Consider the following 71492-nt stretch of genomic DNA (forward strand, 5'->3'; position numbering starts at 1 on the left):
TGAATACGATGTCGCATTTGTTGGAATACAATTATAAAACAAAGGCATAAAAATTACGCCCATTAGGGCATAAATACTCTTTTACGCCCTTCCGAAGGGCATAAATCGTTTTATGCCCTTGGGAAGGGCGTAGGAATTTCAAGCAAAATTTTAATGCCCTTCGCAAAGGCATTAAGGCGGGACCCGGGCTATTGTTAAAGGTTTCCGATCCGGCTAAAATTTTGTACACCGGTTCGGGACGCATAAAGGAACCTCTCTTTAAATTTTTTTGGGGCTGGTTCAATTTTGAACGAAGTTATTGAACATTCAAAAACTCAATCTTATTTCAGTTCGATCTCAAAAAGTACGAGTCCAAGAGACAATTGCGTTGCAGAATCGTACAGAGGACGGCGAGATCTAGTGAAATATGTATGCGCGAAGTTCGTGAGATAATATTTAGGCATTGAAATAGGTGTTTAAAGTTGATCAATTTTCGGCCAATGTTCACTGAGTTATTTTGCAGACAGCGGATCGGTTTCATGAATCGCCATATACATATTTCACTAGGCCCTGATGTCCCCTTCAATATTCTGTAAGCCTTTTTACCCTACGACTGATGGTTCTTGAGATCGAACTGAAATAAAAAGACCCTGTTTTCGGCTCATTCTCTTCGTTTTGAAGTTGGCGGTCGACTGGCGGGGCTCTGGACGGTGGCGCAGTGGCAGGTATCGGAACTCTGTGCAGGCCAGGCGGTGCGGCGCGACACATTTTTGACTGACAGCTGACCTGCAGCTGGGCATTGTCTTCGCCGCCTCCCCCTCCCCCGCTCCCCCCGCGCTAAGCCGGAGCTGCAGACGAGGACCCGGAGCGCGCCCGGCAGGCCGCCGGGCCGCCTCGGACTCTGATCCAGCCAGTCCCCCATCGAGCTCCTCACGACTTGAACGCGTCACGCTGGCCAGAATTTGGCGAAAAGGGTGGCGTAAGGGGAAAGGGGTCATACGTTTCATCCACGATGCCCGATGGGAGAGCCTGAAGGTCGTAGGAGAAATTTTATCTCCGATTACAATCCGTTGTTCGACTGGTGTCAAAATGATCGTGAAAGAAAAAGGAAACTGTTGGTACCCAGCCGCCACAACTTAGAAGTCACATTCAAATTTTAAATTTGGAAACTGGAGCGCGTGGGACTCCAGGGCCAGCCGCGCGCCTCGCTCTTCGGCCACTGCTTCCCCCTCCAGTGCCCGCCTCGGCCGTCTCGCTTGCACTGCACGGGTGAGACAGAGATCGACAATGACATCTGTCTGAGCGCACGGCGAGGCCCGGGCCGCACCGGCCGCGCCGCTGTCTGGCCAGAGAGGACGGAACAGAGAGGTATAACTGGGATAGGGCCCGCTCCGCCAATTTCCGAACCTCGCGGGGCGCGCGACCTAACACGGTAGCCAACCTACGACACAAAAAACTTCATTTCTGTTGGCGCCTTTTGCCCGACTCGCAATCATTTTCAAAATCTCTTAATAGCTATCACATTTGGCAAAACAGGGATAAAAGATTGAACGTTCGTTTAATAAAAATAAAGGTGTATGAAATATTATTTTGATATTCGTTGAGCCAGCCCTGCTCGGGGCCTCCCGAAGAGGCTTCGGCTCCGAGCCGACCGCCACTTTGTTGCAGCAGTAGCGCGCTCGTGTCGTGCACTGTTAAAAATGTTATGAATTTTCATTACAAATATGCATTGAAAATTCATGAACGCAATTAAATTTCATAGCGGCCATAAAATTTCATAAATATAATGAAATGTCAGAACACATTCCATGAAACGTTATAATGTCTCCTTGAAAAATCAAGTCTGCAATGAAACGTCAAGAAATTTGATGAAAAGTCAAAACGTGAAACTACAAATTTAGTGTGGTTCTGAAAATTTATAACCAAGATATAAAATTTCGTGTTGGTCTTTGACTTGTGATGGGCGGGTTTTGATGGCTCTTACACTGATAAAAATTTTGTCGTAACTTAGCGACACATTTATTGCTAACTTTTTTAGCGACAAGATTTGTTGTGGAACAAATAGCTTGTTAAACCGTAGGCGTATTGGAACTAAGGGATAATTTCACAACGACTAAATTGTAATAACGCATCAACAATAACACATCAACGACAAGTATTGAAAGTCCGAAAGGTATTTTGTAATGTCTGCGACAATATTCATAGAGTGATTTTGTCGCTAAATTTATTTAGCATGGTTTTTTAAACATTAGTAATTTCCCTATGACTTAGAAGAACAAAATAGATGATTATTCATAATTTGCTTTAATTGAGCAGATAATTGCAAAAGATGTTGTTTCCACATAAATTGTATCGTAAAGAGTGATAACAAGAATTTTGTGCTTCAACGACAAAATGTCGCTTACTAGACTCAACGACATTTGTTTCGCTTTGGTTCATGATGAAATTCTATGTTTTGGAACGACTAAATTTTCACTCATCTGATTATTTCTGTACAACCATTTTTTAACAGTGCACATTGCCCGGGTGGAAGGAACTTCAGGTTTGACTGAGTTTGAAGCTAATCGTGATTCGGAATATTCCTATGCTCTTCCCAGTAAATGTAGGGGCGTTCCACGTCAAACCATCATGGTCCAAAACGTACTTGCTCAGATCCGGCCCCCAATTTTTTATCTGGTAGTGTACCACCCAAAGACCACTCTCATAAATTTTTTTGAAAAAAAATTCAGAACTTTGGCCGCAGTGATTTTTTGAAACTTCAAAAAAAATATATAATTTTTTTTTTTAGTTTTTTTAAAATTGTGTATCTAGGTGCTCAAATGGGTTGAAAACAGTAAAGGGCAACATAAAATAGTGAAAGAAAAAATTGGGACCCCCAGCCCTTACCAGAAACAAAGTTTACGATGAAAAAAACCACGGTTTCTTGAATTCCCAAAATTCCCACATGTGTGAAGTTCGTTGGTGTTGTGTTCGTCGTTGGACTTGTCTTCATTTTTGCTGCGGTAAGTATTTTAAGTCTTTGGAATTTAGTCCTTAGTTTCCCTTTTTGAAACTGCTGTACTGCGAATCCCTCTCCATTCCTCGGCGCCCCCGTTAACTCGTTTATGTAATGAAATTCGGCGATTGCCGAAACAGGCCTTGGCAGCCGGCTTTGCCGAGTGATGGCGTCCATTTTGTACTTAACATTTTGTGATATGTTTTGAGTTTTTCAATTCCGTGGAGTTTTCTCTATCTTATATAGTCCCTCCTCAATGCATTATCTATAATCATAGTAAGTTTTTCGAAGTGTGCAGCGGCCTCAAGTGACTTTGCGGCCGAGTGGCCTATACTCATAACCTGCACTCCTTGCCCTGTTGGTCTCTTGTTTTGCTCAAGTGAAAAAAGTAATCACTTCACTTTTTAAATACATTTCCCAGATATATCAATTTGTGGGTAAAAGTTGCTTTCTATTGCATTAACTCATTTACAAAGAGTGGGGCCCCACCTATTTTTAGTTTCTGAGTTATGGATGTTTACGTTAACTTTTGGTCGATTCCCCCCAAATTCTCCTCACAACACAGAAAATGGTGCCCAGCCTTCAAATTGTAGCCTTTATATCTCTTTTAGTATTAGATAAAGATGGCGCTTTCCCTTTTTAGCAGATGATACCTTCACACTTGAAACATACTTAAAACTACTATACACAAATGAAGGTGTCAGCGTGCTTTTACTCTCGAGTCCAGAAACCAAGCGCGTATCCTAACAATATAATAGGGGCTGGCGGCCGGGGCGGGCTGGTGCGTGTTGCTTGCAATGAGGCGCAGCCTGCGCGGAATTCGACAATCCCTCCGCGGTACAGCGCCAGCGGCACCGGGCGTCAACAATGGCACCTCCTCCTCGCATTGACAATCCCTCCCCGCCTGCCACGGCGCGGAGTATCGCGCAACAATGCCTCCCGATTCGGCCCGGCCTGGGGCGCTCGCTGGGGCTCGGCGGCGTGCGGTGCAAGCCACAGCTCGGCACGGCTAGTACCAACACCGGCCAGCTCACTCGGGTCTGTGTATTTTGTTTCGTACACAATTTTAAATACTATCTTTGGAATGATCCCGCGTACTACCCCGTATAAGAAAACCAAACGAGTATCATCTGCTTTCATTAACGTTCGTTGAATGAGATTTTTAATACCTTCCTTTGTTTTCCTGAAAAAATAACACATAAGAACAAAATGTGGCAAAAATATCTCAAATTTGAATAAAAATTAAACCAAGAGTAGTAAAGTAGCTTTTACACCCCTTACTGGGCTTATATTTCCTAATCTTTTTCCTTTCTCTGTAAAAGTTCAAATGCCAGAATCTGCAAACTGGGTACCTTTTCATTTGTCACAGGGAGAATTTGGGAGAATCGATTAAAAGTTTGCGTAAAGCTCCATATCACAAAGACCAATATGAGCTGGGGCCTTCAACTCAGGGATTGAATTCATCTATTAATGGTTAAATTTTAGCCACACAATGAACTTCCTGTCACAAGTATTTTTAGAACTTTTACTTAATATTTTTGTATCTTTTGTTCCAGATGACTCTTGTTGAGGCTTGGGGTGATGACTTCACCTTCCATTACTCCAAGGGGATGTAGGGGTGTTACTGGAGGCTGTTGACTCTATTCCGTCCACCAATCTGCTCTAAGTGGTACGTTCCATTATCGACTTAGTTTTCTCACTGGCTCTTCCTTTCCCCCATCGTCTCTTTGCTAATTTCTGTCTCTTCTTTCTTTTCAGATTGATGATGTGTTTGGCAGGCTTCCCAACTGATCCTTCCGTTTAACTTGTGACTGAAGATTTTCAATTATTGATCTGTGATGTAATCTGTGATAAATGTTTTCATTTACATGTATTTAATTTAAAATTTTGACTTAATATTATCGGTTATTGATTTGTGATGTATCTGTGACAATTGTTTTCATTAAACATGCATTTAGTTTGAAAATTTCATTTTCATTCCACAAGCCTCCCCCCCCAAAAAAAAGGCGTGGAGTAAGCCAAGAAGCTATTTTCTCATTGCTGTAGAACAGTGGAAAAGAGCAATAGTGATCCGAAAACAACACCAATTGGCACTCGAAGCAGCCCATTATGCATCTCAAATACCAAAACCAAAATAATTGGCCAGGATTAACCACAATTCAATCCAAAAACCTGGGTACCGGGCCAGCCGCCCGGCCGCCAGGCGGCGCGACCGCGCATTCAAACGAACGGCGCGGCCCGGGCCGACCGGGCCGTGTCGAGCTCCAGCCAAAAAGCGCGCGACCGCACCGCCAGGTGCGCTACTGTCGCGCGACCGTCCGCCGGGCCCGACGAAATTGGCGGAGCGGCTTAGCATGGGAGTTATACCTCTCTGTTCCGTCCTCTCTGTGTCTGGCCATCGACACCGTCAAAACGCACCGCGCTGTCCGTCACTGCCGAGAATGCACGGCAGGTATAGGACTTTCCACCCAGAACTAGGACCCTTTTATTTTTTGGAAGTACCTGACTGTGGTGCCATCTCTCGGGAAAGTGCTACATTACCAGAACGAAAATGGCAAGGAGTATTCGCAAAAGGAGACTCCCGTCAATACACTTTTTAAGTTCCTTTAGCCGTCGCGGGTGAACGGCCACTGGGGTCCCGCCTTAACGATTTATGCCCTTTGAGGGCGTAAATCGTTTATGCCCTTTCAGGGCGTAAATCGTTTACGCCCTTAAAGGGCATAATTTTAATGCCTTTGTTTCACCAGTGTGACACGGCCGTAACATGGATCAACATTCAAACGAATGGGGAATCATATTCAAAGGAGCGTATGACGAAGTAAAAATAAATAAGAAATAAAATAATATATGACGTCATGTTCTTAGAACAACATTGTGCGGAGACCCATGTCACGTCGCAAGATTGAAATTGCAGTAGGTAACGAGACCACCTTACCTTCGAGGTACAGCTTGGTGCTCAACTTGAAGCCGGCGCGCTGGAAAGCAGAGCATTCCGGGAGGTGCACCTCCTTCAAGCTGCAGGCCTCGCCGCACACGGGAAATCCACAGCGCTGGCATCCTTGCAGCGGGCCCAACGGCAACCGGGCAAAGCATCCCGTGCATGCCGCCTGAAATGGGAGTGGCGTCAGGGGTCAATAGACTGCACTCTGAAGAAACTACACGAGTACTACTAACAAATGCAAACTTGTACGAAATATGCACAGCAACTGCCTAGGGGAAATCACTGTGAATTTCGGTGTACAAATCCCATAAATTTTAGCCGAATTTCGAAGAATTTCAGTCAAATTTCAATACATTTCAGTCGATTTTCAATTACTTTCATTGAATTTCAGTGAATGTTACATGTTTGATGAATTTTGGTGTACAAATTTGGCCGGAGTTATTTCCCCTTGCTGACTGCCATGGCACCCAAAGTGCGTAAAACTTACATGAGGTAGAAGGACCACCGGGTAGGCTACGAGGGGCACCTCCCTCATCAAGATTGTGCCGGCAGGAATGGCACGGGTGGCGACGACGAATCGCCCAAGGGCCTCGTTGCTTTCCACGGCCAACACGCCGCATCCCTGGAACAGCAGTCAACGGTTTGGATTTGGAGAAACTGCTTTGACGTGCTATGGACGGAATTCAACTGTTTTCGGCCACAAAATCTGGGCCGAATATTTACGATAGACCGAAGCACGTAGGCTGCGAAGCCGCCGTTTTCTTTGAAGCTTACGAAGAACGTTCTTTGAATGAGTTTGTCGAAGCACGCAGACCATACGAGTCACACCGTAATTCAATGATTGTTACGCCGCATGTTCACTAAAACGTGAATTTTGTCAGGTTCGTTTAAAGGGGGCAGTAGCACTTTGTGCACGCTTTTTCAATTTTTTTTCAAATTTTTTGTTTGCACCTGAATTAAAAAGACTTCCATGAATGCTAGAGACAAACGGCAGTAACCATGTAAAAGATCAAACTTTTTGCAACAATTTCAAAAAAAAATATTTTGGTTTAGCGTTAAGGGAGGCACTTATATGAGGGACGGAAGAAAGGTCTGCAAAATCATACATGGTGTCACTGCGCGCACGATTTCAGCCAAAGTTTTCAACTTTTTTTCAATCGGTAAAGTGCATAAAAAAGAGCATAAAATTGTCTACAAAATGAACCACGGGGGTTAACATCGGGCCAAAAACGCTGGTAGAAAAAGGTCATTTTTCACAAATTTTCCATTGAATGAATTTTTCTTGTTCGATACTAAATATCTAGTAGCATTTTTCATCCGATATTAACCCCCGTGGTTCATTTTGTAGGCAATTTTATGCTCTTTTTTATGCACTTTACCGATTGAAAAAAAGTTGAAAACTTTGGCTGAAATCGTGCGCGCAGTGACATCATGTATGATTTTGCAGACCTTTTTTACGTCCCTCATATAAGTGCCTCCCCTTATGCTAAAACAAAATCTTTTTTTTTGAAATTGTTGCAAAAAGTTTGATCTTTTACATGGTTACCATCGTTTGTCTCTAGCATTCATGCAAGTCTTTTTTATTCAGGTGCAAACAGAAAAATCGAAAAAAATTTAAAAACCGTGAACAAAGTGCTACTGCCCCCTTAAATGCGATGTGACTCGTTTGAACGTCGATCAACATTTACACGAATGTGCCATCATGTAGTGTACTCACTGACTAATATGTACACATTAGCCCGTAGTGTACTCACCAGTTTAAAGAGGGGCGAAATTCAATTAATTTTTTGACGCGATTCGATAAATTTTCTCGCGCTTAGTAGTTCGTTTTCAACCGTACTCACTCCGTACACCAGAACGCTAAGTGATTCACCCCTCGCACCATATTCAAACGAATGACGTTAAATTCACATACTATAAAATATGACGTCACATTCGTTCAGTAACTAACTGTACAGACGACAAAAGGCGGCCATAAAGTGGCATTCATGTGTACCTTGCGATGACGAGGCCAGTCAAGAGTTTGATGTTCCTTTCCACAGTAAAAATCCACGCGGCAGCGGCTGCAGGGGCGCGCGGATGGCTTTTTGCACACGGCACAAGGTCCAGTGTCAGGGCCTGAAACAAGTCACAAACAAGCGTTTATTGGCTAAAGACAGAAATCTCTGGAGCATAAGCGCGAAACCGGGAGACGGAGGAGTGCAATGCCTCCCCCCCCCCATAACGCCCCCTAAAAGGTAGCAAAAAGCAACACTTTACGCCATAAATAGGCATTAAGTGATACGTTGTCTCCCTCCTCCCTTGGGTCGTCTCTGGATCCGACACTAGCTCAAATCGAAAAAAATTTACTATATTGAAGTAAGGTTGGAAGCCCGAAGAGAGATCCTGAAGCAAGCGTGGTCTTAACCATTTTAAAGAAAGTGCAATTCCACCAGAAACTCCCCAACTTGAAATGAATTGAAGACTTTAAGATCGACAAGGGAAACGGATCTTTGATATTTTCGCTCAGCAGCACTGGCGTTGTCAGAAACTGTCCAGGGATTGCAGATATGGTACTAAGAATGCCTTTCTGAAATGGAACAAATGAACATACACATAAGAAATGGATGACTCAACAAAGGCAAATGAAAATGTTTAATACATGTCAAATGCTTCACTGTCAACTGTAGAATTGTACAAAAACAATCAAACGAGTGAAAACTTAGTCGCTCCAAAACATAAAATGTCATCATGAACCAAATGTCGTTGAATCTACAAAGTGACAATAAGTCGAAGAAAAACAAAATTCTTGTCATCAGCATTAACCTGCTCAATTCCAATTAATAGTGAATATTACTGGAATCATCAGGTATTTAGAATCTTCTTCTCTTTTGTTAGGGACATTACTAATATTGAAAGTAAAACCATGATAAATAACCTAAGCGACAGAAGCACTCAATCAATATTTGTCGCAGACATTACAAAATCATTTTTGGCTTGGAATACTTGTTGTTGACTCACAGTGTTTGTAGTTGGTCAACGACTTGTTTTTGAGCGTGGACTGTTTTTATGTTATTAAAAGTGATCCAACAAGATGGGGTTGACTTATCTCCAAATTGAGTTTTCATTCCATTTTTCTTCCTTAGAATGGTTTCCATCATTACACTGAATGGAAAATCTAGATGGAAAAAGCATACCGCTCAACTTGACCCCTTTTCAAATCAAATCAAATCATTTATTCGTACCAACTTACAGACAGAATGTACAACGTCATGTATAAATATATAAACAGGAAGATGAATAAATGGGAGTTCAAACACAAGTAGAGAGGGAACAAGTCAGAGGTCACTTATTTGATGCAGCTCCTTTTCCATAACGTAATTTTTGAGAGATCTTTTAAACAGTTTGGGATCGAGGATATTTTTAATACTAGGGAGGAGATTATTTAGAAAGATAGAGCCTTCATTTAAAGCATCGTGTTTACCAAAATCTCCCTTATAAAACTTAGTATGGATGTCATTTTTCTTACGAGTATCATAAGAGTGTACCTTACTTACGCTCTCAATTCAGCAGAAAATGGAAACAACTCAACCGAAGTGAACATAAATCCTTGAAAATATTGACTATAGATGATAACTTGACTTGTGCCTTTAAGAATCTATTGTGAAATGAGTCAAGTCAACTTAACCTGCTTCATTTTAAAAACGTTAATGAAAAAAAGAACTAAGTCCAAACAATACACCAGAGTAACCAACACTTGACGCTGATTTAAGTTCCACTTGTCTCTCACCCCACCACTTTCTTTTAGAAATATAAAACGACATGACTATTTTTCATTTTATCGGAAAATGATATGTCACAGTTATATTCTTCAAACTGACCCGACACCTTTGATGCTTACCTCAAAATTTAACTTACGCTTCTTGAACTTATAATCATCTGTAACATTCATTTGTTTAGTTTTAATAATCAAAATGGAGTCATTCCGTTCTTCCGTTTCCTGGATTAATTTCACAACAACAAACTTGATCCGGGAAGCGGAAGAAGGGGATAACTCAATTTGGGCCATTTTTCAAGGGAAACAAAAAACTGTTACCAGGGAAAACTAAAACAAAATAGAGGAATGATACAGGTGATAAGAAGTTCAAGAAGCGCAAGTTAAATTTGGAGATGAACATGAGGAGTGTCAGGTCATTGGTTATCAGATGTCTGTGACTTATCACTTTCCGTTAAAATGGAGAACAGAGTCATCTCAACTTATATTTCCCAAACAAATAGAAATTGGAGCAGAGAGTGTTGGTTCCTCTTTTTACAATGGATACATAAAAACACAAGCTGAGTTATCTCCTATTGATAAAGTTTTCAACAGAGTCATTTTGGCTTTGGTTGAGTTGTTTCCATTTTCCGCTAAATTGAGAGTGCAAAAGGGGTCAAGTTGAGTTATATCTTTTTACAAAGTGGCTTTTCTCCATTACTGCAGGAAATTGAGTCAAATAATTTAGTGCAATAATGTAAACCATTCTAAGGCACAATAATAGAATAAAAACTCAATTTGGAGATGCAAACCATTCTAAGGCACAATAATATAGATTAAAAACTCAATTTGGACATGAGTCGAGTTATTCTCTTCCTCCGCTTCCTGGATGAATAATTATCATTTAGTTCCAATACGGAACTTAACAAGCTTAACAAGCTATTCTTGTCGCTAAAAAAATTAGCGGCAAAAGCTACAACAAAATTTTTATCAGTGTCCCAGAAGCATACCTCATGAAGTACACTCACTTTAACCATACTTGGGATGCACGATCCACCGACACACCAGATAGCACATACCTGACATACCTGCTTGTTAACTTTTCCCCTTTTAACAGGCATAGGGTACGGAATTTCAGCAGGAGTGCACGCATGCAATATTCGCTACCTGGCGTGTACTCTGCAAGCATGCTCCAGCGAGGAGTGTACTTGGAAAGCATGCATCAGCGTGAGATGGAGAGAACATGCTTCAACTTGAAGCGCCAAAAGAACCCGACCGCCCGGCCGGCTCTGGCCGGGGTTTTCTGGTCACAGCGTCTAAACCGTTGAATTTAGAGGGGTATAATAAGCGAGCCGATAGTAGGCCTCTAAACCCCTCTCCATTTAACGGTTTGGACGCTGTGACCAGAAAACCCCAGCCAGAGCTGGCCGAAGCGGTCGGGATCTTTTGGCTCACACAGTAAGCATGCAATGTTGCGCGTAACTCCGGAACGAGGTTTCTCACCATGAGTTAAGGCCATGACGTCGGACAGGTAAACAGCTACGTTCCTCGTGGAGGGCGACGAACCTCACTTGGCAGAGGGCGAGTTGCGACTGGGACTGGGATGCGGTGGGGGAAACCGGCCGGACCGGATTCCAGCCGGCCAGCCCTCCCCCCCCCCTCCCCCGCCGGTCGCGCACCTCCTCTGAGGGCGCGGGGAGGGGCGGGGGAGCGCCCGCCGCTGCAACCACCTCACTTGCTGGGCCCAGCACCTGCTTCGGGCTAGGCCTCTACTTCGGGCATGCCGGCGACGGGCGACGGGCTCGGCTGAGGGCGGCTGAGGGCGGCCGAGCGCGCCCGAACAGCGACCGCAAGCGAAAGGCGATACCCCGAGGCGCTCGGGAAAGTTCCCGCAGGGCCCAGAGGACCGTACAGGCATCCCTGTTTGCCTTCAGCCGGCGACGGACCCCTCTTCCGGGAAATCCAGTTCCAGGGAGGAGATTTCACTGCAAGAAAAAGTGTGACTAGTACAACAGTAGTCGATTTTGATGCAGTGACGCGGTGTCGGTGGCGCGTGCGCGGTGTACACCGTGGGCGCGAGCAAGCAAGCAACAGCACCATTCCGTGACACATTTCAAGGGGTCCTATTGAAAAGATCTTATCGGAGCGTTCCCTCCAAGAGAATCTTATCTTAATCGCAGCGAATTTCACTCAGTTCGATCATTTAATACGCCTACAAATCAATAGAATTTGTGATTGAATTCACCTAAACCTGAAGATGAAAGATCACAGAAACCAGAAGTGCATGTAGAAATATATTCCGGCTATTCTCGTCCCAAATGATCAAACTGAGCGAAATTTGCCTGCGTTTAAGGGGGTAGTACACTTCGCGACTTTCAAAAAATCGATTTTTTTTTTTTTGCATTTTCGGGTCCCTAGTACCTTACTTTATAAGTTCCGACCGGAGCTGGGTCGGGGCGCGGCCGAAATTCCATTTTAAAAGCCGCGCGCGCTCAGCGGTGCGCGCGCCTGGGACGTGGCGGAGTGGGGGAACTTTCCCCCACTTAAAACTTTAAACGCGATTGTCTCGAAACACCATTTTTCAAACTGGTTTGCGCGATTCCAGGCGCAATTTTAAACCGATTTCGATGAAATTTTGCAGGGACACGGCAAAAACACGTCATTTTGGTGTGAACTACGGAAAATACGATTAAACAAAAACTATTACCTTTTTCGGGGCCGAATTTGGGCGAAAAAAGGGACTTTTTTCGTACTTTTTTTTACAGTGTAGTTTGGGACACTAATTTTTTTCCAAACTTTTTTTCCGTAGTTCACACCAGAATTACATGTGTACTGATGGTCCATACCGAGTTTGGACCCCCTAGGTCGCACCGTTCGATCCCAATCACGCAAACCAACGGACTATGTATTTGTTGCAGTGATTTGGGGAAATTGGCCAAAGTCGCTGCAGCTACCTCGGAGGACCTTCAAAATTGACAATTGTGATCTTCAATAGTAATATAATAACGACCTATCATCAATATTGGTGTGTCTCACTTCCCCTGTCCGCAAATAGACGTCCCATAAATGCGATTTTTTGACCCTGCGAAGTGTACTACCCCCTTAAGATAACATTCTCTTAAGGGGAACGCCCAGATAAGATCTTTTCGGTACCGCCTTTCGGTACCACCACCTGTAGCGAGGCTAAAAGGCACCACGGCGGAAGTCACACGCTAACGCACGTTGGTTGAAGCTAGCACAAGCACCAGCCGAGCCGTTGACCAGGCAAGACCTCACCGGCATGGAAGCAGCATCTTCATGGCATGTTAATGATTCATGATACTGTGAGCTGCATCATTTGTTAAATGCTCAGGAAAAGATCATTCTAGTCGTCGCCGATCGAAGAACAAAAAGAAGAACAAAACCGGAAGCCGGGATGAAATGGGGTAGGTATCAAGCCCGGTTCCAACGAGAAATCTCGACAAATATTTTTATTTCCTGTGAAAATTTTTGAAACAAACGAAAATTGCATGCTTTTGAAGGAGATACGCTACAGAAAACTCAAAAAACAGGTCCATTCATAGGAGTCTGAGAGGTTATGTTGCCGGGGCCAGTTCCCGCTTTGTTCTTCTTGTTCTTCGATCGGCCTACTAGAATACTCAATTATTTTCACTCAATCGGGTTGGTTGTCTTTCTTTAGTCTTGCTCTCTTTGAGTCGTCCTTGAATAACCTCCAGCAACACAACAGACATGGATCTGACAATATTCCGTTTAGACAGAGACAGCGCTTGACACAATTAACAGAAAAAATAAGCAGTTTTCTAAAACATCATGTGTTAAATTTTGAGGAAAAAGCGTTTTGAAACAGTGAGTCGTCTAGGCCGAAGTTGATCAATGCACTGTTAGAAATTAGCTCAGGAATTTTTTCGAGAAAAACTATCATCACGTTCATGGATACTCGTTCAGTTTCCATTTTTTTCGTAGAGATTTTCTCAAATGTTCTTCAGAGTGACTGGGGTCCTGATGGGAGGTAAAATGCATGTCTTTACTCAGATATGTTCAACAGCGGGCTTCCCGGGAGCATTCTTAAGTCTGAAATGGCCAAAGAAGGGACAATCTCCTTCGAGCTCATTTGACTTCTATCCTGTAAGGGACAGTGGGGTAATTCCGGACGCTTTTTTTCTTTTTGGTCTTTGAGCTTTAATATGCTTCTTGGGTCAAATGTTCTTACAGTAGAGTAAAGTATGGACCTTTACCTTCAAAATGATATACATGAAAGTCAAATCTCAGCAACGGTTAGGGAGATACAGGCCCCTAACAAAAGCCCTGCACGTGTCCGGAATTACCCAGGCTGGGGTATTTCCGAACGACCTCTGGGGCAATTCCAGACGACCTTAAAATTTGACAGGGCGCATGCCACTTGCGCCAGGTAATCCGCTCCCTAATTGTAATACGGAAGGTGGAGTTGCACTTGTGCCGCGTCCCAAAGGGACCAAAAAAAGTGTTGCCGCTTGCGCCGGGGGAGGCGAGAAAGCGAGGAACGACCCGCCGTGCGGTGCGGTACCGAGCCGTGCAACGCCGAGCCGAGCCGACCAGAACCTAGTGTGTCGGGCGCCCAGTGTATCAGTCCGAGTCCAAAGCCAGTCCTACAAGAATTCCACCCAGTGCCATCATGAATTTTACTGTCACCGAAACAACTAAGGGGAAATGTGTCCAGTTATGATCCCACGACTACTAATGCGGCTGAAAGTTTTCACTCCCATTGTTGTCAAATGTTGTCAAATTTAGATCCATTGAGTAGGGTTATGTTAAACCTCCTACCCTCAAACCTATGAACGTATGAAACCTTGAATGCGTGGGGTAGGTACAAGAGTGGTGAGAAACCATCCCTTATGTCCTATCTCCGCTTCTCGGGCTGTTTGAATCGTAATCTGAGAAAAGCAGTAAAACAAAACGGGCAAATGGCAATTCAAGGATTTCACATGAACAATAATTGTCTATTCAAGCATTTCAAATGATCAATAAATTTTTAACTTCACGCACTATCCTTACTGCCCGCTTACTCGCCGCCCCCGGCGCAAATGCAACTTTCGGCTCCCCCTCTGACCCCCTCGAAGGTACCCCGGCGCAAGTGCAACTCGACCTTCGGATTAGGGATCAGGATTACCGTTTCCTGGCGCAAAAGGCATATGCCCATTTGACACTACTCGAGCTTACTTTCGCTTGTTGTGATGTGAGGCATGCTTTTAGAAGGCGTACAAGGACATTTGCTGCGAACTAAAGTGTTTGATTATTACTCAAAGCACATTTTAAGGAAAAGTTTCTATTAAAACCCCTAAATTGACAACACTGTCTTGAGTAAAGCTCTTAAACATAGCTGCAATGGTATTTTTCCTTCGTTCTTTATTAGGGTGGGCCGTGAAACACGATTTATCGATATCACAACCGTAATAGCGCGCCAAAGTTACTTCATGGCAATACAAACTCTACGCGATCTGGGCCAGGTCTGTAACTTAAAGCTTGACCCTCGCGCATCGGCGTTGAAAATTCGAAAATTCGACTTTTACGGGTTTTTCTAAAAACAGCCCTAGAAACTGAACCAGATGTCCAAATGATGTTTCCGAGACGGAAATGGAAACGTCTGATTATGCTTTATCAGTTAAAGACCACCGGGACCCTCTACGAGCAGTAGGGGACCAATGGGAGAAAATTACAAAATTACCATTTTTTTCCGTTTCTTCCAAAATGCAAAAATTGCCTTCAGGGTTTGATACGGCCATCCTGACGTCACCGTACCCGAACCATACCCCGAATCATCTTCTCTAAGGGCCCCTTTCCCGTTTCAAGCGCACGGGGTACCCCGGGATCCGTTCACACACGTTAGGATTTTGACGTAAAAAACACATGTTTTACTAAAAATGCAAATTATCGGTACTCAGGGCACTGTAGGGCACTCGTCTCGTCCGTATGAACTCTAGTGACTCAAAATCGATTACTAGATGGTGTCTTTGCGTCACAGGCACCTACCAATGTATTGACAATCGGATGGAGAGACCTTGAGAACGCAATTTCTATTGATGGTTGGGTTTAAAAATCCGTTTTCCAAACACTAGGTTTTCACTGTACTACTGCTCTTGGCTCGCCCGGAAAATCCGAGACGGCTCAGCCCTCACCATGAGAAGGTGGCAGCACGTCGAGATTCACCACCACCCTTACCCAAAACCCAACCAACCACAGGTGGGGCTGCGACACACTGTTAAAACGGCCGTACATTTCAAGGAAAAATTTACGGCTAGACCGTACCACACGATGTACGGATCAGCTGTACCAAAAAACCGTGTTTCCCCATGAGAGCCCTGTCATGACAAACCGTACTCCGTACCCCAAAAGCCGTACTGGCTGAGGTACGGTGGTACAGGGGGTGGCAACGGCCTAGGAAGAGCGTGAAGCGATGCTCGCGCCGTCAGTGCAGAGGTTGCGCACTTGTTCGAGATTATGAAAACTAGACTGTGTTCTTCAAAACGCTTTGCACCGATGGAAAGGGCTTGAAATTTAGGGTGCATTAGGCTAATTGCTCTTCTCCAAACTCTCACCTTACCTGATATTAAGGTGCAGTGAAAACACCTAAAAACACGAGAAATCATAAAATTTAGGAAAAACTCGAATGCGCCATGTTGATGTAAATGGTTCCACCCTTGTGTTCGGTTGAATTGGAAGTATCGGGCAGTCTACTAGGCCTAATGCACCCCAAATTTTGTGCTCTTTTGATCTGTGCAAAGCGTTTTGCAATCAACGGGCTAGATCTTACAATCGAAGCAAAATAAGTAACCAATGCACCTTACTCGCGCATGGCTTCACGCGCTTCCGAGGCCGTTGCCGCCCCCTGGGTGGTACCAGGCAAATGTTCTACCTGACTGTGCCTGTTTTTTTCTCCGTGGAATTTTCCTACAGCTCATGTATAAGCTGACACCTTGATACTGAATGCAGGAGAATGGAGCAAAACGCGAAGGTATAGTACGCCAGAACGAAGGTAAATGTTTACCTGTGAGAAGACATCACTTCCAAATTGGTCAACTGGCGTAACATGTCCGTGCGGCTGTCGCAGGCAGTCCTACGCACCAATTTTAACCGGGGGTCTCCAACTCGTTGGCCCGCCGCTGGCCCGCGGGCCAAGCCGGGCACGCTGTGGCCCGCCCGGTGCGACCGGAGCGAGAGAGACAGGTAGTAGGTAGCGGAGTGGGGGTACTGGCGGGTGGAGTGGGGGGCGGCTTCACAGCGGCAAAGCGCTCTGAGATCCGGAGTGGGGGAAGAGCGGCGAGTAGCTGCGGCAGCAGTAGCGCTGGCCCGGGCTCGGGCCCGCGGGCCCAGCTGGGCCAAATGGCCCGCCGGGCCTGAGTTGGAGACCCCTGATTTTAACGGTAATGAGAAACTACCTACGAAGCCAAACGAAACAGCAGCGGCGTGTCTACGGGGGGCTCAGCTCTACTAGCGCACCAAGCGTATGTCCCCTGGGCCGTTGCAAGCGGACATAACAGTGAGAAAGGAAATGAGAATCTATACGATGGATAATAACAACCTGTAAAAAAACGTGCAGCGACCTTCTGTCGTTAATCCAGATGAGCCATTCACTGCCTAAAATACGTTTTAACTCCAGATTTACGAGATTTACAGTGTAAATAGTGTTCTCAAGGTCTCTCCATCCGATTGTCAATATATTGGTAGGTGCCTGTGACGCAAAGACACCATCCAGTAATCGATTTTGAGTCACTGCAGTTCATACGGACGAGACGGGTGCCCTACAGTGCCCTGACTACCGATAGTTTACATTTTCAGTAAAACATGTGTTTTTGGCGTCCAAATCCTAACGTGTGAACGGATCCCGGGGTACCCCGTGCGCTTAAAACGGGGAAGGGGTCCTTGGAGAAGAAGATTGGGGGTATGGTTCGAGTACGGTGACGTCAGGATGGCCGTATCAAACCCCAAGGGCAATTTTTGCATTTTGTAAAAAACGAAAAAAAAATGGTAATTTTGTAATTTTTTCCCATTGGTCCCCTACTGCTCGTAGAGGGTCCCGGTGGTCTTAAACTGATAAAGCATGATCAGACGTTTCCATTTCCGTCTCGGAAACATCATTTGGACATCTGGTTCAGATTCTATGGCTGTTATTAGAAAAACCCGTAAAAGTCGAATTTACGAATTTTCAACGTCGATGCGCGAGGGTCAAGCTTTAAGTTACAGACCTGGCTCAGATCGCGTTGAGTTTGTATTGCCATGAAGTAACTTTGGCGCGCTATTACGGTTGTGATATCGATAAATCGTGTTTCACGGCCCACCCTAATAAAGAGCGATAGCCGAGAGTTACTATGTGAACTATTATTATGGCTGATAATAAAAACCAAAAAACCAAACCAAACCCTAATGTGCATAAGAAAAGCCTGTATAGACACATGCGCACAAAGCATGATTATGATCCGCCAAGTGAGGAAAAGATAGATGAAGTTTGCTATTAGTGCGATAAGGTGTTCTCCAGTATCTGAGTACTAAATCGTCACCTAAGAGCAGCACAAGGTTCAGCCACAAACAAAAATATCTGCCGGTGGAACTTTGTGAAAGACATTTGTGTCCAGGAGGAAGGCAACTGGACTCAGTTAGAGGAATTGGTGCCTCCGTTCACAGAACTTGCTCCGCAGTTCAGCGAAACCTATGCACATCCTCTGTCCATTATGTGACGTTATGTTTCCCTCATCCACAAGCATGGATATGCATTTGAAACATGACCACAGTACTGATTTATCTTCTTCTCAAATGAACTTTCAGAGCATTGATGGTAAGGAAAACACTTTTTTACGACAATAAGTACAACAGTAAGTACAACAACGTTACTCTGTTCAGTATGGAAACATTCAAGCTTTTGTAAGAGTTCAGAATTTAGTAGGTAATGTATACTTTTATGCAGTTATTAATCGGTTCCTGGCAGCTGAGGCATTTCAAACAACTGCTGCCACTGTTCGGCATGTGTTCCAGGTGCATCCCCCTCATGTTGATGTTAAAGATTTAGTTGTTGTCTTGTTTAAAGCTGATACAGCTGATGCTTCTGGTGTGCGTTTTTCTGAACCTCTTAACACTTTTGAGTTAAAATGATTTTTTGTGATATGGCTGTTATTCTCAGGCACGCTTCATTTTTTTGATGCAGCTACACTGTTATTCAACAAACGTGACGTCACGTTCCTTAGAATGGGAAAACTGTCACGTTCCTTTAAACGTGACAAGTCACGCTCAAAGGAACGTGACAGGCTTGGTTCATATGTCATATTAATTTAAGCGTGACACTAGCCAGGTGGAAAGCAGTCACGTTTCTTTCAACGAGACAAATGCAATGCTCATTTTGACGAGACAATTGTAATCAAATTGGGCGGCAAAGGCTAGACTCATCAGAGAAACCGTTCACGAGAACAGCAGTCTTCATGGCTTACATAAAAACTGAGCGGTGAAACTTACCACCAGCATGTTGGTAAGTTCAAATCATTTCTGCCCAACCAACTCCGCTCTCACATGGACTGGTTTCAAATTTTAGTTCAAAGCCACTTCATACCCAGTCTTTCATTTCAAATGTACTAACCTTACTAGGTACTCTGGGCAGCCCCTCTGAATCAATTTTTGGACAGGGTGACTGCTTCTGATGGTATCCAATGTTGAAAGCAAACCAAAACATTGCTTTCTGTAGTGGCAGACACATTATGAAGGGTGACTTGGTGTTCATAAACTTGTATGATTTTCACAGTATTCCAAGCAACAGGCGCTCCACGGGTATTCAAGAATTGACACACGAAAAGTCTCCAACGCACAGATCGTTCTCGAAGAGCCGTCGTGACACAGTACAAGAAAAAATATAATTAAATTGCGTCGAAGAGCTGAAAACAAGACAGGCAAGCGACCATTTTAAAACTGCAAATACCGTGAGGGAAACAAAAGAAGCTCAAAAAGCGCCTGCAGTCCCTATTGGCAGTCGGTTTGACTATGGGCAGTCGTGGCGTGGCGTCGCGTGGTGGAGACAAAATGGCCACACATTGTTTGGGAACAGCAGTTTGTCATGATAAAATTAAGTTTGTTTCTTGCGCTGTGTGATGGTGACTCCTCATGAATCGTCGGTGCGTTGGAGACTTTTCGTGTGTCAATACCTGAATACCCAGTGGAGCGCCTGATGCTTGGAATACTGTGAAAATCATACAAGTTTATGAACACCAAGTCACCTTCATAATGTGTCGACCACTACAGAAAGCAATGTTTTGGTTTGCTTTCAAAAATTGGATACCATCGGAAGCAGTCACCCTGTCCAAATATTGATTCAGAGGGGCTGCCCAGAGTATCTAGTAAGGTTAGTCCATTTTAAACAAAAGACTGGGTATGAAGTGATGGTGGCTTTGAACTAAAATTTGAAACCAGTCCATGTGAGAGCGGAGTTGGGCGGAAATGATTTGAACTTACCAACATGCTGGTGGTAAGTTTCACCGCTCAGTTTTTATGTAAGCCATGAAGACTGCTGTTCTCGTGAACGGTTTCTCTGATGAGTCTAGCCTTTGCCGCCCAATTTGATTACAATTGTCTCGTCAAAATGAGCATTGCATTTGTCTCGTTGAAAGAAACGTCACTGCTTTCCAGATGGCTAGTGTCACGCTTAAATTAATATGACAAATGAACCAAGCCTGTCACGTTCCTTTGAGCGTGACTTGTCACGTTTAAAGGAACGTGACAGTTTTCACATTCAAAGGAACGTGACGTCACGTTCCTTGAATAACAGTGTATATGAATGTGTTACATGTGTTTATTAATACCTAAAAACGGCTTGAAAATAAAAATATTTTCTGACCTTGGAGCACTGTGGTTTGGCACCTTCATCCTGCAGCAGGACAACGCGCGGCCGCACGTCGCCGGCGGAGTCCGTGACTTCCTCCACGCCAACGGCATCGAGGTCCTGGAGCACCCCGCCATGAGCCCGGATCTGAACTGCATTGAGCACATGTGGGATGCTGGTGACAGGAAAATCCGGGCGTTGGTGCCGCAGCCCACTAACATGGACCAGCTGCGAGCGGCCGTCCTGCGGGCATGGGACCAGGTCAGCATCCAGGAGGTGAACCAGCTGATCCGCGGCATGCCGCGCCGCTGCGAGGCTGTCCGCCGGGCCCGGGGAGGCAACACCACTTATTGAGCGGTTTCGTCGTTTGAGTTCTTTTTGTTCCTTTTTCCAAGTTTTGTTTTTGATTTGTTTTGTTGTTGCTTTTTCAAAAACTATTCGAAAATTTCTTGAAGTTCAAAAATTTGAGAGCACAAAGAAAGCAATGAGTAAACGGTGTCGAAAAGGCCAGAGCCCTAGAGTGAGCAGTATTCATTCAAAATTCTGGAAACATGAGAAAAGAAACATTTCAATCGTGCCAGTCACGCGCGTGTCGTGCCTCGCGTGTGACACGCACGCACACGCGCACGCGTCACTTGCACGTCACCACGGCATGTCCTGTTTAAACTGTGGCGACACGCCGCGCCGGTACGTCTCCGGTCGGTTGGCATGCTTGCGCCCAGGCGGCGGCGGCAGCCGCTCCTCGAGTGCTGCACCGTCTTCGCGTCGCTCGTACGGGCCCGGGCGTCATCGCAGCAAGCTGAAACTTTAGGGGCTTCAAGATAAGGGTTGTGCCGAGACGGGGCACTTTGGGTTTTGTTGCTACCCCTCCTGGGTGTGTCACCACGAACTTTAGCGCCCAAATTCAACCCCTACGGGGCTAAAACAACCCAGATTCAAAAAGGGGTGGTACGTCCAAGGGGTTGATTTGGCCAAGGGTGGTCGGAATCAAAAAACAAAAACTGCCTCGTGTTCAGGGGAGGCCGCTGGATCGTTTGCACCCGGTTTCAGCCATTTTGGAATCCAACCCCCTGCAGGGGGTGGGGATGACTGTGGAAGGGGGTGCGTTTGTCCGATTGCAATTCCGCTTGCACCGTTGGAAAGAGGAGCCTCATTTGAGTCGGTACACAGAAAATTTCGGCTTTCCGACCGTTAAAAGTCAAAAGTTTCGACATGTTTGTCTCGGTTTTTTCACCCTTACGCACTGTAGGGGTTGCACAGGCCGTAAGGGGTGGCGCGCGGACCGCGCACTTCGCGAGCCTTAAGATGAACAATGGGGGCACCCGCCTACCAAATTTCAGCATCCTAGCTCGAAAAACATAGAAATGGCGCCGATCGCAAAAAAGGGGGCCGCTAATTTTGAGCGGCAGTGTACGTGCCTGAAAGTGGCCACCAAATTGGTGGCTTTGGCCTTGATGCATGTGTGACCTTTTTGTACAACTGCTTTAAGTTTACGAAATAAAAGAAATCTGAAATCTGATGTAGGAAACTACAGACCATTGACACTAAATTCAGCTTTCTCTTAAATACTTGAAAAAGTAATACAAGAAAGACTAACAGAATTTTTAAGTAAGCATAATGTGATAGCTGATGTTCCGGCCCGCTGCAGCCCCGGTTGTGGTGAACTATAATGCGGTCAACCAGGTGCAGCAGATACAGCAGGTGTATGTCAGGCGACGCACAGTCGCACAGGCCGCATTAGAATCCGATGTGCTTTGTGTGGCCGACGGCACACCTGTGCTTATTGCCCCAACAACTAACTTTGATCGGACTTCGCCTCAGGGCGGGCCAAAATAAACCCTGAACCCAAGATCGGGCCTCGCTTACAGCGGGCCAAATACTATCCGAGCGATTCTCACGTTTCAGGGTAGTTTCGTTTCTTCTGACTCCTGTGCCCAAACGAGCGCAGATATCGACATCGTTTGTTTCTGATGTTAGGGAGGGCCATTGCCCACTAACCGCACACATTTCGAAAAGTTCTTGTTCGTTGGATTGGTCTACGTAGCGTTTGGAGTACCCCAAATGTAACTTCCGTGATTGTCCAAAGAGAACATACTCGAACTTTCCGCCCCCAGTGTGGCGGTGTGGTTCGAAAATGCTGCCAACTGTCGATGGGGATTCGAAGCTTGGCATGTCTCGAGCTAATTTCAACCGAAGACCAATACGCCAGACTTCTTTCAAAGGTACTTATGCTGCAACGAAAAATGTCCTCCGTATATTCAATTTCACTACACAAATTTTGAAAAGGCAGCTCTGGACTTCTCCCCAAGCCAAACTTTTAACTTTCCATGACACAAGCCATCAAAGTGGAGTCCCTGGGATATAATTGCATGGGTCGTGGAAATCTAAGATGCTGTACACGGTCTCAAAGCGGGCTAGAGCATTATAAAATGGCGTGTATCAACAATTACCTGTAACTTCCGTGGCACCCTTTACCCAATGTTGCAGCAGCAGTAGGTGAAAAAATTTTCCGCTTAAATGTTGGGCGTAGAGTATCATTTGACCCTGGAACGACTTTCAAGCCACAGCAAGCCCGAGTCAGCCGTTAAAGCTGATTTTCACACTTTGTAACTTCCGTGATAACGTAATTTCCGTGATCAAAACACCCACTAAAACGTATGGGAATACCTTATGGCTCATGTTTTTAGGAAGATAGTACAAGGTCTTTACTATAAATACCATTGCCATAACTCTAGTATCATCCAGGACCCTAATAATCAGAAAAACTTAATTGGATATTTCTCACTTTCGGCAAATCAGAGTCGCCAAAACTACCCCGAAACGTGAGAATCGCTCACCCACCTAATATTTCTCCAGCACGCTTGCAGCATGGCAGAACTGAGGTTTGCGCTTCGGAAGCTGAAGGACACCGCGCCGGGCCTAGACAACATCGCCGGGCCTAGACAACATCACCGGGCCGATGCTCCGAAACCTCCCCGAGTGCGGGGAAGCCGCCCTCCTCAGGATACTCAACAACATCTGGGCCACGTCGGACCTACACTCCAAATCCAGGGTGTCTAGAAACTATACGCCTTAGGCGTATGCCACAGAAATGGAACTGCCTTAAGGCGCCTTGATTCTACACGCCAAAGGCGTATACCCCATTGGGCACCTTTTGCAGATAGAAGTTAGCATGTGAGCACCATTGGTCGAAGGAAAGGTGCGTGCATTGTACACACCCTGGATGCACTGAGCTCAACAGGACTCAAGGTGCGTAGAATGTAAACACCCTTTAAGGCCTCGGTAGGCATGGCCTCGGCCAAGGGCGGTGTTTGCATTCAACGCACCTTGAGTCCTGTTGAGCTCAGTGCCTATGATCCAGGGTGTGTACAATGCACGCACCTTTCCTTAGACCAATGGTGTTCACATGCTAAATTCTATCTGCAAAAGGTGCTCAATGGGGTATACGCCTTTGGCGTGTAGAATCAAGGCGCCTTAAGGCAGTTCCATTTCTGTGGCATACGCCTAAGGCGTATAGTTTCTAGACACCCTGGATTTGGAGTGTACCGGACGCATGGAAGCGCTTCCTCCTACCGGCCCATCGCCTTGGGTCACTGATAAAATAAGAAAATCATGGGAATTTTTATGTATAGTTGGCAAAGGCCTTCCTAACCCGTGGGGGTCGCAGTGCTGACCGCGTGCGGTTGTGTGGGGGGGGGGGGGGGGGGGGGGGGGGGGGGCAACTACTCCTCCTAAACGGCTAGTCCGATCTGGCTGAGATTTTGCAAGGTCCTTAGGTGTGTACTTAGCTCACCACACACCAAAATTCAGCTTTCTATCTCAAACCGTTGGGTTATTTCAGCCAAAAAACACTTAAGGGGGGACCCTGGTGAAACTTTCAAGTAGGCTTCAAAATAATCCCAGGAAGTTGAAACTTTGCTTAATTATTAGGTTCATTTTGGTGAGTTCCCAAACAAAATTCAATTCAAAATGTTGAACGGTCTCTGAGAAAAGTGGCTTTTTAGTGTTTTTTGGAGCGTTGGGGAAAAATCTTCCTGCGTCTTTCATTGGGACGGAAAGTCTTGAAAATTTCTTTGGGTTATCCTAAAGATGTATAGAAGAGATTTTAGTGACGGAATTTTCAAATTCAACTTCTGTTCTGAGATATGAGTTTTCAAATTTTAACATTAAAAAAAAGTGACTTTTCTCCGTTCAAACTTTTACGTGTGTTTAAAAAAAGTAGGGCTGATATCAAGATTCCGTCACTAAAATTTGTCGACAAGTCATCAATGAATAGTGTCCACGCAAGACGACTCATGTAGGTGTCAACCAGGAACGCAGGAAGTCTTTCTACGAAATTTTTTTTGTCGACTGAGCAAAGCTGTGGAAGTTAAGCATAGAAGCCAACGACAACTGATCTTAATGATATTTCCTTCCAAATGATAAAGAAACTACCCACTTAGCTTAAAGGTGTTCAACCTGTTGAGCCTGAAAGCTTCTATGCACATTTTGATCTATGAGCTTTGAAAATACAATTTATTGGAATTTTGGCGGTTTTTTCACCAGGGTCCCCCCTTAAACACGGCTGAAAAAAGACAAATTTTTAAGCACTTTCAACTTTTTGTTAAGTTTCATGTCGTTTCCTACGTTTTTATGGCTGCTGATGACGAAAATAGAACCCATTTGGACCCCCGACCCAAAGTTAGGTCCCACTGGTGTAGATTTTCATCACCAAATGCCATTTTTTGAGGGGATCACGCCCATTTTCACGGTTTGCCTAGGAAAGCCGCCTGCCGAAGGCAGCCTAGCGCCGCAGGCCAAGGTAAGGGAAGGTGGGGTACCATGTGACACGGCCACCATGTGACATTGGCTTTTTCTCCCAAACGGCTCGCTATCCAACAGCGGTAAGAAGACTCAAAGGAAGGTAATCAAGAAGGGGCATCGACGTCGAACAGGCCGTGACTGTGCGTCGAACAGGGCGGAAAGTAGAGACACGAGAAATTTTTACCCCCCCCAAAACAGGTAATTGGAATTTTTTTCTATTTCACGCCGCGTCCGCTTTTCACCTTTTAAACACACTTTAACGGCCTATGCCTTGCAGGATGTTCTCCTTTGATGTTTTAAGCGTAAAATAAGCTTGGGCTCGCTTCTCTATCGCAAGGGATAAGGGCGCAGTTGTCAATTCCTCGAAAGCCACCCCTTCGGTCACGATGTGACACTCGATGTGGGGCACGATGTGACACCTTCTCTAATCCGCGATTTTCCTGTTTTCCCCAATAAGTCCTGCTTTTGTGTCTTGTAGGCGTGGGATATTACACTAACCCTTGTGTGAATGTGTTTGAGAGAGGTTAGGGGTGGCTGGGCGTCTCTGGGGGCTCGAAGGCAAAGCCTAGCGCCGCCTGGTGGCCAGGTTTGGAACTACAAAGGAGTTGGCCTCTGCAGACGACACCCATGGCCGGGCGCGGGCCGGGCCGACCTGCAGACGGTACACTGAGAATGAATGGGTCACCACCATCACCCATTAAATGGGTGATGCAACTTCGTTGCCCAATATTAGGTGACGAAAAAATCATCACCCGAAATTTGGTAACAGGCGTTCGGTCGCCCAAATTTGGGTAACGCCGTCGACGACGCCGTGAGGTCCCCGATGACGTCCTTCCGGGGCCAGCACGATGACCGAAGGCCTCAACGCCACATTGGATCATCGTGGTGGCCTCGGAAGAACGTCATCGGGGACGTCACGGCGTCGTCGACGGCGTTACCCAAATTGGGGTGACGATTTTATGACTGCCCAAAATTTGGTCACCGCTGGCTCGTCACCCAAATTTGGGCGACGATGCGTGCGACAAAAATAAGTTGATTTTATAAAATAAATTGTATTTTGATTAACATAGATGTGTTTCCTTGCTTTCCTAACCATTTTTGAAATACATCTACGAATATTTCCATTGAAAAACAGCAATTTTTACACATTAGTCTGAGGTGTCACATGGTGCCCAGGGGCTGTCACATGGTGAACTCAGTGGTACACCATGTGACATTTTACATGCACCCAATCAAACTGGGATACCTTCGCAACCAATCGAGGTAAAATGAAAAGCTCAACGGGACTTTGAAGCTAAGGGACCCCTCTTTGTCGGCACGAGCAGTATGGATCCGTACAATTGTTAGTTTCGTGTTGGCGGGCATCCGCCTAAAAGTGTCACATGGTACCCCACCTTCCCTTAGGTGTTAACGCCAGGCGTGGATTGTCGAAACGGGCGCAGCTTCGCGAAGCCTGTTACAAGACACGGTCTGGCGTACACCTAACTTGGTAATAGCACGACACGTGAGCCTATGAACGGGGCTTCCTGCGTGAAGCGTCACAAGGTGTTGTCTTACCATGAAAGGAAGACTGGTGATGTGGGCCTGGTGGGGTCCCTAATTATTCTATAAATCAAACACTTACAGATACGACTAAACTCACTACTCTTTATTCTTAATTTACTCACTCACACAGCATAACTGACACTAATACTTAACTCCTCTACTACTTAAATCTAAGATGCGCTACCCTAATTCCCTAATCTAAACAGGTGACCAACCCACAGTTTTCCTCACTCACTCACCTCGCAGATGATAGCAAAACAGAAGCTGAGAGCTGTTCGGTCGCGGTGCGCTTCCCCAATCACATACAATCACTTAATCTACTCGTTAAAATCACACACAAAACTTCACACGCGCCCCCGTACTTCCACACCGGTCGTCACCCTCTTCTCGTCTAGCTCCCTCTCCCTTCCTCCTTCCCCTTTCTCCCCCCCCCCCCTTCCCCGGCTCCACAGGCCTCGTCGCTCCACGGGTCCCCGGCCTCGCGACTCCGCGGCTACACGTCACCGCTTCCCCCGCTCATGCCTCCGCGGAGCCGCCGCCGCGGGCAGATCTTCTGCCCCTACCCCAGTTCACGCGCGCTCCCCCCTCCTCCTCGCAATTCCTGGGCCTAGGGCAGTTCTGCCCCGCACAACACTGGCACGAGCAATTTATCAAGGAACGCAGAGAATTGCATCAAGGAAAGGATCTCTGTTTGGTTTTAAGTGGACCCTCCAAAAGAAGCAAAGAATGACTTCACTGTAGCATGCGCCAATTTTTGTGCCATGGGCCTCAGGCCTCCTAACACCTTCAATGACGAGGGTATGCTGCAACTTCTCGAAAAGCTTCTCGACATCGCCAGGCGGGGCAGATTGGACGCCCTGAAGCTGACTCCGTGTCCAACAACAACCGGCGCCGGCCCTCACTGCAGGAAATAACCACAACAAAAGTACACAAATTTCTGGCAAATTTTTTATCAGGAATTTAGTGTACTTTTCAAGTACAACAATTGTTGTCGAAAGTACAATGGAACCGGCATGACGAGTGCTGTGCAGGCCAGGGCTCGTTGTGGTTTGTACAATTCTCGTTGTACATTCTACAATTTTTGTTGTACTTTCATTGTACAGTTTTTGTCGTACTTTTGTTGTACTATCCACACTTTTTCTTGCAGTGCTGCTCCAGCTCCTGCTCGTGGCCCGGGAAACCGGAAGGCAAAGTACGCCGCCGAGAAGAAGGAACTGGTCGCCGCGAAGATAAACAGTGGCGAGTACAGCCTCATGTCGGTAGGTGAGGGTAACCCTATACAAAGCCCGGCGTGGAAGAAGTTCGCGCGGGTGCTGGATGCGAAGGTTAATATGTCAACAAGTGGAAGGGGCAACATGGCTGAACAAAAAAGTGAAGTGCCACTGCGAGAAAAAAACTACAGAGAATCCTGTTAATTTTTTCACAGCGTCGCTCTGCACCCACAACTACAGTGATCTCTGTCTTTTAAAAGACGGAGCTCACTGTTGTTTTTTGGGTTCATCTCTCTGTTGTCCGAGCGGCCAATGCCATATCGGGACGGCATGGCCAAAGCCTTAAAGGTCACCGTTGGGACGTCGACGGGCACCTCACAGGGTCCCCGATGACGATGCGAGCATTTTAGACCTAGGTTCCGACCATTCGTTGAAAAGGTCTGGTCAAGATCTACTCGAATCAAGAATAAAAAAAATTTCTTGGTCAACCCTCTTTTTCAAGATCCTGATTGGTCAACTGGATCTTGAAAAAAGGGGGTTGACCAAGAATTTTTTTTTATTCTTGATTCGAGTAGATCTTGACCAGACCTTTTCAACGAATGGTCAGAACCTAGGTCTAAAATGCTCGCATCGTCATCGGGGACCCTGTGAGGTGCCCGGCGACGCCCTCGGGGACCCAACGGTGACCTATAAGGCTTTGGCCATGCCGTCCCGATGTGGCATTGGCCGCTCGGACAACAGAGAGATGAACCCAAAAAACAACAGTGAGCTCCGTCTTTTAAAAGACAGAGATCACTGTAGTTGTGGGTACAGAGCGACGCTGTGAAAAAATTAACAGGATTCTCTGTAGTTTTTTCTCGCAGTGTACAACATGCTTGTAATATAACAAGACGTGTTGCTATCAAACTTAACAGCATAAGTGCTGTTAATTTACAACACTTTCTTAAACAGTGTAGTAAACCGAGGTGGGCAGCAGCATGCGGATGACCTCCATGCGGATGACTGCTCGTACCCCCCCCCCCCCCCCCCTGTTATCCCACTGTTAAAAATCCACTCTGATATTACAACACAATCACCTACAGCTGTTGAATAACAATTGTACTGCTTTTGGTCTGAACGGGAAACGCATCCGGAAACAACACGTTTGTTTTATAACAACTGCGTTATCAATTAATAATGTAATCGTGATTCCAAACAGTTGTGTTGTCGTTGAACAGGTTTTCTGTTAAGAAACAGATTTAGTGGAATCTTAAAACATATATTGTTGTCCAGTTACGAGGGTCTTGTTTATTAACAGCACGATGAGATCAACACAAATGTTGCAAAGACATCATCGAAGACTCTTAAGAAGTATTGTTTCATTACAATCGAATTATCAGGAAACAGCACCGAGAACTACAACATGCTTGTAGTAAAACAAGACGTGTTGCTATCAAACTGAACAGCATAAGTGCTGTTAATTTACAACATTTTTGTTAACAGTGCTCTTTGTTTTGTGGATGATCGAATACAAATGACTCTGTAGTAAAGAATTTGCAAAGAAAAATGACTGCAATGGAGGCCCGCCTTGGATAGTTTTTGACCACTTAAAATAAAAAACACTGACTGCGGCGGACAGTGCAAAACTGGTTTTATATTGAATACAAGTAAAGGGACATTAAGAACTACAGAAACCGAGACAGAAACGAACTGCAGATAAACCACATCAGTTTCAACAACAGTTGAACTACACTGAGATTCCAAACGCTATGAGTATAGCACGTATGGTGCAATGCAGCTGAGATATCGCAGCATATGTGCAATGCGCCAGTCATATTGCACCTTACGTGCAATGCATCCCGAAAGTGCCCTATGCACTGTGAAAATTTGTTGTCACTTTATGACTAAAACGTGGATGACATGTTCATCACTTTGAAATGACGACAATCTCGTCACAAATTGATGACATTCAAAGCTCCTATACTTATTGCATGGGCGTGACAGCAATGTCATCAATTGACTTGATGACATCCTTGTAAGGAAAATTAGCCTTGAAATTGTCATCAAGTGACGACTCAAATTTTCACAGTGTGCTAATGCATGGGAATGGGGAGGCATTGCACTTTATGTGCAATGCTTTTGCATTGCACCAATTGACGCTATACTCTCATAGCGTTTGGATTCTCAGTGTACTGATCCTTCCACGCGGGTGATGGGCTAGCTCGGAGGCCAGACCACGCTCTCAATCCACGGCATGTATATCGAGACTCTAGTGAAGACGGAAGGAGAGTTCCTCAAGCCGCAACTCGACCCAACAGAGGCGACGCCCACGACGTGATGCATGCAATAGGGCTTCTCACTTCTGAAGAATGCCAGCGGAGAGCCGGAGTCCATCTGCAGACCACGAAGTCATAAGAATGTTTAACAGGTGACTTTACACCAAAAACAGGCTTTTCGTATTAAAGTCTCTAAATCTAAACAACTAACGATATAAGTAACATAAATTCAGACGATACGAAAATCATATCAAGCTCTGAAACTGTGAGGGTCATTACTTTGGTGTTACTGTAAAATCAACATCCTGGTCCTTTCTGTTTAAATACTTTTATACTAGGGGTACGCGCCGTTTTGTTTGGGCGCGTAGTAGGCGAGCGATGCGTCTGTATTCTTGTAGAAGATGGTGAAGAATATATGCAAAGTAAGGCCAATACAGGGTCAATGTGAAACTCAATTTTAAAAGTTTGGTCACAAATTGGTAAATTTTGGGGAAAGTAAAGTTCTGGGATGAAATTGGAAGTCATTTTCGTGATCAGCACACCAAAAACTGCAGGAAACTATGTAAAACTCGATGTAAAAATTTTGGTCCGAAATTGGTAAATATTTGGAAAAGTAAAGGTCTGAGATGAAAATGGAAGTCATTTTCGTGATCAGCGCACCAAAAACTGCAGGAAACTATGTAAAACTCGATGTAAAAATTTTGGTCCGAAATTGGTAAATATTTGGAAAAGTAAAGGTCTGAGATGAAATTGGAAGTCATTTTCGTGATCAGCACACCGAAAACTGCAGGAAACTATGTAAAGCTCAATGTAAAAATTTTGGTCCGAAATTGGTAAATATTTGGAAAAGTAAAGGTCTGAGATGAAATTGGAAGTCATTTTCGTGATCAGCACACCAAAAACTGCAGGAAACTATGTAAAACTCGATGTAAAAATTTTGGTCCAAAATTGGTAAATATTTGGAAAAGTAAAGGTCTGGGATGACATTGGAAGTCATTTTTGTGATCAGCACACCAAATACTGCAGAAAGCAATGAAACACCGAGGAAATTTTGGTCGCAAATCATGTAATTCTAGTTGAAAGTATGGGTCTTCAGTTGTTAGGTTTCTTAAGAGCGTTTCCTGTTCATAGTGTCATGCCACGAACCCTGACCCTGTTACTCAGTCGAGTAACATTTAACAGCCAGCATTGACTTGCTTAAGGGGGCTCATACATGTTAAAAGCACTTTTAAAAAAAATTTTTTTGATGTAGACGGATTAAGATTTTACAATTTCTGTGTTAAAATCCTTTTAGATAATTGAGTAAGCTTCATTTTGGCTTAAAGGAAAGTGACTTTGGACATTTTTTGGAGATTTAGTCGAAACGTTTAAAATTTTGCTTCTCGTAAGATTTTGTTCGCATACTTGCTCAGATCTGTGGGGAAAAAATCAGGGAGACTCATCCCCAGTAGTGTCATAGAATTGACTAGAATGGGCTTTATATCTGCAATAGTTTTCAAGAAAAAAAATAAAAACAATTTTTTTAACAATTTTTTAAACAAATTTTTCAACAAAAAATTGTTTTTATTTTTTTTCTTGAAAACTATTGCAGATATAAAGCCCATTCTAGTCAATTCTATGACACTACTGGGGGTGAGTCTCCCTGATTTTTTCCCCACAGATCTGAGCAAGTATGCGAACAAAATCTTACGAGAAGCAAAATTTTAAACGTTTCGACTTAATTTCCAAAAAATGTCCAAAGTCACTTTCCCTTAAGCCAAAATGAAGCTTACTCAATTATCTAAAAGGATTTTAACACAGAAATTGTAAAATCTTAATCCGTCTACATCAACATTTTTTTTTAAAAAAAGTGCTTTTAACATGTATGAGCCCCGTTAATACGATTCACAAATACTTCAATTACCATTCGATATCTCCTTGTTACTGAACTTATGAATACGCAATGTTATTAGTAATACCTAAATAGCCTTTCTCCCTTTTAGTTTAAACTAGTGGATTTAACTATATTGATTTATCTGCATTAATTAAAAAGAGACATATTTACAGGCAGGCTGATTTCAACTACTTTACGGAGAAGACCTTCTGTCAGATCCAATGAATCGTGTCATAGAATCCAATGTCGAGGCCACTTATTGCTAAATGCAAGTTTATCTTATTGATAATGATAGTCATGGTGTGTTATTTAATCTTTGAAACAGTTTAGCAAAAGTATTTACCTAACATTCTGAGTAAATTAAAAAAAAAAGCAAACTCAAACCATGACCAACACAAATTACCAGTTGTCGCTGACAATGTATGATTAAGTTAAAAGAATCGTCTCATGAAATCATATGACCAAGTCAGTGAATCGTCTCATTGAATCTGAAGTCAATGTCAAACCTTGAATGCGCTACACTCACTCATCATATGGTTTTCTTTAAGGTTAGTACTATAGTAAACTCACAGCATTGCAATGAAGCCTTTTCCCAGAATCAGTGCCAAGAGTCAGCAAAGACCATTTATTTTGGCAAGATTAGCATCTGGTTTGTACTCATAGAATGTATTAATATATTTTCTAACTGTTATTGAGCAAAGCAAACAACTGAAAAATATAGTGTCTGAGAATATAAATGGAAATACACTCACAAAGGTTAAAAAGACCAAATCATTCTTGCAATTATCAAACACACTCCACTGACTAAAACATTTCCCCTGTAGTGGGGGAGGGGAGAGGGTGGACGGACGGACGAAACGCGTAATAATTGTCACTTTCATTTTCCGTATTTCACTGAGTTGACTCTCCGGAGGGGTTTCAATCATTCTAAAATATCGAAAAACTATGACCGTACTCACTTCTAAGCCCTTCTGCTCTTTAGTTTGTTTTATTTGCCAATGTTTTGACAGGTCCCGTATTTAAGAGTCGCGGCCGCAAGTATGAAAAATTGCTACGAGCTTCCAAGCACTGCCAACCTAACCACGCTAAGAACCTAATTCAAAAAGATGTTTTGAATATTTCAAACAATAGTAATCGTGGATATAAGATAAACTCCCCCTGGGGGAGATTTAGGAGCCTTCCGGTGCGAAATTTTGAAACTATTTGTGCGGTAGTTGCTGAGAAACGTGAGTGAGTTACGGACACACAGACAGACAGACGCACGACCAGTCACTTTTTGGTACCCCCAAACACGGCATGGGCTCGCTATCGCTCGCCAATTAAGGGAGAGTGGGGTGATTCCGGACGCTTTTTTTCTTTTTTGGTCTTTGAGCTTGAATATGCTTTTTGGATCAAATGTTATTACAGGAGATTAAAGTACGGACCTTTACCTTCAAAATGATATACATGAAAGCCAAATCTCAGCAACGGTTAGGGAGATATAGGCGCCCAACAACAGCCCTGCACGTGTCCGGAATTACCCCAGGCTGGGGTAATTCCGGACGACCTATGGGGCAATTCCGGACGACCTTAAAATTTGACACTACTCGAGATTACTTTCGCTTGTTTTGATGTGAGGCATGCTTTTAGAAGGCGTACAAGGACATTTGCTGCAAACTGAAGTGCTTGATTATTACTCGAAGCATATTATAAGGAATAGTTTCTATAAAAAAAACCCTAAATTGACAACACTGTATTGAGTAAAGCTCTTAAACATAGCTGCAATGCTATTTTTCGTTCTTTTTTTATCCTTCTTAACGGTGGGGATGCATGTCCACAATTTTGAACCCATAACATTTAACATTATGCGGGAAATTGAAGAAAATAACCCTTCTTGTCCGGATTTACCCCACAGGTAGTGAAAACCTTTGATGTTCAATTGTAAGGAAACGGCGAGCCATACGACTTCTCCCGAAACGCCAAAGTAAAGTCCAATGACCATATAATATGGCAAAATTTTAGTCATGGGACTGAACTTGACGGTAAGGTACGATTACATGGAAATACGAGGTAAAGATGCAGCTTTTGCCTGTTTTTGATGGTACTCAAATTTCGTGAAGCGACCACAGCCAAACGGTTTGACCTCCTACCTTGGCGATATGGAATTATCATTTTTAACTGATTATCTTCCTCTGTTAGGCGGGCTTTTGAGTTATCTTCACTCGAACCCAGTGAAAATCGAAGTGTCCGGAATTACCCCGTGTTCGGAAGTACCCTACTCCCACTCTCCCTTACTCGCGATCGAATTTTGGCAAATGTGATTATCTGGGGCAGATACAAATGAAAAAAGATCGTGATGAAATTCACACAAACTTGAAGATGAAAGATCAAAGGAGCCAGTGCTCGAAGAAAAATATCTCTCTTATCCGTATCAACACGGCAAAAGTAGCGCCTGGGATTCCCAGGCGCGATTCGCATTTTCCAGGCGCGGCGCGCTTTTTCCAGGCGCCAGTCTTTTCCCGACATATGATTCCCAGGTGGGGCCTGGAAGTTGTGAGGCATTTCCAGGCCGCGCCTGGGAAGACTGTGGCCAGCGGCCAATTTCCAGGCCGCGCCTGGGAATTATGTATCCGGAAAAATCCGTATGTATCCGGCGCCTGGAAAAAGCGCGCCGCGCTTGGAAAAATGACTCAAAACCAGACAATGTCTGGAACTAAAGGCCTTGACGCCGAGGTCCATGGCCAGGTGTCCAGGATTTGCGACCTGAGGGTCCCCGATGGTGTCCTCGAGGTCCCCAGGACACGGGGAGTCCAACGCCGAGGTCGCCGACGCTCTAGGACAAGCGGTTCCGGAGATACGAGGACGTACCACAAGGAGTCCGTCAAAGCAACTTTTTAGTCGGAGGCCAAAATCATCTTCGGCCTCTGGCTGCGTTCCACTTGGGTGTCCGGGACTTTTGAATTAAGCATCGTGTTGAGGTGGTGCTAGACTACCAGGAATCCGTCAGCGGTCGTCGTCGGACCTCCGGTGCGCCCAGGATACCGACGAACGGGGGTGCCGTGCCGCCATACGGTTCAACAACGTTGACGCCACGACTCAGGTGGTCCCTGATGGTGTTCTCGAGGTCTTTAGGACACGGGGAGTCCAACGCCGTGGTCACCGACGCTCTAGGACAACCGGTTCCGGAGTTGCGAGGACGTACCATAAGGAGTCCGTCAAAGCAACTTTTTAGTCGGAGGCCAAAATCATCTCCGGCCTCTGGCTCCGTTCCATTTGGGTGTCCGGGACTTTTGTCCTCAGCATCGTGTTAAGGAAGTGCTAGACTACCTGGAACCCGTCAGGGGTAGTCGTCGGACCACCGGTGCGCCAAGGATGCCGACGATGGCGGCACGGCACCCTCGTTCGTCGGCATCCTGGGCGTACCGGAGGTCCGACGACGACCGCTGACGGGTTCTTGGTAGTCTAGCTCTTCCTCAACACGATGCTGAAGACAAAAGTCCCGGACACCCAAATGTAACGGAGCCAGAGGCCGGAGATGATTTTGGCCTCCGACTAAAAAGTTGCTTTGACGGACTCCTTGTGGTACGTCCTCGTATCTCCGGAACCGCTTGTCTTAGAGCGTCGGCGACCTCGGCGTTGGACTCCCCGTGTCCTGGGGACCTCGAGGACACCATCGGGGACCCCCAGGTCGCAAATCCTGGACACCTGGTCATGGACCTCGGCGTCAAGGCCTTTAGTTCCAGACATTGTCTGGTTTTGAGTCATTTTTCCAAGCGCGGCGCGCTTTTTCCAGGCGCCAGTCTTTTCCGGATACATAATTCCCAGGCGCGGCCTGGAAATTGGCCGCTGGCCACAGTCTTACCCAGGCGCGGCCTGGAAATGCGTCGCAACTTCCAGGCCCCGCCTGGGAATCGTATGTCGGGAAAAGACTGGCGCCTGGAAAAAGCGCGCCGCGCCTGGAAAATGCGAATAGCGCCTGGAAATCCCAGGCGCCACTTTTGCCGTGAAATGATCGAAGTTAGCGAAATTCGCATGCGCCCAACCCTGAAAACGGTCATACACAAATGGAAAGGTCAGAATTTTGACCTCTAAGGGGTCATACTAAAATGTACGACTGAATTGGTCAGATGTCTCCCTCTTGAATTCCAGCAATTCAGTGAAGATAAGATTCATTCTACGGAAACGACCGGAGAAGATCTGTTGAATAGGCCCCCTGCAAGCAACGGCTGGAAATCTGAATTCGCAACCAGATTGTCAAGATAGTGACCTCACTTAAGTCGAGGTCCCCCAGCCGGCGTGAAACACATGCCGGGAGTGGTGTTGGCGGCCCTTGCCGAGAGGGGCGAGCATTATTTCATCCTCTGGCAGAGGTACGTGTACTCCACAAGCATACTTTTCATTGGCAACTACACTATAAGTGTTCTTTGTTTTTTGTTTTTTTTTTTCTCGTCCTTTCTGTGAATTAGTACCTGACAGATATCTCTTCCGCCGGTGAGATTGCCCGCGCACACGTGCGCTTCCGCTAAGACGCCCCGAGGAAATATGTTCCTATGAAACTTGTAGGAAGTTTGGCAAACGTTGTTTGGCAGAATGCCAAGTCGTACTTTCTGCAAGATGCTACTCGGGTCACCCCCACCTCCTGAAACAAAGGATACAGCTTGTGAAGATTTTATCCTTTTAGCAGGCTAAAAGAAAACACGGTCGTCATAGTGAATTTCCATCACCCTGAGACCCTCCTGAATGGTCAACACAACGAAGATAGGGTTGAGCAGTTTGAAACAGAATTTGTAATTTCGTAATTATAATCGTACTGTTATATATGCAGCTTGTTTCTACTTGATTAATAGTCTGACTCACTATCTGAACTAGAAAACGCCCGCAGAGACGCTAGAGAACCCAGCGAAACACACATGTGTGCTTTGGCAAAGTGCCATGGCGGGGATGACTAGCTCGCTCCTTCTTCAGCGCTACAGCACCCCCCTTCTTCTCAAGGAAAGGTTAGGCGAGTTTACCCCTCTAAAATTCAATTCTTTTTATTCCCTTTGATAATTTTCTAAGTTGACCAGTTTTAGTCAATTAATTTTAGTCAACCGTTTTGAATCGATTATTTTTCGTCCATCATTTTTAGTCGGACTACACTGAGAATCCAAACGCTATGATGAGTATAGCGTCAATTGGTGCAATTGAAAAGCATTGCACATAAAGTGCAATGCCTCCCCATTCCCATGCATTAGCATAGGGCACTTTCGGGATGCATTGCACGTAAGGTGCAATATGGCTGGCGCATTGCACGTATGCTGCGATATCTCAGCTGCATTGCACCACACGTGCTTTACTCATAGCGTTTGGAATCTCGGTGTATTTTTAGTTATTAAAAATATTGATAGGACAAGTGGAGCCACCGGATTCTTTCGTTCTCTTCATAGTACCTTCCGAACGTTGCAGATGGCTTACTCACCTCTTGTAGTATCGCCCCAGCCAGTTACGACGAACGCATCGTTATTTGCCTCCAGTGTGGGATCCGGAAAGACGCAAGCAGGGCGTACAAACCGAGTCATTTCAGCTTCCGTCTTGAGTTGCAGCAATGCGATATCGTGGTAAAGTTCTTCTCGATCGAGCCCGCTGGGAGGTGTAAATCGTCCGGACACTTCCAGAAGCTGCGGCTCTGCTTCGTCCTCTGTCGACAATCTGTCCAGGTCTCCAAGGAGAACCCACCGCACGTGTTGAGATCTGCACTTGACAACAGAAGGAAGTAACGAAAGTCTGTTACTTGAAAGAGAACATCGCGAGGTGAGGTGCCCTTCAATTTCAAGGTAGTGCGCTTTGTGAAATAATTAAGGGATTTGACCAAACTTTTAACGTATGCACGTATTTGCACTACGGATAGTTTCGAGCAGACGTACATACGGATTGAAAAATATTTCTTCGTACGTTAGGTCACTCAAACAATTGTAATATTCTCAGTAATCCTAAAATTTTGAATATCCAGGGGGTTTAGTTAAGAACTTAGGCCTTCGTTGTCTAAACACTCTCATCCCAGGAACGTGACATCACGTTGAAACGAACGTGACAAAATTTCACGTTCGTTTGAGCATTGTGTCTCATTCGTTTGGGTGTGAATTGGTCAAAAACCAGCTTGTTCACATTCAAACGAATGTGACACAATGCTCAAAGGAACGTGACACGTCACGTTCGTTTCAACGTGATGTCACGTTCGTTTCAACGTGATGTCACGTTCGTTTCAACGTGATGTCACGTTCCAGACATGAGAGTGACGTCGGAATTCCGACCTTCCAGGCTGAATACTTATTCTGAGAATTCAGACCAGACCCCGAGGGTTTCCTGAAATGAAGTTCCCAAACAGGAAATCAGGTATTTATTTGAACGTCTGGAGTTACACTAAATACCCATGACTTTGCTCAGTATTTTTTAAGATATGTGTCCTTCTTCGGTAAGTGTGGTAAGTGTGGAGTTGGGGCTCGTCTAATTACTTCCAGCGACGAACGGTTTTCGTCCTTAAATAATGATTTGCCGTACATAGAAGTACGGTCTGGCATCGGAGTTGCCCTGCGCCCGCTGAAAAGAAAAACAACTCTTAATCTGGACTCACTGGAACACCAAGCAGTGTGCAGCTGTCATCACGAAGTTGGGTGCGATAAGAGAACCACCGCAGTGGTAGTTGATGTTTTCCTGGTCAGCGCCAACCCCAAGCAGGGCCTGGATTCAATCGATATGATGGTTTTCGTCACGGTGCGTTGGCATTCGAATAATTTTTCATTACTCTGCACTGCACACCTGGTAAAGACCGGGGAAGACTTTACCAGAGGTGTGCAAAATTATAAAATAATATTCTAATGCCAATACACTGCACGGTTTTCCGGTGGACGGATATCTAATGAAATAAAGACCGGTAAAGTTCAACAGAAATTTGAGCGTTTCAAATTGATTGCTGAAGGGAAAGCAAGGGAAAAGGTCCAGTTTCGTCGGTTGGGGCAAAGACCCTTTTCACTTGGCAAAACTGGAGCGTAGATGTAAGTTACGCCTCATGCAAGCATACAAGTATGGGAATCCCAGGGGCTAGATTTACCGTGTGCACGCTTCAAACCTTACGAAGCATTTTGAGCATACATAAACAAACTTATTTACTTTGTTATACGAAGAAAAATGGTTCGTAAATTGCGAAGTATTTTCTTTGTTACCTTATATGTATGCCCAAATTACTTTGTTGTAACAAGCTGCTTTTCTTTGGAAGATTTAAAATAGTTTGTAAGGTTTTCTCAGATTATTTGACAGTCTTCAAGCTGACACTCACCATGTGGGGATATTCTCCCGCAATCACAGGTTCTCCTCCCACAACAAGAGGCACAAGAGGAACTACACAGTTATTTGTGAGGACTTGGTCAGCATCTGTTAAAACTTGGGCTTCTTCGTATCTGCAAACGTACTGCGAGTACTCCTCGCACTCTAGGAAAGAAGGACAAACAAAAAAGTAGCTTCGCACACGCGCATTACAAAGTTTAGGGTTACTTACTAACCGGAAAAATAAAAGAATATTGTGATATATTTTTTTAAATAACTATGGCATAATGGCTGTATTTTGGTTTCTAGTTGTTAACTGATGCACCCACACCGAAATTCAAAGGGTGAGACTTCACTCTCGTTCCAGGAACGTGACATCACGTTGAAACGAACGTGACAAAATGTGACGTTCGTTTGAGCATCGTGTCACATTCGTATGAATGTGAACGAGCTGATTTCTGGCCAATTCACATCCGAACGAATGTGACAGGATGCTCAAACGAATGTGACATTTTGTCACGTTCGTTTCAACGTGATGTCACGTTCCTGGAATGAAAGTGTTGTGACCAATTTTCGGTGATACTAAAAGTATGACCGATAAACGGTCACACACAAAGTTTAGCCTTAGAAGTGGACACTTTTGGCCCATACAGAAGGCCATTTTCACAGCCAGGTTTTGGCCGAGCGGCACCAAATTTTTAATTGATAACCTAAATTTAAAACAGACCTAAAGCAGTGCCTCCTTTTACCTGTGTCCTGACGTATATAATCAACATACATCAACATTCATGTAGCAGGAAATTAAATACAAAAGAGAAAAAATTTTGCTATATGACCTTACTTACTTTTTCTGGCAGTGCTCCCAAGCCGCAGCGTCGAAGCATCGACAGTGTTCTTTCCTACTGTTGTGTTGCTATTTTGCGGGCAATCTGCACAAAACATTTTTTTTTTGCAAGCGTAAAGAGTGCTCAAGTCCGAAGTCCAACAGTTGTAAATGCACCTGCAAATTGACTATACTTTGGCACAACGTGATGCGACACTATCCAGTTTGCGAACGAAGCAATGCCCTCCAGTCGGATTTTTGACTCAACAATACTTTGCTCCCTGACTTCCACAAGGCGTCATTCTTGTCTTAAAATAATTATTGCCTGAGCGATCGAGAAGCTACACTGTGGCAAAAAGGTACGGAAAATTCTGTTGATTTTTTTGCCAAGATTTTCCGTAGCCCTCTTATTAATATTCTCCGAAGGACCTCCCAGTATCCCTCGTTAGACCTTACAGTATTCTTTGTAGAACTTCACAGCCTGCAAGGTCGTATGAAGATGTACGGAGAATACTGAAAAGATACGACGGAGCATTATTACAAGTTGTTTACAAAATTTTCGGTAGCTTTTTGCCACAGTGTACTCGATTACGGTTAAAATATGTGTCTGTCCCTTGCTCATCACGCACCAAAATTCAAAATACCCACTCCGTCAGATCAATCCAAAACACTAAAAAAAGGAAAAAAATACAACTTTTCAATTCCTTTAATTTTTCTGCCAAGATTTACAACGTTTCCTGTGATTTTGATTGCGCTGATGACGAAATTAAAAGCAATTTTGGCCTCCGACACGAAGAACCACAGCTAATTTCCGAGGACGCTTCGTAAACGCACAAAGACTCTTCGTAGATTAACGTACGAATCTTTGGTTATTTTTTTCCGGAGGAAGTTTCGTAAATTCCAATTTTATTTCTGACAGGGAGCAAGAGGCATACTTGATTCGGACACATACCCTCAATGTTCTGGCCGAAGGCGGGTTGAAAGAGGCACGCTACGAGAAGCAGGCCGACGGCAAAGAAAGCCATGATCGTGTACGCAATGGGCGGCCGTTCGCACCCAAGACTTGTTCCGCACTGAAGTCCCGACGCTCACGAACAGATCGCCGATAAGTCTCGCGCAGACCCGGCCGACTCTCCCCTTTGTGACCTCAGCGCGATAGTCTCGTTTGCCTGTTTGGTGCACGCGAAAAAAAGTACGAAGACAAACTAGCTGTATATAGCGTAGCTTAACTTCTGGACAGCCGGGGATAGGCACACCCCAGTGTAAAGGGGGCCAAAAATTTGAAATTTGGTGTCGGCTTTGCTTATTTTACAACATTTAATGTTGTCTGATGTTTTTTTTTAATTTTTATTGTACAACGGAAGGAAGGTTCCTCGAAGACTTCAAAGTTTCAAGACTGTTGCGAATAAAGAAAACAGTTGTCAGTCCGTCCGGTATGAAATAAATTATAATGGACGGGCATGTAGTATGATGTATGCTGTGCCCCCGGGGGGGGGGAGCAGTTTCGAGCGCTCCGTGCCGCTTTGAAGAAGGTAACGAATCTACAACACTAAGGTTCAAAATACAGAATGATTTATTTACAATGGTACACGCGTGAAGAAAAGAAGAAATGCAGTGCAACTCCATTACAAAAAGATAAGTGTCTCAATGCAACCTTATCAGCAAATTTATGGAAAAAATGTTACAACTGTTCCAGCTTCCGAGTAGTTTTTGGTTACAAAATTCGCCACAACTTTTTCAGTCGCATCATTTTAATTCTTGATGTGACTGGGGGTGCGAATAATCTCGTCAACTGGTTTCAGGTAATGTATTGGGGGTGGGGGAAACCACAGAATCGTTACAGTTTCACCTCTTAATTGGGAAGGGTTTGTACGTCTTAATGGTTTTATAAAACTAGACCCGTCATCAATCGTCCGGGAATTCGTTGTCGACTTCATCACCAGGAGGGCGGATGACACCGACACCTGCAGCACCTGCACCAGGGCACGCGGGCTTGCCCTGCACACCTTGATAGTAGCAACGACCCTGCCTCCAGCCAGGGCATGCCTTGTAACATTCAAGGTTTTGGCCTCCGCAGCAGTCTCCGAGTCCGCTTCCCTCGCACGGTTGGTCGTGAGATTTGCACGCCTCGGATCCTGGAAACAAAGAAACAGTCACAATAAGCAGACAGTTCTCAGGCTGTCCGACCAAGAGTCACACTTCCAGGAACGTGACATCACGTTGAAACGAACGTGACAAAATGTCACGTTCGTTTGAGCATTGTATCACATTTGTTTTAATGTGAACAAGGTGGTTTTTGGCCAATTCACACCCAAACGAATGTGATTCAATGCTCAAACGAACGTGACACTTTGTCACGTTCGTTTCAACGTGATGTCACGTTTCTAAGCGTGCGGCGGCTGACATGCGTGATTCGCTACGCCCGGTTATGCTAGACCTAATACACTGTAGCTGGCAATCCTAACCTTGACCTGCGGTCCTAGCTTGCGGAATAGGTTGGAGCGATAAGATGCAAACCGCAGATTGGACCGTTTTTGAAGCCTTTCTTTACGCATGAAACCCACGGGCCAGCACATTTGAGTGCTGAACACAGTGTCAAAAATATAAATCATCCCTTGGGAAAGTGCGCTTTTTTTGTGGAGAAAATACGTAAACGAACCTGCAAGCATGGTCGGTCATACCCCTCCACATGCCTTAGGAATGTTTCACACGAAATCTCGATATCAAATGGTTTGCGCGCTAGCTTCGGTGAAAAAGCCTGCTGCAGGACATTTCCAGGGTATGTACGCTCTCTGATATCGGCCATAAGTTGCGCCAACAAAGTTCATTGTGTTTATTCTCATATGCAAAGTTAGACTCTACTTTAACTGGTCATTTTACGACAGCCTTGTATATCTCTTACTGCAATGACCCACAACCTTAACTTGCATTTAAATAATTTCTTCTCGTGGGTGTCCAGTTAACGAGGAAAACAGTTACTGATACGTGTCTGCTTCGGTAGCGTCCGACAAGCGCGGATCCAGAGGAAAAGGGGGGGAGGACAATTGTCCCTTTCTTGACTATCAGATAGCGGCCTGAAAGGTGGGCAAAAAACAACACTTTGCCCCTTTAAGTGGGCAAAAAGGGCTACTTTGACCCCCACGTGACACATTATTTACAATACTCTTTCAGTTTCATCTGTATGTTGTTACGTGTAATGTATCATCTGCAAGAAACTGGATTAAATGATCCAGGAAGCGGAAGAAGGGGATAACTCAATTTTGGCCATTTTTCAGGAGAAACAAAAAACTGTTAGCAGGGAAAACTAAAACAAAACAAATGAATGTTGCATATGTTAATAATTTCAAAAAGCATTAGTAAAATTTTGAAAAAAAATCGAAAGTGTAAGGTCACTCCGTAGAGGATTTCTGCGACTTATCACTTTCCGTTGAAATGGAAAACAGAGTCAGCTCACCTTATATTTCCTAAACAAAGAGGAATTTGGAGACAAGTCAAGGGGAACAATAGTCTGCATAAAGTGTATGTTACTCTGGTGTATTTTTTGGACTTAGCTCTTTTTTCCAAATTGAAATTTAAAATTAAGGGGGGGTTAAGTTGAGTTGATTCTTTTTACACTAGATCCATAAAAACACAAGTTGAGTTATATCCTTTTGCCAATTTGTCGAACGGACTCATGTAGACTAAGGTTGAGTTATCTCCACTTTCCAATGAAATTTAGACTGTAAAAGGGGTTAAGTTGAGTTATACCCTTTTTCCATGTGGATTTTCTCCTAAACTGCTTGGAATTCAGTCAAATAATTTGGAGTAATGATGTAAACCATTCTAAGGCACAATAATAAAATAAAAACTCAATTTGGGGATAAGTCAAGTTATTCCCTTCTTCCGCTTCCTGGATCAAATGTCGATTCCACGAGGGCTGGTTTTGGCAATTCACCCTGCACCGTCATGCGATTTAAAACTTACCTAAAACGAAGACGGAAACCACGCAGATCCCAACGAGAAGGTAAAGACGAACCATCTGGAAGCAGAAGATAGCATGTGGGATAAGTATTTCTAGATAATGCCATAATAGGAGCGGTAAAACTGCCATATATGGCAGTTATATATAGCCATTCGACGCCCGTCCATCCACGCCATGTCAGCTCGGCGTCACTACACTGTTAGTCAGGGGTGCTCTGAAAGTTCGAGTCTATAGGCGCTTGCCGTAGGTTTTGTGCCGCCTTGAGTCGTCTCACCACGTAACGCCGAAAGCGAGAGGGAAATCACTCAAAAATCGGCCTACTCCGTATTACGTTCTATTACGCTTTGTTACGCAATTACAGAAGTCTTATTACGTTTGCATAAATCGAGATTTAGGCTTGAATCAGACCTTTATAAAGGAAAATTCAGAAAATTTTTGGCTATTACGCTACTATTGGTGACCTGACTATTACGCGAGTGATTTCCCCCTCGGCTGAAAGGCGCCTGGAAACAAAGCGCCTTCGGTGCTCTCTTCTGAAACACCTTCTTGGGCCCAAACGACTGCATGAGATAGCAATGCATGCATGGCTGCTAGACTTACTTGCAATCTCATGCAGTGGTTTGGGCCGAAGGTGTTTCAAAAGAGAGCGCCCAAGTGCTTTGATTTGATACGCCTTCTGGCGTTTCGTGGTGAGGCGACTCAAGGCGGCACACAAAACCTAAGGCAAGCGCCTGAAGGCGTTAACTTCCAGAGCACCCCAACATTACAGTGTACATACTTCGTCAATTTCAGTAATAATCTACTTTCACAAATGCAATTGTTTAATTGCTTATGCGTGCTTTTCGCATAGCTCCACACAAACTTAAATTCAAGAGAAAGGGCTTCACCACGCACCATTCTAGAGAGTTGTGACTGTCTAATAGTTTTAAACGGTTCAGAAAAACGGTTGACCCGCCATATAAACATATCTTTTAAAGATTTCGAACCCTCAATATGAAGCAAGAACATTTTTTTCCCAAAATCAGACTACTGTACAAATCGAAGAGTGTACATAGTATGCTCTAACTGGAGCATGCCTGCAAGGACGCTCTAGCTAGCGCATGCCTGCCAGGCATGCATTAACTAGTGCATACATGCCATGTACACGCCAACTGAAGCATGCATCTAGTGCATAAGGGATAGGAAATTGCCTGCATCAGGAAGCGTGAACATGGCATGTATGCACTAGTAAGTGCATGCTAGGCAGGCATGCGCTAACTAGAGCGTGCTTGCAGGCATGCTCCAGTTAGAGCATACAATGTACGCTTTTCGATTTGTAGAGTATATGGCTCAAGACACGTCGTCGCCAGCCATAGAAACATCTTTTAAAGATTTAGAACCCTATGTAATGTTTTAACAGGGAAGAACAATTTTTCCCCAAATTAGACTACAAACAAGTATATTGGCCATAATGGTACCTCACATGTACCATAGGAACACCAATCGCTGAGGTTCGTCGAAATCGGGCACCGCAGTGGTGTGCAACAAGTTGACTGAACAAGCTTGCTGAATGAACAAGCGGTTTACAAGTACAAGGTAGGTTTACGCCAGACCACGTCTTGTCGTAACAGGCTTCGCGATGTCTCGCGGCCTGTTCCTCCAATCCGCGCCTGGCGTACCTACCTTGGCCTGCGGCGCTAGCCTGTCTTCGGCAGACAATGTTTGTCCATCATCAGTTACTTCTAATTTGTTACATGCTGGGGGGCTCCGCCCCCCAGACCCCCCTTTCATCAAGACAGGAGAGATCTACCAACAGAAAACTCGATTTTTCGGCATTTTTAAGGTGTTTTTCGGCTACAAAAACTAAACTAGTTGAGCTAGGATACTGAAATTTCTCGTGTGCCGAGCCAAGAACATATCTGATAGGCCTGCAAAATCTCAGCCAGGTCGGCCGAGCCGTTCAGGAGGAGTAGTGTACACACACAGACAGACAGACAAACAGACAGACAGAAAAGTTTTTCAACCCCACTGGAGTAACAGGCTTCGCTATCGCTCAGCCAAAAATTCCTACTCGTTACCTACGCACCTTGGATATGACGGTAGGCGGAGTGATGCTAGAGAGGTTCTTCACTCGACTGTGGTCTGAACTGTTTTAACTTCCTTTTATAAGACGCCAGTGCCGTCTTCCCTCGGCCTGTCTTATCACAACAAGCCGATGCGGTCCGACCCACCGATGCGAAAGGGGAGTCCCCGGGATACCCAGGGCCCTCTTCCCTCAGCCTGATTTACCATAGATAAGAACAAGCCGCCGCGGTCTGACCGACCGATCTGAAAGGGGATTCCCCGGAATTCACAGATGTTAATGTTTCCCCAGCCGAAAGGATTGTGCGCCGGTTACAGGCACAGCTCAGCGAATCCAGGCACATCCAGGGGCGTCCCCGGGCTCAGGGTGGGCACAGCACGGGAAGGTGTGGACGCTTGAACCGGAGGTGGGTTGACGTTCGTACCCGGGAGTAACTCCAGCCCAAGGTGAGCCGAGATCTGGGATTGGGTCACGGAATCGGTGACTCCGACCACTATCAATCCTAAAAGGAAAGTGAGCTAGCGCAATTAACATCTGACGTGAGGACGAGGTGCCCGTCCCGGGGAAGGCGGGGAAGCCCATGCGCGGCATCGTGCACCGCGGCGAACCCCTTCGGGGGCACATGAACAAGCACCTCAGATATTTCAACAAACCTAACAAAGTTCATTGCCACGTTAACATAGCATACGATTGTTTTCACTACTCACACACACATCGACTCACATAGACAAGTTTCCCAATCCTTCCGCATGCATCCGCCCGGGCGCCGCGTTCGCGTCGCGTTCGTTCGCCTCCTCCCCCGGGGCCGCCTCCCTTCCGCATGAACCAAGACGAAGTTGGCTGCCAGTCCGTCAACGAACTCGCCAGCGATGCTATGGCTCCACCTGCACAACCTCGTCGAGTGCGTGTCCGTGGTGGTGCCGGTGCCGCTGCCCGTGGCGCTGGCGGTGCCCGTGCCCGTGGTGCTTCTGCAGGGCGTACTCGTGCTAGTGATGCTGGAGAAGATCCTCATCCTGGAGAAGGCCAAGACCACGCTGCCACCGCCGCCGCGTACATTGACCCCGTGGCGCCCAAACGTTTTGAGGACGGTGTAGCAAGCTTTCTCAACTCCCTCCTTTTGAGGCATTTTTTTTAAGAAGTCCGATCGTGGAACACGACCGATGCCGATTTCCTCCATTTTTTGGTCAAAGGTAGTCCTTGTTGGTCTAAGAAAGGCCACAAATTTTTTGGGCCGAAATATGCACCGTTCAGATTCTATGGGCAATTTTCGTTTTCTCTGACAACTTTTCACATAATATGGCCAAAATTGAAAAATCACCTTTCTGAGGCCTCTATGCACTCGACTGAGCTCAAAATGTGGTATCTTATGTAAAATCACGCGAGGAACACGAATCCGGTGCCCGTTCGTTGATAGGACAACCCAAACAGATGTTATGACTGTTTTTCAGGTTTTGTAGTGGTTTTTACTTTTCTTGGGGTTTTGGTGTTCGGCATCGATTTTCGCCAATCCGATGAGTGGATTTTATAGATAAAGGACCAATCTATCATACTACGTGATAAAAAGTTTGTGTACGCCGCGTGAAAAGCAGTGGCGCTGCAAAAATTGAAAAACCGTCATTTCTGGGTAGTTTTAGATCAGATAATCCACCTTTCGCGTGACCGTCTCCGCCCCATATTCAGTCTAAATATTGTCCCAAGTGATGTCAGAGTTGGTGTGAAATTTCACCGCTGTAGCTGAAGTAGTTTGGAAATGGCAGCTTTCTAAAGTTTTGCAATCACGTAAGGCATTTACTTTAAGTAGAATTGCGGTAAATGTGAAGACTCGTCACAGATCGGGTAATAAATGAGATAGATGAGTGCGTCAAAGTTCTCTAGGCGTAATTTTGGACAAGGAATCCGATTTTGCCGGTACGAAGGCCCTAGGTGTACTCTAAAACTACGTTTTCGTGCGAACCACATAAAAAAAGGCCTTTTTTTTCCAACTTCAGAGTTCGCCTAGGGTCTTCGTACCGGCAAAATCGGATTCCTTGTCCAAAATTACGCCTAGAGAACTTTGACGCACTCATCTATCTCATTTATTACCCGATCTGTGACGAGTCTTCACATTTACCGCAATTCTACTTAAAGTAAATGCCTTACGTGATTGCAAAACTTTAGAAAGCTGCCATTTCCAAACTACTTGAGCTACAGCGGTGAAATTTCACACCAACTCTGACATCACTTGGGACAATATTTAGACTGAATATGGGGCGGAGACGGTCACGCGAAAGGTGGATTATCTGATCTAAAACTACCCAGAAATGACGGTTTTTCAATTTTTGCAGCGCCACTGCTTTTCACGCGGCGTACACAAACTTTTTATCACGTAGTATGATAGATTGGTCCTTTATCTATAAAATCCACTCATCGGATTGGCGAAAATCGATGCCGAACACCAAAACCCCAAGAAAAGTAAAAAGCTGCCAGTGAGAATTCCGCTGGGTTCCCCGACTCAAAATGACCGAAATGGTGAGAAAACGTTTAGTTTGAAAGCCCAAGGTCGTCAGACTTACCAAAGCCGTGCCCCAAGACCCTAAATAAAGGCAAAAAGCAAAAATATTTTTTTTCGGATTTTTTCGAAACTAAGTTCGACTCTAGGGTAAATAGGCCATAATACGTTCCTTTGCACGAAAATTTCGTCCGTTTTGCGATATAGCGACTCCTTCATGCCCAAACGGCCTCCCCAACCGCCCGCGCGGCGTCTTTTTTATGCTACGCGCTCGCTAAAGGCCTGCTGAGGCCTAACAGCGCTGATGATGATGATGCGCTGAAGTATATTTCCTTTCTTTTCGAACGTGTGAATCCGTTCCGCCCGAATCGAACGTGTCAGTGTCAGAGAGCACAAAAGGAAGCAAGTACATAAAATTTTCTGAAAAGTTTAAAAACTTGATATATTGAGTACAAAACAACGTTTATAAACCCTTAAATATCTCAACTTCATTAAAACGCATTAGAACGTACAATATGTAGACACTGCTTGTAAACATGGAATAAAGTTTGAATCATGGAATTGATGTCAAAGTAATAAACAAAACAAATAAATTAATGAAAATAAAACAATTAATAAGTTACCATAAGAGATCATGTGCCATACTTTTTTTTACCAAAGTGGTTTTGTATTTGTTTGGTAATGCTCTGCGAAGTGCATGAGTGCTTAGGAGTACATTCTGGTACTGCTCCTCCTCACGTGCAGTGACGGTCTTGTTATAGTCTGTCATTAGTTTAACCATCCGCTCTGCATGGTCATTGACAACCTGAAGGTGATAAACAATGTCTCTGCCCCTCTGATAGTCATCACGACAAGCCCATTCACTAACTGGGTGGTCCAAAAATGTCACATCTAGACCTAAAATAGTGAAGAATTTGCCCGTGTTGCATGTGGCGAGGCTGCTCAATTTCAGGGACTTCACAGTGTGCCATTCAATGCTTCTTTTCCGCGCTGGTTTTCCATCAACAACATTTTGCTTTCGAACAAAGTCCTCTCTACACTCTACAAAAAATGTCCTGTCAACGCCGTTAATTTATTACCAATGTTTGCTGTTATGCAATTCACGGCGTTTGCTGTGAACTAGTTTACGGCGTTCACTGTGATCTCGGTTACAGTGTTCACTGTGATCTGGCCACAGTAAACGCCGTGAATTGGAGCCTGATTTGCAGTACTTCGGTGCTTAGCGGCGTCAAACTCACAGTGTTTACTGGGGACCAGATCACAGTGCACACCGCGAACAAGATCACAGTGAATCCCGTGAGCAGATCACAGGAAACGCTGTGAATTGACCTACAGTGAAAACTGGTAATAAATTAACGGCATTTACAGGACATTTTTGGTAGAGTGTAGTCTCGAAAGACAAATTTTCATCAAATACAGCAAAGCCCATTGACACCTCACTCAGATACCAGAGGTGGTTTTGAAATTTAAGCTTAGCAGCACGAGCAATGCGTGCATGTACTTTCTCATAATCCACCAAAGTTCTCATGAATTCTAAATCACGCCGCGGGGCTGCAATTGACTGAGTACAAGTATACCAAACGGGCACATAGCCCCTCGCAATAAATAAAGCAATAGAAAGCAGATTGCTTGCGATTGTTCGTGACAAACCAAGCTGTCTCCTAAAAAGACACATCTTAAGGGGAGGTTCTGGTGAAAATCTTGCCATTTTCCAAATGGATCCTACAGTCATAATTTGTTCCGAATATAAAATTTTTCATTAAGGAGACTAAAATTTGACTTTTGAAGACACATGCCAGGCTGTAAACCCAGTCGAAGAGTCTTTTTGAGCCTATTTTGGCTGTATCTTAAAAAATCTCCTTGCGCGTACTATTTTGTCGTAAAAGGTTGACCTTGACATTTTTCACTTCTTCGATTCATTTTCAAAAGATTCCGGCATGCATAGCTCAACACTTCCATTATTCTAATAATTATTAGCTTTTTAAGCTGAAAAGTCCCTAAAATTTGCCTATTTTGTACATTTTTGATCAATTATAGTGAAATGCTTGATTAGAAAGCTTGCGAATAAAAATGCAATGGACATTTTGAGATGTGCATGCCGGCATTTTTGAAAAATGAATCGAAGAAGTGAAAAATGTCTAAGCCAACCTTTTACGACAAAATAGTATGCGCAAGAAGATTTTTAAAGTTATAGCCTAAATGGGAGAAAAAGGCTCTGCGACTGGGTTCAGGGCATAGAATGTGCCTCCCCAATGAAAAATTTTAATAAATACTTGATAAGACATCAAATTTTTAACAAATTTTCACAGTGGGACCCATTTAGTACAAAATAGCATTTTCACCAGAACCTCCCCTTAAGAATGTAGAGTAGCTTCGCCATTCATCGGGCACTGCACTTTGCTCCCGGCTCCCGGAATGTGATGTCCCCGTTCGGTGGCACGCCACCCAGGAAAATTATGGTGAGTTCAAGCAACTCCAGGTAGTCTGCCCGTGGCTGTTTGGTCTGCAAAATATAAATACGAAAACATGTTTAGGAAATTGCATGAAAGAGAAAGAGGAGTGGCAGAGTGGCAGGAGAGGTACAGTAATAGTTTCAGATTGGCTTTATGTTGTGCTATTTATTAAATTCTTCTTATCCTTTGGTAGGTTGAATCAAGGGACATTGCTGGTTGCTGAAAGCCTCTGTGCCCTTCAAGGTTTCCAATATAACTACAGTCGACTCTGTCATTTTGTCCATTTTTGCTGTTGTCATTTTGTCCACAAGTCATCCCCACCACTTTGGCTGGACGGGCGCCGCCGGCCAGTGCCTGGCCTCGCCGGCCCGGGACTGACCCAGCCCAGGTATGGATTACGGCGGCCTAATCCGCCCAGGCTGTTTTGATTTTGTCCACAGCTCCTCCCGGGTAGGTGGACAAAATGACAGAGTCGACTGTACGAAGGAGTGCAGTTCAGTAAGTGCCCATGTGGAGAGGGAACAGAAGAAACTCCGATGGAATCTAATCCATCTACACATGTGGTAAATTGCAAGAGTCCATAGAATACAATGCTTTAAGAGGAGAATCATTCGTAACATACTGTGTGTTGGTTTACCAGACTCAACAAAAGGCAAGCACCAAATATCGCTCTGACTGGCCTTATTATGAGTCAGGAGAGTTGATGAAATTGTGTGTCAGATACAGAGATATCTCGAAGGTCCCCAGACATAGTCAGTCCAAAGACACATGGATACGCATGCAAAAGGAACTAGAATCAAGAAATCTGTTCTACAGAGTCACCAGCATGAAACTAAGATTGAGGGGTATCTTCAAGTATTATCCTCTTCGTGGAGCGAAATGGCCCCTGGCAGAATTGGTAGAAGAATATTATGGTCATGTACCAGAGGGCTCCACTGCACTGGGAAAGTGTCAGAGCAAGCCTCTGGTAGCATGGAAAAGCGTCGATTGTTTCATGGGATTTATGTCCTCGAGGACTTCATGCATCCAACTGGTTTTATTGATGGTACCACTGTTGTATTTCTTATTTCAAAGCACGTATGTCTCATAGATGTTTCATTACAGGTGAAGTACCGAATATGTCTTATAAAAAACAGGAAAAGTAGCGATTTACATCGGCAACTTTGGCCCGTCCCGTACATTGAGAAACGTACGAATTTCGCCTATGTTTGACCCTGACGGGAATTAAATCTGAGTCTGGGGTTAAAATAAATGTCGTTTTCGTCATCAGCACCCTCAAAAACATCAGAAACAATGCAAAAACTCGAATAAAGAGAATGTTCAAAAAATACCCCGCTGGGATTTGAACCCGGGTCCGAACTTCTCCGATCCGCTCGAAACTGGCACCATTGGTTTTTTCTCGTCGGCCCGATTCCAAAAATACCCCTACATGCCCTGCTAGCTGCATCCGTTGCCGAGATCCTCCTCGACCCCATGTAGACCATGATGCACCTGCAGCAGCGCCCCCGGGGCTCGGATCGGATTTGCTGCCACCGGGCGGTTCTTAGGGTCACCCAAGGAGGCTGCATACCAAATTTGGTCAAGATCGGACCACGGGAAGTCCTCGGACGGACGGACGGACGGACGGACGGACGGACGGACGGACGGACGAACGAACGGACGCACAGCAGGGATCATACTATATGCCCGTCCCTCCGTCATTTTTTTACAAAAAATAAACGGGACGGGCCAAAAAGACATGCTGCTTATTAGAGAATATAGAGCAATGCGACAAAGGTTTGAGAAAGAAAAATCCTCAACAGTCTACGGTGACATTTCGAAGAACATTAAGCTCAAGGGTTACGATGACATAACTGCTGAGCGATTCTCACGTTTCGGGGTAGTTTCGTTTCTTCTGACTCCTGTGCCCAAACGAGCGCAGATATCGACATCGTTTGTTTCTGATGTTAGGGAGGGCCATTGCCCACTAAACGCACACATTTCGAAAAGTTCTTGTTCGTTGGATTGGTCTACGTAGCGTTTGGAGTACCCCAAATGTAACTTCCGTGATTGTCCAAAGAGAACATACTCGAACTTTCCGCCCCCAGTGTGGCGGTGTGGTTCGAAAATGCTGCCAACTGTCGATGGGGATTCGAAGCTTGGCATGTCTCGAGCTAATTTCAACCGAAGACCAATACGCCAGACTTCTTTCAAAGGTACTTATGCTGCAACGAAAAATGTCCTCCGTATATTCAATTTCACTACACAAATTTTGAAAAGGCAGCTCTGGACTTCTCCCCAAGCCAAACTTTTAACTTTCCATGACACAAGCCATCAAAGTGGAGTCCCTGGGATATAATTGCATGGGTCGTGGAAATCTAAGATGCTGTACACGGTCTCAAAGCGGGCTAGAGCATTATAAAATGGCGTGTATCAACAATTACCTGTAACTTCCGTGGCACCCTTTACCCAATGTTGCAGCAGCAGTAGGTGAAAAAATTTTCCGCTTAAATGTCGGGCTTAGAGTATCATTTGACCCTGGAACGACTTTTAAGCCACAGCAAGCCCGAGTCAGCCGTTAAAGCTGATTTTCACACTTTGTAACTTCCGTGATAACGTAATTTCCGTGATCAAAACACCCACTAAAACGTATGGGAATACCTTATGGCTCATGTTTTTAGGAAGATAGTACAAGGTCTTTACTATAAATACCATTGCCATAACTCTAGTATCATCCAGGACCCTAATAATCAGAAAAACTTAATTGGATATTTCTCACTTTCGGCAAATCAGAGTCGCCAAAACTACCCCGAAACGTGAGAATCGCTCTGCTGTGAAATGCTCGGAAAGAATGGGCCAGCTGTCCGATCAGTTTAAAACCCGTTACGATAAGGTAAGGAATAACCAGACAGGACTCGGGGACACACCCATGCAGTGGGTCCGAGGGGGTAAACACTCCAGTGAACCTTGTACAGACTACTCCCTATTACGGGGTATAACACTTGTATTACGCATGTATTACGCCTCGATTTCATTGAAAAATATCATTTTTTGATACTTTTGGTCCCTAAATGTATTACTATTACGCGTATTACGGCGTAATACCCGACTTTTGTGTACAGGGTATTACGCAAGTATTTACCCCCGAGTGGGTCTACTATGATTAAATGAGCCAGCTCTTTGAAGAGAGTGCTGTGCTAGAGCCTGTCAAATTGTTCAGTTATGGCTCCTTCCATGCCATCACCAACAGAAGTGTTTCTGACACCGCTGCTTCACACAGCCGTAAAGAAGAATCTTGTATAAGTTCTGTACTGTAAATCTGTACTGTAAATCTGATTATGTTACAATCATCAAGCCAAAGCCTGTTCATGTGTTAGAAATAGACGGTTTAGAGATTTCACACATATGTACTCACGAATGCACTGATTTTTGTAATGATTCAACAACATTTGATGTCATATTAGTAACTGAGTTACAAAATGTTGTTTTTAAAATTGATGGAACTAAGAAAATGTATTTGTGTGAACCTCTTAATGAGTTTGAGAGATATTAAAAGAATAATCCAATTCGCACGCATTCTGCTTCCAACCCCACTCTACACTCTAACAAAAATGTCCTGTAAATGCCGTTAATTTATTACCAGTTTTCACTGTAGGTCAATTCACAGCGTTTACTGTGATCTGCTCACGGGATTCACTGTGATCTTATTCGCGGTGTTCACTGTGATCTGGTCCCCAGTAAACACTGTAAGTTTGACGCCGCTGAGCACCGAAGGACTGCAAATCAGGCTCCAATTCACGGCGTTTACTGTGGCCAGATCACAGTGATCACTGTAACCGAGATCACAGTGAACGCCGTGGACTAGTTCACAGCAAACGCCGTGAATTGCGTAACAGCAAACATTGGTAATAAATTAACGGCGTTGACAGGACATTTTTTGTGGAGTGTACCCCCTGCACTCAAGAATGATCAATGTGGCCCGCAAGGAAAGGGCGAGGGAAGCACCGGCGCAGACAATGACGTCACGAGTACAGCGAGCGCGGGGCCCAGGCGATGATGTCACGCGGGCAAGTGAGCAATGTGGCAACACCGGCTTCCACTGCCCTCAAACAAGCCTGGAATTTGTCGATTTTTTCTCTTTTATGGCGACACTATTCCGGCAAAAAATTTGCCAACTATCGACTTTCTTTCGTCAGATTAATACCCCGCTCTGAGAAAAACTTACAAACTATTTTGGGCCTTACAAAGAAAAGTAGTCTGTATTACAAAGTATTTTGAGCATACCGGTACCTCCTAACCATTTCCGTTTATCTGTCTTCATTCCCCCTCAATTCCGCTCAAATGCAATCGACTTGACTCAAATGCGCGTACCTGCGGGCCGCCCTAGTCGAAAGCGCTCAACTGCAGCGCGCGAGTCAAACCCGCTCACCTGCAGCGCGCTCTAGGCAAACCCGCTCACCTGCTGCCCGTGCTACTCAAGACCGCTCAAATGCCATTTTTGTCGAAAACTGTTTTATCGTCGAATCTGTTGGTCAATTTTCTTCTCTATACTTGTGTGAACTCATTTTTTCATAAACACGCAACACTGTTAAAATAAACTGTAGGAAAACAGCACATTTACCAACGAGTGATTTGCTTTTAAGCAGCACGTGTCATCGGAACTTAAAACAGCACAAATGCTGTTAGGAAACAGCAAGTTTCATCATTGGAGAAAACAACAAATATAGTCGATTTCCAATGCTGGAAAACAGAACATCTTGTTTGTAAAATTAATGATATATGCTGTTTTGGAACGGTATCCTGTCATTTAAAAACAACACCATTCAATTGAAGATTTGCCGGAGCATTTTGCAGCTCACGGCTCAAATCAAACTCCAACTATGTCAAAATAAATTCTGTTGTTTCTGAACAGCATTTGTGTTGTAAAGTTTTTTAGCAACACTTCCAATTTTTAAACAGCGGTGAACTGTCCAAGAACTGCACGAACTGTTACAAAACAAATGTCTTGTTTGAGCCGTCAGGAAACTCCTATTTCCTTTTTGTGAATAACAGAGAGACCGCGTTGAAGAACAGTGCTGTTTGTAAACAGAAAAGAGCGTTTCTGAATGACTGCTAGTATTAGATAAGACTATTAGGACCCTCGACATTCTTTTTGTAAATGTATAACAACTTTTTTGTTTGAAAACAGAAAAGTGTTGTTTATGAACAGGTTGGTGCCATTTGGAAATGGTAATTCTGTTACACAACAACTTATTGTCAGAGATCAGATACAGAGAGCCATCATCCCTTTTTACAACACTGCTGTTGGATAACGACTCAGTCTCCAACAATATGCCGTTCTTCTACAACAAGTGTTGCTAAAAAACTTAACAGGATATATGCTGTTAATTAACAGCATCTTTTCTATCAGTGAATGCCACATCGTAGTTAAAGTCCTAAATTTTGGACTAACCTCAAACCTGGTCAAACCCAGAGCCGTACCCTTCCGGGCCATAACCACTCATCTATCTGCCACGTCCCAGCCCGCCCAGTCGAAGGCGGCGAGTCCGGCAGGCAATAGGCAGCGCAGCAGAGGAGGCGAGGCGAGGCGAGGCGACGCGAGGACGCGAGTAAGCCTAGTCGGTTGGCCTAGACTACGGATGATCGTTCAACATGAATCGAAGCCGCAAAATGGTGAATTTGGCGTTGAAGGCCCATAGCAATGACAAAGGTACGCCTCTAAGAACGTTGGTTCTGTTCCACAAGTCTGTGTTCCGAAATGCGATGTACTAGGGTGACCTCTAACCTCCTAAAGTAATGTTAAATACCTGGTAAGTTTTATTTGACTCTGATCTAAAAGATGAAGCTGATCAATTTGAGAATGGAAAAAGTAAGTGTTCAATTTTTGTCACTCGAACTTTGCTGTCGAGAGAGACGAAACATGAAGCCGACGTCACTCGATGTGATGTGTGTATAAACACGTCACATTTTGAGATGGCTTCCAGAGAGTGATTAAATAAAATGCATTCACCTACTGTTCAATGCTAACTGAGCTGTTTAAATTTCTTCCGTTCTCAATTGAACCCATCAATGTCATTTCTTTGATATTCTAACCAGTGCAAATATTTGGTTGTTGTCTGTTTGTTTTGGGTTACCCAAACAAATGTTTTTTTTTTGTTTGAAAAGTGTAGTAAAGGCTCCTACAATGAACTCATCACCCATCAACTTTTCACATCACTTTCAAGTTGTTGTATCTTGTTACTGATACAATTGGCGAGGCCTGGTTGGCCAAATGGTTGCTCTGTGAAAAAATGTGACGCAGTCTTGTAGAAAACAATGTAACACTATTAAGATGCAAATTGTGCGTAAAGTGAAAAGTTGGTGAGCGATAAGTTAACTGTAGGAGCACCTCATATATCAATTGTCTTGTAATCCTTGCGTGAGTTGGTGGCAAATCTTTCGCTTATCAAATTCTCTACTGTTTTGCGACACTCACTAAAAAGTTTCAGGCTGATTAACTCCCAGTGGTGCGAATTTCACACTGTCGCAGTGTGAAAAGAGACCACTCCTAGCGGTGCAAATTTAGCACCACTCGGTGCTAAGTTGTCAGTCAATCGCACTCTACGGTGCAATGGTAGACCAAAGTGCAAAAAGCGCTAAAAGTGCTAAATTCACTCCCATACGTGTGATTTGTACCCCTAGCAGTGCAAATTTCACTCTTCCAAGTGAGAAAAGGTGAGGTTAGGGGGAAAACATCAACAAAACCACTAAAATGTCTAAATTTGATTTCTTTGGTTCATCTGTTAAAACCTCTTTATTGAGTTATTATTTCTGTTGTCAGTTTTGTTTCATTACTGTTCAGTGAATTGTTCCTGAAATGTGTTTCAATAGCTGTCCTTCTGTTGGTCCTTCAACAGTATTCGCCTTATTCCCCTCAACAATATTCTCTTACCCCGTAATCTTGCTGCTCAAACAGTTTTTATTTATCTTGAACACATTTTTTGGTGACATACTGCGTTGCATATGAAACAAAGTTACGGAGAGCCTTCTCAATTAGCGTGTTAATATCATGTTAAATAGAAACTTCTTAAAATTGGGAACCTTTTCCCTTATCGCAAGGAAAAATTAGGAGAAACGACTAAAAGTTTACGTAAACTTCCATGTCTGAGAGACTTATTGGAGTTGGGGCCTCCAACTTTGAAAATAATTTCATCCAATAGTGATTGAATTTTAAACACAAAAGTAACTTCCTGTCACAGATTTTTTTTTTACATCTAAATTTTACTTTACAATATCCCTGAAGGGGCACAGATTTGTCACAGTGAATTTTAAAAATTGTCAAAGTTGACTTTGGTTTACAGAAATGGATTCGTCTTGACAGGACAAACAAAAAAATGTCAACACATGTCATAGGTTCAGATAGGAAATGAAAAAGTAATTGAACTTCTAATGCTGATTTGGCCATTTTTGTCTATTATAAGTTGAATAACTTTTTCATTTCTCATTTGAACCTATGACATGTGTTGACACTTTTTGTTTGCCTTGTCGGGACAAATCCATTTCTGTTAAGGAATCTCAATTTGGCCCACTTTAAAAATTCAGTCAAAACTTGAAAATGTACCATGGTGCAGGGTAACCCCGTTTACCAAACTGGGTTACCAAACCCAAACCGCGGTAACCAAATTGGGTACACTTGCTTCCTTAATGGGTTGAGATCATTTCCCACCCAAAACAGGTTTGCGACTTCCCCAATTCGGGTAGGCGGGATAAGTTATTTTTCTGTAAGTGTGAACAGTGTGTACGCTGCATGCAGACCAATCAGGGACAAGAAATTTAGCACTTACTACGGGTGAAACATTTTAGCACCTATACGTGCTCTCACTCAACAACTTAGCACTTTTTGGTCCATTTTTGCACTTAGAAGTGCAAAGAGGCAGTTATTGCACTGCTGAGTGTGATTTGACGAGTTCGCACTAGTGAAGTGCTAAATTAGCACTGCTAGGAGCGAAATTGGGATAGGAACTTTTTAGTGAGCACTTAAGTGCTAATTTCTTCTGATTGTTTATTTTGCCAGGTTCTTCTCAATCTGAAGCAGCGCCACGCTCCTCTACCCAATCAGGGAGTCCCTGCAAACCCATTGATGAGCGGGGTTTTAAGGATTTTGATCAACACTGTAAAAAATGTTGCAAATTTTTGAAACCCATTGGCATGCAAAATTTTGCCACCCAATGTACAAAGACTCCAGTTGCACCCAGTGGGTTGCAGAAGGCCACTGTACCAGCCCACTGGATGAAATACATCAACCTGTTGGACAGCGAAATTTGCTATTGTGTCGTTGAAATCCGTACATCTGAGACGAAATTCATGATTGGGGTGATTTGGGCTCTGAGCTCTGTCAGCGGGGTGAACCTCGCTGCCGCGGTGCACGCGCCCTCACGCGCACGGCCCACTAGAGCTCACGTTGAACAGCACGCGCCGACGCGCGGTGCACGCGTACTCGCGGTTGTCTACCTCTAGGCGCCCGGTGACTCACGCGTGTGCCGCCCGGTAAAGTAGGTCACACTCATTCGGTGGCTGGCCGCGGGCCGCGCCACCGGGAGTGGACTTTACTCCGGATCACACCACCCCGGATGGTGGGTATTTAATCGGCCGCCCCCTTCGGAAGCGCAGTTCCGCGCCAGTTCCCGTCCCGTGCAGTTCGCATACCGCCTGGGCCAAGCCCGGCGTCGTCGCGGCCAAGCCGCCCCGTGAGTGCTCCGACCAGTCCGGAGGCATGGTCCGCCTCCGCGAGTGTCTCCCGCCGTCTCCAGTGTCGCATTGAGTCTGTACGCGAGTGTGCACTTTACCAAAAATGTCCTGTAAATGCCGTTAATTTATTACCAGTTTTCACTGTAGGTCAATTCACAGCGTTTACTGTGATCTGCTCACGGGATTCACTGTGATCTTGTTCGCGCCCGTGTAAAACTCGATAGCGCCTATTCGTCGTATTTTCGTCTCCTGCGGGAGACGAAAGATAGGCGGCTTGGAGGCGCAAGGAAGGCGAATTGGAGACGACAAAGAGGCGAAATGGCGACGGGAAGAAGACGAGACGCTCGTCTCCGCCTCGTCGTCGGCACGACGCCGTTCTGTCAGCGATTCGTCGCCGTTTCCTCTCTTAAATACGTCTTTCAGCGGGCGAAAAGGGAGACGAAAACAAAATGGATGCTGAGAAAAATGAAGCACGGTGTAAGCCGGTGGTGGGCGTCGAACCTCGCAACTGTGGGTTGGAGAGCGAGGGCGGAACCGCTTGGCCAGAACGATTCCGCCAGTCTTGAAGAGTGACACCGTTAGTTCAGGAGTTCGCACATTGCTTTCCATTACAGTGTAGACTTTGACGTTGACTTCTCTTGATATGCGACTATGCGACTGTCTCTAAGTATGTATTTAGTGAGTACATGTCAGCAACGGATTGTACGTCGTTAAAAGGAAAGTCTTGGAAAGTCATGCTGCATTGATGTTTAATTGTCTCCTATTGATGACATTCCGGCACCGCTCTTCGAGACGTGCGGAATAGTTCTGGCCGAACGGTTCCGCCCTCGCTCTCTAACCCACAGTTGCGTGGTTCGACGCCCACCACCGGCTTACTCCGTGGTTCATTTTTCTCAGCATCCATTTTGTTTTCGTCTCCCTTTCGTCTCCATGTCGTCGCTGAAAGACGTATTTAAGAGAGGAAACGGCGACGAATCGCTGACAGAACGGCGTCGTGCCGACGACGAGGCGGAGACGAGCGTCTCGTCTTCTTCCCGTCGCCATTTCGCCTCTTTGTCGTCTCCAATTCGCCTTCCTTGCGCCTCCAAGCCGCCTATCTTTCGTCTCCCGCAGGAGACGAAAATACGACGAATAGGCGCTATCGAGTTTTTCACGGGCGGTGTTCACTGTGATCTGGTCCCCAGTAAGCACTGTGAGTTTGACGCCGCTAAGCACCGAAGTACTGCAAATCAGGCTCCAATTCACGGCGTTTACTGTGGCCAGATCACAGTGAACACTGTAACCGAGGTCACAGTGAACGCCGTGAACTAGTTCACAGCAAACGCCGTGAATTGCATAACAGCAAACATTGGTAATAAATTAACGGCGTTGACAGGACATTTTTGGTAGAGTGTGTGTGTCATTGAAGTAGGACCCCGGACCCCGAGCACGTAGTGGGACTTATCCATGTATTACGCGCAGTGAAGTGACAGTGAAACTACCAGAACCACCCACTGTTAAAAATTGTTGTTTTAAAACAACAACACAATTACCAACCTCGACAACGCTGTTGTTTGTGAACAAGTTTGCTTGTTTTAAAACGACGAATTCGTTGCTAATTATTTTTATGACTTATGCTGTTTCAAAACAATATTTTGCTGCGTACAAACAACCCGGACAATCTAAGAAGTGGTTACTGCCGGGTAACCGGGTCTCTACTAGGTCTGTGACCTAATCGGCAATAAAAATTGATGCAAATAAGGCTGTCTACCGGTTTACAAACATCTTGTGGACGAACGACGCAACTCGTTAGTAAACAACGAAAGTCATTTGAAAACAACTTTGATCGCTAAGAAAATTAGCAACATATTTACTGCTAAATTACAACAAAATTTTTTACAGTGCCGAGCATCCCATCACCACCATGGACCCCTTGCGCCTGGGGCCCTCACCCGCGCCCCGTGTGGGCGTGGGCGCTTCACGCGGCGCTACAAGAAACTGCTGAGCCTGCACACCGACGTCGTAGTGGACAACAGCGCCACACCGCGTCGCCCAGCAGCGCAGCCACGGCGGCCTCAACCAAAGCTACGTGACAGCTCACCCACATGTCTATATTTATAGCCAAGGTGGCTAGGAGATTTGCGCGACCAAACTTGCCCACATGCTCAAATTTAGTATCTTGTGGGTTGAAAAAGTTGCTGTCCACGTGAGAGGATTTACACATGTGGAGATTCTCGGGTGGCCCACCATGCCACCTGTAGAAAAATTAACATTGTGGGTAAGCTGGGATACTCAACTTGCGCACAAATGCAAATCATTGGCTGAGCGATAGCGAAGCCTGTTACTCCAGTGCGGTTGAAAAGTTTTGTCTGTCTGTCTGTGTGTGTACACTACTCCTCCTGAACGGCTCGGCCGATCTGGCTGAGATTTTGCAGGCTTATTAAGGTAAAAAATCAATTGTGGGTCACATTTTTAACAAGGTAGGTTTACGCCAGACCGCGTCTTGTCGTAACAGGCTTCGCGATGTCTCGCTGCCTGCTCCTCCAATCCACGCCTGGCGTACCTACCTTGGCCTGCGGCGCTAGCCTGCCTGCGGCAGGCAATGGCTTGTCCGTTGTCGGTTATTTTTTAACTTGTTGGATGCTGGGGGGCTCCGCCCCCCAGACCCCCCTACATTCTAAATAGAGTTGTTTTATCTACAGATAACACGATCTTGACCCTTGTCACTTTTTAACTTGTCGTAGCTGGGGGTCTCCGCCCCCCAGACCCCCCTTTCTCCAAGACAGAAGTGGTCTATCTGCAGAAATCTCTATTTTTCGCCGTTTTTTAGGTGTTTTTCTCCTATAAAAACTGAACCAGTTGAGCTAGGATGGTGAAATTTCGCGTGTGCTGAGCCAAGGACATACTCAAGAAGTGTGCAAAATCTCACCGAGATCGGCCGAGCCGTTCAGGAGGAGTAGTGCGGACACACAGACACACAGAAGGGGAAATAACTCTGAATTTCGGTGTACAAATGAATGAATTTCGTGAATTTCATTGAATTTTTTGAAATTCAGTGAATTTTTTGAATTTTATTGATTTTTTTTTGAATTTTAGTGAATTTTTACGAATTTTGGTGAATTTTATTGAATTTCAATGAATTACTTTGAATTTTTTGAGTAAATTTTTGTGAATTTTGCTGAAGTTTAATGAATTTCTAAGAAATACTTTGAATTTTGTAAACTATAAAGAATTTTTGAATTTTGGTGAATTTTAAGAATTTTCGTGAATTTCAATGAATTTTTGTGAACTTTAATGAATTTTGGTGAATTTTAATGAAATTTGGTTAAGTTTTTGCAATATTTCAGTGAAAATTTAATGAATTTTTTTGAATTTTAATAAATTTTTTTGAATTTCTTTGAATTTTTTTGAATTTTAATTCAAGTGTCACACAGACAGACAGACAGACCGACAGACAGACAGACAGACAGACAGACAAAACTTTTCAACCCCACTGGAGTAACAGGCTTCGCTATCGCTCAGCCAAAAATTCCAAATAAAGGCATTTTATTTTGACCTGGTGACAAAAGTGCATGTGCGGTCTTTAACTAGGGTCCTTGGACTAAGTTTTGCAGCATAGTAGCTCCGTCTATCATCCTTATTTACTAAGCTGTGGCTGTTTTAAAAATAGTCTGTTTTGGCCCACAATTGATTTTTGTAACCAGTTGTGGGTTAGCATTGTAGAAAGCTCAAATTTGGATATGATTTGCTTAAATGCGAGAGGAATTCACTTTTGAATTTATTTTTCGGAATCGTGAAAACTGCAGGATCTGTAGCACAATGAATCAATTGTGGGTCATATCAATTGCGGGCCATTTCGTCTTTTTGCTCGTAAATTGACCACTTTTGCAAGAGGTTTTCTTATTTTCATTAATAAAAGGGCCCTGGTTCTCAATTAACCAAGCAGGCACGTTTTTCACTCTAAGAGGAAAAATATGTAAACAGGCCTATTTCACTGTGAGACAGATGTGAGTTAAACGTCCTGGATTAGAGACGAAACTTTTCTAGTGCACATTCTAGGGCCGCCGGTGTGGTAGACAATCCAACACCACACCCTGTCATCGTGAGGTATTGCTACAGTTTATAATCTATTTCAGTCAGAATATTTAGTCTGTAGGGATTGATTTGACTCCTACAGGGCCGGACTGGCCTCGGGTGCCTAGCCTCTGCAGTTAGAGAGCGGTCCCCTTCCGGGCGCTATGAAAGCCCCGCAATGCGCCCCCCCCCCTTCCCAACAAAAAGAGCCTTATGGCGGACTGGAAGTAAGAGCTAGCGTTGTCATTCGGGGCTGTAGCCTACGCTTAACAACCTTCGTGTTGTAGTACTAAATGTGACAGAGCAGAAAAATGGAATTTACTGTGATACATCAGTAATTCAGAAGCGCTGAAAACAAAAAATTTAAGAAACACTACCGTAAAATTCGTCTAAAATAATGGGTCAGACATTGTGTCGAACGCTACTTTGCCATCACCCGCGCACCATGGCATCGAATGATTTCGGCTGTACTATGGTAAATTAATGTTCCCTGACCTATTATGAACCTAAATCAGCACGGGCGTCCCGTTTTATCTCGTAATGGCTTCACGGTGGCAATTTGAAAAACACACGATCTTTCGCCTCGTTGGATGGGCGCCATTTTCACGACTTTTTGAAGGGCCTTCCTTTGAAGCCTGACAGGAGCTGTTACAGTCGTCGCTCGGACATACACGCTATTTGGGGGGACAAAGAAAGGTTGGAGGAAGGTCTACCGCGAAATTCAAATCGATTCAGTCTCCACAGGGTCTGCGGTGACCCGTCGAAAAAAATGACCCACAATTGATTCGTGACCCACAATTGATTTTTTACCTTAGGTATGTTCGTGGCTCGGCACACGCGAAATTTCACTATCCTAGCTCACGTGGTTCAGTTTTTATATCCGAAAAACACCTAAAAAACGGCGAAAAATCGAGTTTTCTGCAGGCAGATATTTCTGTCTTGAAGAAAGGGTCTGGGGGGCAGAGCCCCCCAGCCCCGAGAAGTTGAAAAGTTACAAGGGTCAAGATCGTGTTATCTGTAGATGAAACAACTCTATCTGGAATGAAGGGGGGTCTGGGGGGCGGAGCCCCCCAGCATGCAACAAGTAAGAAGTAACCGACGATGGATAAGTAAATGCCTGCCGAAGGCAAGAGTGCACCACCCGAAGAGTGGTCTCCCTACACCGTAAGTCCGGACTGGGGCGGGTTCCGCCGGGCACAGTGTAGGTAGACCACTCTTCGGGTGGTGCACTCTTACACCGTGGCCGGACTTGGCCGGTCGGTCGGACTCTGCCGGGGCTTAGCCAAGGCTTTGCCGGATTCCTATAGGAGACATTCCATGCCGGTTCGGCCAGGGCCTGAAGGTGACCATTGACGATTTCCGCGCCACTTTGGCATTTTTTTGTACTCGTCGAGATAGGGCGATTGCCAAATTTTTAGGTCCCTAAGTCCATTTTTGCGCCCAGGGTGGCAATTTTTAGATTTCTCTGAACTTTCTTTAGTGGTTTTGTTGAAATTGCGCTTCGAAGTCCCTTTCTTGGCTCTCCACGGCACAATTTCAACGCCAGCTCAATGATTTTGTGCTTAAAAGATGCGTATTAAATAGAGGAAGAGACTCCAGTGGTCAAATTCTACTTTTGAAGTCATCTTCGTGGTGATCCAAGCGATTTTGTAAATTAAAAACATGTAAAAATGAGGTAATTTTTGCTAACTTTGGCGAGGCATCTTTCGATGACCGACATCGAAATTTGAACTTTTTCTAACGGATTCTTGAAGGTCTCGAGGAGATCTTTCGAGTTCCGGTGCCAGAAAGTATGGGACCGGCCCTAGTTTATCCGCTACACCGCTCCAAAGTTTCGAAAAATCCCAAATTTGCACTAAATGGTGCAAGGAGTGGACTTTCGCTTGCAGGCCCACGGCAATTGCCATGCGAGTCCCAGGCCATCTCGGCCCGACTAAAACTGACCCCTGCAATAACTTCAACTTGATCCCAAGCCCCAGGGTCACTCACCGGCTCGGGGGTAAAGGGGAAGGGAGGAAAGAATACAGTGAATTTTCACAAAATTATGCCCTAAGCTTATATGTCGTCCAAGCCCCGCATCAGTGGTGATTATGGACCTCAGGCCAACGCCGCTTCCTCATTGGTCGAATTCATCTGGTTTAAGCTTACCCATGAGTGCCCAATTTTGAATTAATTGAAACAAATTTAGTCCAATAGCATTTGTGATGAAATATAACAGCTATTGGAATGGGAACGTGTTAGTGTTCTTTCTTAACTCAAAATTGTTTTTTTCTGATGTTTTTGCTTGTTCTTTAACTATGCAATTTTCTGTTGCAGATGTCATTCTTTGCAAATCTTTGTGCCAAATTGGAAGCCCATGTGGGTAAACGCAAACCAGACGAACTCGTGAGAGGAATTGCTTAAAAAGCATACAAATTCGCACTGAGAAAATCTGATTTCGAAGATCGGCCAAAGTCAGGGGTTTACCCAATGAACTTAGTTGCGTATGTCCAGGATCCAAATTCACGCAACAAGTATTACGTCACCATGCCGGCATTGTACAACGATCTTCAAGAAGAGGAAGTGAAGGAGTTAATGATGCTATTGCTGCTAATAAGATACCATTCATTGTCTTCTACGGCAAAGACAACAAACGTAACGACTGTGTGTTGCACGAGTCCCATGAGAGTAAGTACATTTTAAGTTTTTGTCATGAGAAAATGAATTGTTTTGTTTATTATTTTTATCCTTACTTTTTATTTCTACTTTCAGGTATTGATCTGGCTAAGCTGTCTGCGATCCTATGATGAACAATACTCTGAAAGTGGCCCAAAGCCCAAGAAACCACGAACAGACTCTGATGCATCAACTAGCAGCGGTTCAATTCGAGACTAGTTTTTCTGTAGTTCATTAAAAGTGTAATTTGGTGTACTGGTTGTGAAGCCCTAATAATAATAAGAATTGAGAGTTTAGTTTTGTATTTGGTATTGGCGTTTCAAACAGCTACCGCCGCGCCACTAGCGGCCGCCGCGCGAACTAGCGAATCCGTGATCGCGTCGCCCGGCCTCCATAGGCGTCTTATGGGACGCGGCGTTGTTTACGTGATTTAGGTCTTATATTTCTCGTTTATACCCAATTGACATCATTAAAATGGAAGATAGGGTAGTGCAGAACACTAAAATGAAGAAGGACAGGCACAATTGCTGTGTTCCTCAATGCAGTGCAGTGAAAAGTGCTAACAATCATTTGCATCAAGTCCCGAAGGAAGAAGGTCTTCGAAAGGCCTGGGCGATCGCTATAAAAACGGGAAAAAGCCTGAATCCAAAGATGACCGTGTGCAGCAAGCATTTTTTGGACACAGACTACATTATTTCACGTAAGTGAGGTGTCATGTATGAGTTACTACTTCGCCTCCAAGGGTTATGTGCACAGCCACATCCACACGAAGTGTAGTATTTCTTCTAACTATTTGCTCTTTTTATTTATAGTTGGGGCTGGTTTGAAGAGACGGCTGAAACCAGGAATAATTCCAAGTCAGAATCTGCCCAATAGAGTACATGACAAAGTAGTTTCATCCCCTGTCAAACGCAAGAGACAGGAGAGAGTGGAAAGAGTTGCGAAGAGGAGGTTGTTTTCTGTTACTGTCTCTTTGTTTATTTATCTTTTACGTCCAATTAATTCAGGACTAAAAATTTTTATTTTGTCTTGCAGGTCTAGGGAAATTGATGGAAAAGCTGTTGAAAAAGCTGCATCAGGTTTGGGTTGTGCATCAATTGCACAACAGTTGTAAACAGCTTCACTGTATAAGCCGTTTATATAATTTTTTTATGTGCTTTTGCTCTTTTTTTGTTTCAATTTGTAGTTTCTTATGGATCACTTATTATTGTTTATCAATTTTTCTCTTTAATCAACTTAATGTGGTAGTAATCAAGACTTGGAGTCCCCATAATCGAATCAACTTATTTTGGTTAATCAACTTCTATTCATGGACTGTCTTAGTATTAAATAAGAATTGATATTGAATGTGTGGATTCTTCGGTTCTGATTTGTTTGCAGTGTATGTGTTTTTTTTTCCATATATAACCGAAGGATGGTTCCTCAAAGACTTCAAAGTTTCAAGACTGTTGCGAATGCTACAAAGAAAACAGTTCTTGGCCCGTCCGGTATGAAATAAATTACAATAGAGACGGGCATGTAGTATGATGTATTCTGTGCCGGGGAGGGAGGGGGCAGAGCGCTCCGTGCCGCTTTGAAGAAGGTTAAACACTAAGGTTCAAAATACAGAATGATTTATTTACAATGGTACACGCGTGAAGAAAAGAAGAAATCAGTTCAATCCATACAAAAGGATAAGTGTCTCAATGCAACATTATCCAGCAAATTTATGGAAAAATGTTACAACTGTTCCAGCTTCCGAGTAGTTTTTGGTTACAAAATTCGCCACAACTTTCAGTCGCATCATTAATTCTTGATGTGAGGGGGTGCGAATAATCTCGTCAGCTGGTTTCAGGTGATGTATTGGGGGTGGGGAAACCACAGAATCGTTACAGTTTCACCTCTTAATTGGGAAGGGTTGTACGTAAATGCTTTTATAAAACTAGACCCGTCATCAATCGTCCGGGAATTCGTTGTCGACTTCATCACCAGGAGGGCGGATGACAACCTGCAGACCTGCCCCGTGTATGGGCTTTCCTGCCATTATATACCAAGACTGGCCTCCCCCAAAGGAAAATTCAAGGTTTTCCCCCGACAGTTCCGAATGCTACCAGAACAGGTTCTTTTTGGGCCCGGTCCGGAAAGAAAAAAAGTCACAATAAAAGACGGGCATGTAGTATGATGTATTCTGTGCCGGGGAGGGAGGGGGCAGAGCGCTCCGTGCCGCTTTGAAGAAGGTTAAACACTAAGGTTCAAAATACAGAATGATTTATTTACAATGGTACACGCGTGAAGAAAAGAAGAAATGCAGTTCAAATCCATTACAAAAAGATAAGTGTCTCAATGCAACATTATCAGCAAATTTATGGAAAAAATGTTACAACTGTTCCAGCTTCCGAGTAGTTTTTGGTTACAAAATTCGCCACAACTTTTTCAGTCGCATCATTTTAATTCTTGATGTGACTGGGGGTGCGAATAATCTCGTCAGCTGGTTTCAGGTGATGTATTGGGGGTGGGGGAAACCACAGAATCGTTACAGTTTCACCTCTTAATTGGGAAGGGTTTGTACGTCTAAATGGTTTTATAAAACTAGACCCGTCATCAATCGTCCGGGAATTCGTTGTCGACTTCATCACCAGGAGGGCGGATGACACCAACACCTGCAGCACCTGCACCAGGGCACGCAGGCTTGCCCTGCCCACCTTGATAGTAGCAACGACCCTGCCTCCAGCCAGGGCATGCCTTGTAACATTCAAGGTTTTGGCCTCCGCAGCAGTCTCCGAGTCCGCTTCCCTCGCACGGTTGGTCGTGAGATTTGCACGCCTCGGATCCTGGAAACAAAGAAAGTGTCACAATAAGCAGACAGTTCTCAGGCTGTCCGACCAAGAGTCACACTTCCAGGAACGTGACATCACGTTGAAACGAACGTGACAAAATGTCACGTTCGTTTGAGCATTGTATCACATTTGTTTTAATGTGAACGAGGTGGTTTTTTGCCAATTCACACCCAAACGAATGTGACTCAATGCTCAACCGAACGTGACACTTTGTCACGTTCGTTTCAACGTGATGTCACGTTTCTAAGCGTGCGGCGGCTGACATGCGTGATTCGCTACGCCCGGTTATGCTAGACCTAATACACTGTAGCTGGCAATCCTAACCTTGACCTGCGGTCCTAGCTTGCGGAATAGGTTGGAGCGATAAGATGCAAACCGCAGATTGGACCGTTTTTGAAGCCTTTCTTTACGCATGAAACTCACGGGCCAGCACATTTGAGTGCTGAACACAGTGTCAAAAATATAAATCATCCCTTGGGAAAGTGCGCTTTTTTGTGGAGAAAATACGTAAACAACCTGCAAGCATGGTCGGTCATACCCCTCTACATGCCTTAGGAATGTTTCACACGAAATCTCGATATCAAATGGTTTGCGCGCTAGCTTCGGTGAAAAAGCCTGCTGCAGGACATTTCCAGGGTATGTAAGGGAGAGTGGGGTAATTCCGGACGCTTTTTTTCTTTTTGGTCTTTGAGCTTGAATATGCTTCTTGGGTCAAATGTTATCACAGGAGAGTATAGTATGGACCTTTACCTTCAAAATGGTATACATGAAAGCCAAATCTCAGCTACGGTTAGGGAGATATAGGCGCCTAACTAAAGCCCTGCACGTGTCCGGAATTGCCCCAGCCTGGGGTATTTCCGGACGACCTAGGGGGCAATTCCGGACGACCTTAAAATTTGACACTACTCAAGCTTACTTTCGCTTGTTTTGATGTGAGGCATGCTTTTAGTAGGCGTACAAGGACATTTGCTGCGAACTGAAGTGTTTGATTATTACTCAAAGCATATTATAAGGAGTAGTTTCTATCAAAACCCCTAAATTGACAACAATGTCTTGAGTAAAGCTCTTAAACATAGCTGAAATGCTATTTTTCGTTATTTCTTTAGCCTTCTGAACGGTGGGGATGCATGTTCACAATTTTGAACCCACTACCTTAACATTATGCGGGAAATTGAAGAAAATAACCCGTCTTGTCCGGATTTACCCCACAGGTAGTGAAAACCTTGGATGTTCCATTGTAAGAAAACGGCGAGCCATACGAGCACTCCCGAAACGCCAAAGTAAAGTCCAATGACCATATAATATGATAAAATTTTAGTCATGGGACTGAACTAGGCGGTAAGGTACGATAAGTACATGGAAATAGGAGGGAAAGATGCAGCTTTTGCCTATTTTTGATGGTACTCAAATTTCATGAAGCGACCACAGCCAAACGGTTTGACCTCCTACCTTGGCGGTTTGGAATTATCATTTATAACTGATTATCTTCCTCTGCCAGGCGGGCTTTTGAGTTATCTTCACTCTAACCCAGTGAAAATCGAAGTGTCCGGAATTACCCTGTGTCCGGAATTACCCCACTCTCCCTTACGCTCTCTGATATCGGCCATAAGTTGCGCCAACAAAGTTCATTGTGTTTACTCTCATATGCAAAGTTAGACTCCACTTTTACTGGTCATTTTACGACAGCCTTGTATATCTCTCACTGCAATGACCCACAACCTTAACTTGCATTTAAATAATTTCTTATGGTGGGTGTCCAGTTAACGAGGAAAACAGTTACTGATACGTGTCTGCTTCGGTAGCGTCCGACAAGCGCGGATCCAGAGGAAAAGGGGGGGAGGACAATTGTCCCTTTCTTGACTATCAGATAGCGGCCTGAAAGGTGGGCAAAAAACAACACTTTGCCCCTTTAAGTGGGCAAAAAGGGCTACTTTGAACCCCCCCACCCACGTGACACATTATTTACAATACTCTTTCAGTTTCATCTGTATGTCGTTACGTGTAATGTATCATCTGCAAGAAACTGGATTA

At 44.6% G+C, this 71492-nt stretch overlaps 3 protein-coding genes across 7 annotated transcripts in view; 1 reads left to right on the top strand and 2 right to left on the bottom strand.

Moving 5' to 3' along the window:
• Positions 1 to 11278, bottom strand: part of LOC117649764 — a 20865-nt gene extending 9587 nt beyond the window's left edge. The window contains exons 1-4 of one of the 3 annotated variants that reach the window (XM_034392802.1): positions 8265 to 8330; positions 7912 to 8033; positions 6403 to 6537; positions 5910 to 6081 (exon numbers count right to left, since the gene is read on the bottom strand). In XM_034392802.1, coding sequence (XP_034248693.1) covers positions 5910 to 6081; positions 6403 to 6537; positions 7912 to 8033; positions 8265 to 8325 — 490 coding nt within the window. In that variant the 5' untranslated portion in view covers positions 8326 to 8330. Of the gene's footprint in view, positions 1 to 5909; positions 6082 to 6402; positions 6538 to 7911; positions 8034 to 8264; positions 8331 to 8508; positions 8563 to 11151 lie in introns of those variants that run through there. The other 2 variants (XM_034392803.1, XM_034392804.1) reach the window with 2 other exon arrangements.
• A 17997-nt stretch (positions 11279 to 29275) lies between these two features.
• Positions 29276 to 41373, bottom strand: LOC117649649 (serine protease snake-like). Of its 2 annotated transcripts, none has more exons than XM_034392586.1 (7): positions 41220 to 41373; positions 40290 to 40373; positions 39458 to 39609; positions 38756 to 38862; positions 37604 to 37875; positions 36615 to 36784; positions 29276 to 30411 (listed from the first exon to the last, which is right to left on the bottom strand). In XM_034392586.1, the coding sequence occupies exons 1-7, from the start codon at positions 41290 to 41292 to the stop codon at positions 30235 to 30237; spliced, it is 1035 nt and encodes a 344-aa protein (XP_034248477.1). In that variant the 5' UTR covers positions 41293 to 41373; the 3' UTR covers positions 29276 to 30234. The 2 variants fall into 2 exon arrangements, with proteins under 2 accessions (XP_034248477.1, XP_034248478.1); XM_034392587.1 differs by having other exon boundaries at positions 40290 to 40444; positions 41220 to 41352.
• Positions 41374 to 59781: 18408 nt separating this feature from the next.
• Positions 59782 to 67958, top strand: LOC117649814. 2 transcript variants are annotated; one of them, XM_034392895.1, is made up of 6 exons: positions 59782 to 60014; positions 61819 to 62194; positions 66307 to 66657; positions 66742 to 67345; positions 67458 to 67596; positions 67681 to 67958. In XM_034392895.1, exons 4-6 carry the CDS (start codon positions 67120 to 67122, stop codon positions 67757 to 67759), a joined length of 444 nt encoding a protein of 147 aa, XP_034248786.1. In that variant the 5' UTR covers positions 59782 to 60014; positions 61819 to 62194; positions 66307 to 66657; positions 66742 to 67119; the 3' UTR covers positions 67760 to 67958. The 2 variants fall into 2 exon arrangements, with proteins under 2 accessions (XP_034248786.1, XP_034248784.1); XM_034392893.1 differs by lacking the exons at positions 59782 to 60014; positions 61819 to 62194 and having other exon boundaries at positions 65096 to 66657; positions 67458 to 67958.
• The last annotated feature ends 3534 nt before the right edge of the window (positions 67959 to 71492 follow it).

The sequence above is a fragment of the Thrips palmi genome, unplaced genomic scaffold (assembly GCF_012932325.1).
Source record: "Thrips palmi isolate BJ-2018 unplaced genomic scaffold, TpBJ-2018v1 HiC_scaffold_4, whole genome shotgun sequence".
NCBI classification, from domain to species: domain Eukaryota; kingdom Metazoa; phylum Arthropoda; class Insecta; order Thysanoptera; family Thripidae; genus Thrips; species Thrips palmi.

What these genes read in the sequence shown, in the direction of transcription:
- LOC117649649 (XM_034392586.1), bottom strand. Translation starts at nt 41,292, where the DNA reads ATGGCTTTCTTTGCCGTCGGCCTGCTTCTCGTAGCGTGCCTCTTTCAA. An exon ending in CTTCGGCCAGAACATTGAGG is followed by an intron (nt 40,374 to 41,219) that starts GTATGTGTCCGA and finishes TGTTTTGTGCAG; the next exon opens with ATTGCCCGCAAAATAGCAAC. An exon ending in GCACACTGCTTGGTGTTCCA is followed by an intron (nt 37,876 to 38,755) that starts GTGAGTCCAGAT and finishes TGTCAAGTGCAG; the next exon opens with ATCTCAACACGTGCGGTGGG.
- LOC117649814 (XM_034392893.1), top strand. Translation starts at nt 67,120, where the DNA reads ATGGAAGATAGGGTAGTGCAGAACACTAAAATGAAGAAGGACAGGCAC. An exon ending in CACAGACTACATTATTTCAC is followed by an intron (nt 67,346 to 67,457) that starts GTAAGTGAGGTG and finishes TTTTATTTATAG; the next exon opens with TTGGGGCTGGTTTGAAGAGA.